At 39.4% G+C, this 72,089-nt stretch overlaps 2 protein-coding genes across 2 annotated transcripts; both read right to left on the minus strand.

The window, feature by feature from the left end:
* Positions 1-27,133: 27,133 nt before the first annotated feature.
* On the minus strand, positions 27,134-31,593 carry LOC122642284 (chloroplastic import inner membrane translocase subunit TIM22-2-like). Its single transcript, XM_043835724.1, has 5 exons — positions 31,387-31,593; positions 28,274-28,338; positions 28,082-28,154; positions 27,945-27,998; positions 27,134-27,390 (listed from the first exon to the last, which is right to left on the minus strand). Exons 1-5 carry the CDS (start codon positions 31,583-31,585, stop codon positions 27,149-27,151), a joined length of 633 nt encoding a protein of 210 aa, XP_043691659.1. The 5' UTR covers positions 31,586-31,593; the 3' UTR covers positions 27,134-27,148.
* A 998-nt stretch (positions 31,594-32,591) lies between these two features.
* LOC122644090 (kinesin-like protein KIN-12F) lies at positions 32,592-44,126 on the minus strand. The gene is made up of 16 exons (XM_043837692.1): positions 43,701-44,126; positions 43,429-43,566; positions 43,230-43,313; positions 42,987-43,112; positions 42,824-42,883; positions 42,684-42,737; positions 42,485-42,577; positions 42,186-42,281; positions 41,831-41,979; positions 36,431-36,580; positions 35,996-36,125; positions 34,877-35,902; positions 34,679-34,777; positions 34,445-34,594; positions 33,275-34,003; positions 32,592-33,169 (listed from the first exon to the last, which is right to left on the minus strand). The coding sequence occupies exons 1-16, from the start codon at positions 44,004-44,006 to the stop codon at positions 32,909-32,911; spliced, it is 3,651 nt and encodes a 1,216-aa protein (XP_043693627.1). The 5' UTR covers positions 44,007-44,126; the 3' UTR covers positions 32,592-32,908.
* Positions 44,127-72,089: the final 27,963 nt, after the last annotated feature.

Raw genomic sequence — 72,089 nt, forward strand, 5'->3', positions numbered from 1 at the left:
GTTATTATGAGAATGCGTGTATTCGTATGCAAAGTCTCTCTTTTTTCAAAGAGATAGTTCAAGTAAAATGTTGGATTTCTACTTGGAAAGGAAGTCAAGTACATATGGAACGTATTTGAAACAACACTTTGGTTCAAAGGTGGCATGTACAAACATGTGTTAGTGGGTGTGATTCATGGAATCGGTAATATAAGCCTAAGTTATAGGTTCCACCATGATTTTATTTTTTATGGCTTCGTAAGAAAGTCGGATTTGGAGCCATACGGCTATGAATATAAATGATAGATATATGGTGATGACCAAAGCCAAATTGTGTTACAAATACAAAGGATATGGTCGAGAGAGAAATAAAGACTAATATGTCTTGATTACATATATCCTGGTGAGGCTAAGGAAGGTAGCATTATCATTTCAAGATAGTCGGGACAGAAAATGACTAATACTATTATATAGCCTCGACCATTATTGTGGTATACATTTAAGGAATGAGTTTAAAGCTGTGTCATAGGTCATGTGATGGACACCCAACCTATGTGAAGAGGTTTAACTCCTGAATTAGGTTCAAAGGGTACAAACGAAGTCACCGATGACCTGACTAGTACTACTAAAATTTACTCATTCTGATTACATGGGAAAGTAGTACCACCACAATGAAATGAGGATGAGTTAGATACTCTTAATCAAGCCAAATCCTACGAAATGTGGGGGTGTGTTAACTGTGGTGCGCATTGGTTGACCTTAGTGGATGTAGGAGGTGAGGCCGCCTACCGATGAGAGTTTTAAAGGCGAACTCTTTAAACATCTATGAGACCAAGATAGGGGACAAGGCCGGTTAAAAATGTCCAATTTTGTCATGAACGGGTTAAGTCACGTAAGGTCGACTGGTAGGATATGGATGGTGAGCTTGCCGGCTACGCCAATGAGGAAAGGTTCAAGAAGTCTGACTTCACCCGTACTCTGTAGCGAAGTTCATCAAACCTAGTGTAGGTTCAAGTCCGAAAGACACCTGCAACGATGTGTCCTACTATGTCTAATATATTCACTAACTCAGTGTTTTGTTTTATCGGTATTTTGAATCTGTGGGGGATTGTTGGATTTTTAATTGTTTTAAAATTAAAGATTCAAAATACGGTTTTGTTGGAGGGTTGAGTGCTTTCCTAATAGACACCTAAATAGCCAATAGGTGCCTATTGGAAGACTTGTTTGAGTGGCTAACAAACAAGCCTTATGGGAAAAGACATGAGTTCGGACATATCTCTTGGAGACATCCCTTAGTGGTGTCTCTTCCTCTCCTATATAAAGAGAGGGGGTCTTGCTCATTCTCCAACAATTGCTTTTGAAATTAATTTTAGAAGCATTTTTAGTTTTTTTTCCACTGTAATCGATTAGTGTCGATGAGTTAGTGAATATAGCCTTTGGACACCCTTTGTAATCACATTTGGAACTGCAACCTATGTGATTAGAGAGTTGTTTCATCTTGGAGGTATAGATGCATGGTCAGCAGTTGCGGGTGGGGCATCTAAAAACCTTAAGGAGAGCATCGTTTGATGCGACTCAACTCTACCATTTATTGTTCGGATTACACAAGAGGACGTGTATTGTTGACTCGGTGCGATACTATTTGTCATACCAATCAGATAAGTCTTGTATTTATTATTTATTTATTGTTTCTAGTCTTATACTTGCTGCCCATGATATTTTAATCTTACAATCTTAAGGTTTTTAGATGGGTATAAGACTGTAGAATTGCTTGATTTCCTATGTGAAAAAATTTGTTCTATATTTATTGGGATTGAAAGGGAGAGCGTCTCTATTACATACACTGAACATGGCAAACAACACAAGTATTTGTGAAGTTTGATTTTTCACATGTATCATTCTCATTGGACATGAAATGCAGTCAATGGCATTTACCCAAAAGCCTATGTGTGAAACGGTTGAAATCACTGGTTTGTGGTGGTTTTTCAAAAGAAAGAGGGTGCTTGATTGTTTCTTGTCTAAGAGAGAATGGGTAAAGTTATGTGGCGCGAGATGTATACTAGAATTATTGGAGGCGTGCCGGCTTATGTTCTTCCACGTTCAAGCTTCAATTCCAATCTCAACGGAAATGATGGAAACTCTAAATTACAGTTCCGGGCCTGCTTAGAATCGGCATAGAGGAGGCTTCGTTCAACGAAGATACGCTGTGCCGCCTTCAAATCGAAGAAGGACTTACGTAGACTTGTTCGTGGAAAGGAATCAAGGAGGGAATTGGCGCTATCTGGCTGCCGTCCGTGTGCGATTGCTCACGGCAAAGGAGATTGATATCTTTGCTTATGTGGGAAGCGACCAGTCCCTCCCTCGATTTGTGTTTGGCACGGCATTCGTGTGGACAGCCATATGAGAAGAAGTCGATTACGCTCGATCGGTAGTTCATGTATGCTTTACTGTGGGCAGCCCTGTGTCAGAAGATTGTGGAATGTGGGCGTCATAGTTGTGAGCAAATTTGCCACTTTTGGAATAGAGGTGGTGTTTAAATTCCTCTTTATTAGAGATATAAAAGGATGATCGGTTGATATGTGACTCTTTGTCATGACAACCGTTGGAATAATTGTAAAGGATGCATGGTTTCACACCTACACCAATTGGTCCTTTTGGTTTTATCAGTACACTATTCTTTGGTCTCACATGTTTGGGTTGACAAGTTTGGTCACCATGTGGTGTTGGTAAATCATAGCGTGTGTACCGTATCTAGTTGTCTTTGAGAAGTGCAATCACAGAAGGTTTGATTTTCAATTTCACTACAATTCTGTCTCCTAGAATGGATTAAGTTCACAGTCTCTTGTCTTAATAAATGATTGGATTGTTTTTAATTCCAATGTGTTGCATTATGGTCATTGATAAAATGTTTCATGGAATTTTTGAGTTTTTCTTATTGGTTGTATGGGCATATTCTATGGGGTAGAAATTCCATAAGACCTGACCAATTTTGTTTAACTGATCTTTGGCGGTTCAAACCATGTGGATTCGTCTATTGGTTTGGTTTGTTGGCTTTTCAAGCCAATTGGTAATTAAGTTATTTGACTGTTAGTTGATCGTAAGTCTCATTTATATGGATATTTGCAAGTATTTGTATGCATATAATATTGTGAACACGCAATCGGTATTGCTCGATTATTGTGTTACAAGATGCAAATTTTTTTTTATTGAGAGGGATCGTGATACTTTTACTTATGGGCCTAATGGACAACGTTATATGTCGGAAATTGATTTATTCAGCCCTTCAATATGTTGCGTCATATGTTATCAGTAATTGGATGTTTAAGTTGAAGGCTTGGTTCTTATATTTGATACTGGCCAGGTTTATACATATTATTATTAGATTGGATTATGGAAAGTCTATGTATGTATTGGCTAATAAAGCCATGTACTAGATTGACTATCTTAATTGTTTGTCTATTAAGACAAGTGACAATATATGATACATGTTGGTTGAATGCTTGTTCTATCAAGTATTTGTGCATGTAATTATGTATATATATATATAAGTGCATGGTTTCATGACTGTTTATTGATAAGCTATAATTTGATATGCAAGTAAAGTTGCATGGTTGAATTAGTATGGAAGTGTGGGGGTCACAGTTCTCTCACAAGGACATTCTCATATTAATTTGGCTTATATCTCTAAAAGTGATAAACCCAAAATGTGGGGGTTATTATGAGAATGCGTGTATTCGTATGCAAAGTCTCTCTTTTTTCAAAGAGATAGTTCAAGTAAAATGTTGGATTTCTACTTGGAAAGGAAGTCAAGTACATATGGAACGTATTTGAAACAACACTTTGGTTCAAAGGTGGCATGTACAAACATGTGTTAGTGGGTGTGATTCATGGAATCGGTAATATAAGCCTAAGTTATAGGTTCCACCATGATTTTATTTTTTATGGCTTCGTAAGAAAGTCGGATTTGGAGCCATACGGCTATGAATATAAATGATAGATATATGGTGATGACCAAAGCCAAATTGTGTTACGAAATACAAAGGATATGGTCAGTAGAGAAATAAAGACTAATATGTCTTGATTACATATATCTGGTGAGGCTAAGGAAGGTAGCATTATCAGCTCAGTATAGTCGGGACAGAAAATGACTAATACTATTATATAGCCTCTGACCATTATTGTGGTATACATTTAAGGAATGAGTTTAAAGCCTGTGTCATAGGTCATGTGATGGACACCCAACCTATGTGAAGAGGTTTAACTCCGAATTAGGTTCAAAGGGTACAAGCGAAGTCACCGATGACCGACTAGTACTACTAAAATTTACTCATTCGATTACATGGGAAAGTAGTACCACCACAATGAAATGAGGATGAGTTAGATACTCTTAATCAAGCCAAATCCTACGAAATGTGGGGGTGTGTTAACTGTGGTGCGCATTGGTTGACCTTAGTGGATGTAGGAGGTGAGGCCGCCTACCGATGAGAGTTTTAAAGGCGAACTCTTTAAACGTCCATGAGACCAAGATAGGGGACAAGGCCGGTTAAAAATGTCCAATTTTGTCATGAACGGGTTAAGTCACGTAAGGTCGACTGGTAGGATATGGATGGTGAGCTTGCCGGCTACGCCAATGAGGAAAGGTTCAAAAAGTCTGACTTCACCCGTACTCTGTAGCGAAGTTCATCAAACCTAGTGTAGGTTCAAGTCCGAAAGACACCTGCAACGATGTGTCCTACTATGTCTAATATATTCACTAACTCAGTGTTTTGTTTTATCGGTATTTTGAATCTGTGGGGGATTGTTGGATTTTTAATTGTTTTAAAATTAAAGATTCAAAATACGGTTTTGTTGGAGGGTTGAGTGCTTTCCTAATAGACACCTAAATAGCCAATAGGTGCCTATTGGAAGACTTGTTTGAGTGGCTAACAAACAAGCCTTATGGGAAAAGACATGAGTTCGGACATATCTCTTGGAGACATCCCTTAGTGGTGTCTCTTCCTCTCCTATATAAAGAGAGGGGGTCTTGCTCATTCTCCAACAATTGCTTTTGAAATTAATTTTAGAAGCATTTTTAGTTTTTTTTTCCACTGTAATCGATTAGTGTCGATGAGTTAGTGAATATAGCCTTTGGACACCCTTTGTAATCACATTTGGAACTGCAACCTATGTGATTAGAGAGTTGTTTCATCTTGGAGGTATAGATGCATGGTCAACCCAGATTGCAGAATTGGGGCATCTAAAAACCTTAAGGAGAGCATCGTTTGATGCGACTCAACTCTACCATTTATTGTTCGGATTACACAAGAGGACGTGTATTGTTGACTCGGTGCGATACTATTTGTCATACCAATCAGATAAGTCTTGTATTTATTATTTATTTATTGTTTCTAGTCTTATACTTGCTGCCCATGATATTTTAATCTTACAATCTAAATTACAGTTCCGGGCCTGCTTAGAATCGGCATAGAGGAGGCTTCGTTCAACGAAGATACGCTGTGCCGCCTTCAAATTCGAAGAAGGACTTCTGTAGACTTGTCTGTGGAAAGGAATCAAGGAGGGAATTGGCGCTATCCTGGCTGCCAGTCTGTGCAGTTGCTCACGGCAAAGGAGATTGATATCTTTGCTTATGTGGGAAGCGACCAGTCCCTCCTACTGATTTGTGTTTGGCACAGCATTCGTGTGGACAGCCATATGAGAAGAAGTCGATTACGCTCTGATCGGTAGTTCATGTATGCTTTACCTGTGGGCAGCCCTGTATTCAGAAGATTGTGGAATGTGGGCGTCATAGTTGTGAGCAAATTTGCCACTTTTGGAATAGAGGGGGTGTTTAAATTCCTCTTTATTAGAGATATAAAAGGATGATCGGTTGATATGTGACTCTTTGTCATGACAACCGTTGGAATAATTGTAAAGGATGCATGGTTTCACACCTACACCAATTGGTCCTTTTGGTTTTATCAGTACACTATTCTTTGGTCTCACATGTTTGGGTTGACAAGTTTGGTCACCATGTGGTGTTGGTAAATCATAGCGTGTGTACCGTATCTAGTTGTCTTTGAGAAGTGCAATCACAGAAGGTTTGATTTTCAATTTCACTACAATTCTGTCTCCTAGAATGGATTAAGTTCACAGTCTCTTGTCTTAATAAATGATTGGATTGTTTTTAATTCCAATGTGTTGCATTATGGTCATTGATAAAATGTTTCATGGAATTTTTGAGTTTTTCTTATTGGTTGTATGGGCATATTCTATGGGGTAGAAATTCCATAAGACCTGACCAATTTTTGTTTAACTGATCTTTGGCGGTTCAAACCATGTGGATTCGTCTATTGGTTTGGTTTGTTGGCTTTTCAAGCCAATTGGTAATTAAGTTATTTGACTGTTAGTTGATCGTAAGTCTCATTTATATGGATATTTGCAAGTATTTGTATGCATATAATATTGTGAACACGCAATCGGTATTGCTCGATTATTGTGTTACAAGATGCAAATTTTTTTTTATTGAGAGGGATCGTGATACTTTCACTTATGGGCCTAATGGACAACGTTATATGTTGGAAATTGATTTATTCAGCCCTTCAATATGTTGCATCATATGTTATCAGTAATTGGATGTTTAAGTTGAAGGCTTGGTTCTTATATTTGATACTGGCCAGGTTTATACATATTATTATTAGATTGGATTATGGAAAGTCTATGTATGTATTGGCTAATAAAGCCATGTACTAGATTGACTATCTTAATTGTTTGTCTATTAAGACAAGTGACAATATATGATACATGTTGGTTGAATGCTTGTTCTATCAAGTATTTGTGCATGTAATTATGTATATATATATATATAAGTGCATGGTTTCATGACTGTTTATTGATAAGCTATAATTTGATATGCAAGTAAAGTTGCATGGTTGAATTAGTATGGAAGTGTGGGGGTCACAGTTCTCTCACAAGGACATTCTCATATTAATTTGGCTTATATCTCTAAAAGTGATAAACCCAAAATGTGGGGGTTATTATGAGAATGCGTGTATTCGTATGCAAAGTCTCTCTTTTTTCAAAGAGATAGTTCAAGTAAAATGTTTGATTTCTACTTGGAAAGGAAGTCAAGTACATATGGAACGTATTTGAAACAACACTTTGGTTCAAAGGTGGCATGTACAAACATGTGTTAGTGGGTGTGATTCATGGAATCGGTAATATAAGCCTAAGTTATAGGTTCCACCATGATTTTATTTTTTATGGCTTCGTAAGAAAGTCGGATTTGGAGCCATACGGCTATGAATATAAATGATAGATATATGGTGATGACCAAAGCCAAATTGTGTTACGAAATACAAAGGATATGGTCAGTAGAGAAATAAAGACTAATATGTCTTGATTACATATATCTGGTGAGGCTAAGGAAGGTAGCATTATCAGCTCAGTATAGTCGGGACAGAAAATGACTAATACTATTATATAGCCTCTGACCATTATTGTGGTATACATTTAAGGAATGAGTTTAAAGCCTGTGTCATAGGTCATGTGATGGACACCCAACCTATGTGAAGAGGTTTAACTCCTGAATTAGGTTCAAAGGGTACAAACGAAGTCACCGATGACCTGACTAGTACTACTAAAATTTACTCATTCTGATTACATGGGAAAGTAGTACCACCACAATGAAATGAGGATGAGTTAGATACTCTTAATCAAGCCAAATCCTACGAAATGTGGGGGTGTGTTAACTGTGGTGCGCATTGGTTGACCTTAGTGGATGTAGGAGGTGAGGCCGCCTACCGATGAGAGTTTTAAAGGCGAACTCTTTAAACGTCCATGAGACCAAGATAGGGGACAAGGCCGGTTAAAAATGTCCAATTTTGTCATGAACGGGTTAAGTCACGTAAGGTCGACTGGTAGGATATGGATGGTGAGCTTGCCGGCTACGCCAATGAGGAAAGGTTCAAGAAGTCTGACTTCACCCGTACTCTGTAGCGAAGTTCATCAAACCTAGTGTAGGTTCAAGTCCGAAAGACACCTGCAACGATGTGTCCTACTAGGTCTAATATATTCACTAACTCAGTGTTTTGTTTTATCGGTATTTTGAATCTGTGGGGGATTGTTGGATTTTTAATTGTTTTAAAATTAAAGATTCAAAATACGATTTTGTTGGAGGGTGGAGTGCTTTCCTAATAGACACCTAAATAGCCAATAGGTGCCTATTGGAAGACTTGTTTGAGTGGCTAACAAACAAGCCTTATGGGAAAAGACATGAGTTCGGACATATCTCTTGGAGACATCCCTTAGTGGTGTCTCTTCCTCTCCTATATAAAGAGAGGGGGTCTTGCTCATTCTCCAACAATTGCTTTTGAAATTAATTTTAGAAGCATTTTTAGTTTTTTTCCACTGTAATCGATTAGTGTCGATGAGTTAGTGAATATAGCCTTTGGACACCCTTTGTAATCACATTTGGAACTGCAACCTATGTGATTAGAGAGTTGTTTCATCTTGGAGGTATAGATGCATGGTCAACCCAGATTGCAGAATTGGGGCATCTAAAAACCTTAAGGAGAGCATCGTTTGATGCGACTCAACTCTACCATTTATTGTTCGGATTACACAAGAGGACGTGTATTGTTGACTCGGTGCGATACTATTTGTCATACCAATCAGATAAGTCTTGTATTTATTATTTATTTATTGTTTCTAGTCTTATACTTGCTGCCCATGATATTTTAATCTTACAATCTTAAGGTTCATTTATATACTCCCTCCCTCTTAATTGTTGTAAAAAATATTATATGTAATGAAATTATATTCAATTTCATTCCATCTCATCATACTAAAGATTCAAAAGGTCTTTGTCACATGTGGTCTTTGTCTTTTGTCTTTTGTCTAAAAGGTATTTTCACCAATCTTATTCAAATTTGAGTTTTCATTTCCCTCCAGATTTTGAGTTGCATTTGTAAAAGAACCAATGTTGTTTAGTCCCACATTGGTTAGCTTCAAGGATGTGAGCTTGCTTATAAGTATTCATGGGTCCTTAAGGGACATGGGTTCCTTAGAGAGAAGTGTGTCCTCTCACTTGTGTGGGGGGTTGATCCGGGGTGCTTTTACATCGCGCGCGCCGAACCGAACCGAACCGAACCGAGCCGAACCGAGCCGAGTCCGGGTCCGGGTGTGGGTGTGGGTGTATATCTTAATTTTGTTTTTATACATGCACCCACAAGTACCTATACGAGTGTGTAGTGGTACCTGTACACACATAAGGAGACACTTAAAGTACCTGTACGTATACAGGCGTCCCTGTATACCGTACAGTACCTTTACAACCTGCCTCTACGTATTCTATATATACAAGGGTATTGGCAGGGGTAACTCAACTTCGTTTTCTTCCTATTTTGTTGCTTCTCAAGGCGTGGTTCTTCTCTGTTTTCATCAGAGAGTGTTTCTGTCCGTCCTTACTGTCTCAGTGTGTTGAGTATAGCTTTCGGACCCCTTCTGTAATCACTTTGGGAGTGCCGTCTTTGGTGATTAGTGGATCGTTTCATCTTGGAGGTATAATCGCATTGTTCCCGGTCTGCACTAATAAGGGGCGATTAAAGACCTTAAGGAGAGTGTCTTCTAGATACGACTCGATCCAACCTACTGTCTCCTTTGGCGATATCCTGCAACTACCAAGTACGTATATTTATTTGATTATTTATACTCTTGTTTCGTATTACAGTTTATGCTTTTATTACTGTTTGTATTCTTATATTATTCTGCCCATAGTCTAGTGTTAACAATCTTAAGGTCTTTAATTTCGTGACTGTTTCTAACAGTGGATCTTAATACTGTTATAAACAGATTTAAGACTATGGCTGGACAAGATACACTTGGTCAAAAGGACACATCTAGTGTTGATTCTATTCCAACTAATGTGGTCCCTGCTGTTACCACTCTTCAACCCGCATTGGAGAAGATGAGTATTGTTGGAGAGTTCGATAAGATCGAACAATTTGATGGGCAGAATTTTAAGAGATGGAGGCAAATGCTTCTTTTTGCTTTAACCCAAATAGGGGTTGCTTTTGCATTGACGGATCCCAAACCACCACAAAGTGAGATCTTGGAAGAAGATGTAAAACGGATTGCATGGATTCAAGCCGATTTTCAGTGTAAAAATCGGATATTGAATGCGCTTTCCATTGATCTATACAATGTGTATAACTCATACGAGTATGCATATATGATCTGGAACGCTTTATGCAACAAGTATACTCTTGATGATGCAGGCAGCAAGAAATATGTGGTAGCAAATTTCTTGAATTTTGAAATGACCGACGACGAAAGCGTCTCTTCCCAAATTGATAAGTTTCAAATCTTGGTGGGAAGGTTATCTAAGGAAAATGTTATTCTTCCTGATGTTTTCGTCACAAGTTCCCTCCTTGAAAAACTCCCTCCCTCTTGGACTGATTTCAAGAATAATATGAAACACAAGAGAAAGGAATGGTCCTTTGAACAGGTTGTGATCCGAATCAAGATCGAGGAGAGGAACAGGAACAAGGACAATGGTGGAAAGCCTCTTGGGTACACAAGACTTAAAGCCAACCTTGTCGAATCAAACAAACAAGGTCATTTCAAAAAAGGTCTTCAAGTCAAGAAAGGCAAGAGTTTCAAGAGGTCAAAAGTGAAGTGCTTCACATGTGGTAAGCATGGTCATCTCAAGAGAGACTGTCGGAACAAGAAGTCTCTGAAATCTGAGAAAGCGAAGGCTAATTTACTGGAGGAGGACATTTTCACCGCCATGATTACAGAAGTAAGTTTGGTTGAAAAACCAAAAGATTGGATACTTGATACGGGTGCAACTCGACATATTTGTGGAGATCGCAATGCGTTCGGTACTTACTCTGTTGTTAATTCGGGTGATCAAGTTTTTATGGGAAATTCCCAATCTTCTAATGTTATCGGTAAAGGAACCGTCACATTGAAGCTCACTTCGGGTAAGACACTTGTCTTAAGGGAAGTGCTTCATGTTCCAGACATCAGGCGAAATTTGGTTTCGGGTCCACTTCTGAATAAGGCTGGGTTTAAACTCACCTTTGAATCTGACAAACTTGTACTGTTGAAGAATGATATTTTTGTTGGAAAGGGTTATGTAAGTGATGGTCTTTTTGTAATCAGTGTTCTGAATGTAATAAAAGATAAGCCGAGTGCTTCTTCCGTTTATATTGTTGACTCTTTTAATTTGTGGCATAATAGATTAGGACATATTAGTGCTCCCTATTTATCTAGATTATGCAAGTTAGGTCTTATTGATAGCCTTGGAAAGCAACCGATGTCTAAATGTACTACTTGTGTAGAGGCCAAACTGACAAAGAGGCCACATAAGTCAGTAACGAGGCAAAGTGGTCGCCTTGACTTGATTCATAGTGATTTGTGCGATTTTAAATCGTATGCATCAAGAGGTGGAAAAAATTATGTTGTTACCTTTATTGATGATTACTCAAGATTTACTATGTTGTATTTACTGAAATCAAAAGATGAAGCAAGTGATGCCTTTATATCCTATAAAAGAGAAGTTGAAAATCAACTAGGGAGTAAAGTTAAAAGACTTCGAACCGATAGAGGTTCAGAGTATTTTAATCTTTACAAATTTTGTGACGAGAATGGTATTATACATGAAACTACAGCTCCATACCAACCACAATCCAATGGAATAGCCGAAAGGAAGAATCGTACATTGAAAGAAATGATGAATTCATTCCTTATCTGTTCTGGGTTAACCCTTGATATGTGGGGGGAAGCTATTCTAACGGCTTGCTATATTTTAAATAGAATTCCTCACAAGAAAACTGGTTTAGTACCTTTTGAGTTATGGTTTGATAGAAAACCTAACTTAAAGCATTTAAGGGTATGGGGCTGTTTGGCAAAAGTATTAATACCTGAGTCAAAGAAAAGAAAAATTGGTCCTAAAACCTTTGACTGCATTTTTATAGGATATGCTTCGCATAGTAATGCTTATCGTTTTATGATTCTCAAAACCATAGATGGTGTTTGTGAAGAAAACAACATAATAGAATCAAGGGATGCAGAATTCTTTGAAGATGTATTTCCTTATCAATCCAATGAAGTGGGTGTTCCTAATGCTAGTAGTGATTTCAAAGATGTTGTATCAAAGAGTACAGCAAATGATACTGTTTATCAAGATGATCCTATATCTAATGATAATGACGAAAGTCATTTGAGGAAAAGTAAAAGGCAAAGGAAAGCTAAGCACTTTGGTAATGATTGGGTTGTTTATTCTATAAACGAGGATCCCAAATTATATAATTGGGTTGCCCATATTGTGGATAAGGATCCTCTTACGTATAATGAGGCAGTTACGTCCCGAGATGCCGTCTTCTGGAAAGAGGCAATAAAAAGTGAAATTGATTCATTATTATTCAATCATACTTGGGAATTGGTCAATTTGCCACAAGGTTCCAAAGTATTAGACACCAAGTGGATATTTCGAAAGAAATTGAAACCAGATGGATCACTTGATAAATTTAAAGCCAGACTAGTCGTCAAAGGCTTTAGGCAAAAGAAGAACTATGATTATTTTGATACTTTTGCTCCAGTAGCAAGAATCACCACTATAAGAGTAATGGTGGCTGTTGCATCAATTTACAATTTGGTGATACACCAAATGGATGTAAAAACAGCATTTCTCAATGGCGATTTAGAGGAAGAGATATACATCAGGCAACCAGAAGGTTATACAGTGCCTGGACAATTACATAAGGTATGCAAACTTGTTAAGTCCTTGTATGGACTAAAACAAGCGCCAAAGCAGTGGCATGAAAAACTTGATATGGTACTCATATCAAATGGATTTCTTGTAAATGATGCCGAGAGGTGTCTATATAGTAAGTTTCATCACGGAAAAGGTGTGTTCATCTTACTTTATGTAGATGATATGCTGATTATGGGCACCAACCTAGATATAGTGAGACATACTAAAAATCTCTTAATGTCCAATTTTGAAACCAAGGACATGGGAGAGGCTGATGTGATTCTAGGAATCAAAATCGTCAGGAAGGAGAAAGAGATTATCTTATCACAAGCTCACTATATAGAAAACATGCTTAAAAGGTATGGATATTTTGACTTATCGTCAGTTAAAACACCTTTTGAGTTGGGATGTCATTTACAACGACATCAAGGTGACCCTGTGAATCAGAAAAGATATTCACAGATAATTGGTTCTGTTTCTTATCTAATGAATTGCACTAGACCTGATATAGCTTTGGCTGTGGGAAAACTGAGTCAATATACTCATAACCCGAGCAACGAACATTGGGATGCTATTGAAAGACTATTGAGGTATCTAAAAGGTACCGTTGATTATGGTCTTCATTATAGCGGAAACCCAACTGTACTAGAAGGTTTCTGTGATGCTAACTGGATATCAGATACAAATGAATCGTTAGCAACTAGTGGATATATCTTTACACTAGGAGGTGGAGCGATTTCGTGGAAATCGGTTAAACAGTCCTGTGGGACAGGATCCACGATGGAAGCAGAATTTATTGCCATGGAAAAGGCAGGAACTGAAGCCGAATGGCTTAGAAATTTAGTGGCAGATATTCCACTATGGCCAAAACCTGTTCCTTCGATATCACTTCATTGTGATAGCATGGCGGCTATAGCTAAAGCTAAAAGCAGAGTCTATAATGGAAAAAGGAGGCATATTCGCCTAAGACATAATCTTGTGAGGCAGTATATAAATGAGGGAACAATAGCTATCGATTTTATAAAATCGACCTGTAATTTAGCAGACATGTTCACAAAACCAATGCCTACAAAGATTTATATAGAGTCATCTAAGGGAATGGGCTTAAAGCCTGTGACATAGGTCATGTGATGGAAACCCAACCTATGAAGAGGTTTAACTCCTAGATTAGGTTCAAAGGGTACAAACGAAATCACCGGATGATCTGATGAGTACTACCAATAGTTGCTCATTCTGTTAGATGGAAAGGTAGTACCACCACAATGGAAGAGGTTGAGTTACTAACTCTTAATCAAACCAAATCTCACGAAATGTGGGGGTGTGTTATCTGTGGTGCACACTGTGGGTTGACCTAAATGGATGTAGGAGGTGAGGCCGCCTACCAATGAGAGTTTTAAAGGCGAACTCTCTAAACGTCCATAATACCAAGATATGGGACAAGGTCGGATTCTGTTTGAAAGACAGAGTAAAATGTCCGTTTAATTTATAAGGGTACGTCACGTAAAGTCGACTAATAGGATATGGGTGGTGAGCTTGCCGGCTACACCAATGAGGAAAGGTTCAAGAAGTCTGACTTCACCCGTACTCTGTAGCGAAGTTCATCAAACCTAGTGTAGGTTCAAGTCCGAAAGACACCTGCAACGATGTGTCCTATTATGTCTAATATACTCAACACTTTTGTCACTCTATCGACATTTTGAATCTTGTGGGGGATTGTTGTAAAAAATATTATATGTAATGAAATTATATTCAATTTCATTCCATCTCATCATACTAAAGATTCAAAAGGTCTTTGTCACATGTGGTCTTTGTCTTTTGTCTTTTGTCTAAAAGGTATTTTCACCAATCTTATTCAAATTTGAGTTTTCATTTCCCTCCAGATTTTGAGTTGCATTTGTAAAAGAACCAATGTTGTTTAGTCCCACATTGGTTAGCTTCAAGGATGTGAGCTTGCTTATAAGTATTCATGGGTCCTTAAGGGACATGGGTTCCTTAGAGAGAAGTGTGTCCTCTCACTTGTGTGGGGGGTTGATCCGGGGTGCTTTTACATCGCGCGCGCCGAACCGAACCGAGCCGAGCCGAGCCGAGTCCGGGTCCGGGTCCGGGTGTGGGTGTGGGTGTGGGTGTATATCTTAATTTTGTTTTTATACATGCACCCACAAGTACCTATACGAGTGTGTAGTGGTACCTGTACACACATAAGGAGACACTTAAAGTACCTGTACGGTATACAGGGACGCCTGTATACGTACAGTACCTTTACAACCTGCCTCTACGTATTCTATATATACAAGGGTATTGGCAGGGGTAACTCAACTTCGTTTTCTTCCTATTTTGTTGCTTCTCAAGGCGTGGTTCTTCTCTGTTTTCATCAGAGAGTGTTTCTGTCCGTCCTTACTGTCTCAGTGTGTTGAGTATAGCTTTCGGACCCCTTCTGTAATCACTTTGGGAGTGCCGTCTTTGGTGATTAGTGGATCGTTTCATCTTGGAGGTATAATCGCATTGTTCCCGGTCTGCACTAATAAGGGGCGATTAAAGACCTTAAGGAGAGTGTCTTCTAGATACGACTCGATCCAACCTACTGTCTCCTTTGGCGATATCCTGCAACTACCAAGTACGTATATTTATTTGATTATTTATACTCTTGTTTCGTATTACAGTTTATGCTTTTATTACTGTTTGTATTCTTATATTATTCTGCCCATAGTCTAGTGTTAACAATTCTGGAACATGTATTTTAAAAATCCCCAGTGGAGTCGCCAATTGTAAGATTAAAATATCATGGGCAGCAAGTATAAGACTAGAAACAATAAATAAATAATAAATACAAGACTTATCTGATTGGTATGACAAATAGTATCGCACCGAGTCAACAATACACGTCCTCTTGTGTAATCCGAACAATAAATGGTAGAGTTGAGTCGCATCAAACGATGCTCTCCTTAAGGTTTTTAGATGCCCCAATTCTGCAATCTGGGTTGACCATGCATCTATACCTCCAAGATGAAACAACTCTCTAATCACATAGGTTGCAGTTCCAAATGTGATTACAAAGGGTGTCCAAAGGCTATATTCACTAACTCATCGACACTAATCGATTACAGTGGAAAAAAAACTAAAAATGCTTCTAAAATTAATTTCAAAAGCAATTGTTGGAGAATGAGCAAGACCCCCTCTCTTTATATAGGAGAGGAAGAGACACCAATAAGGGATGTCTCCAAGAGATATGTCCGAACTCATGTCTTTTCCCATAAGGCTTGTTTGTTAGCCACTCAAACAAGTCTTCCAATAGGCACCTATTGGCTATTTAGGTGTCTATTAGGAAAGCACTCCACCCTCCAACAAAATCGTATTTTGAATCTTTAATTTTAAAACAATTAAAAATCCAACAATCCCCCACAGATTCAAAATACCGATAAAACAAAACACTGAGTTAGTGAATATATTAGACCTAGTAGGACACATCGTTGCAGGTGTCTTTCGGACTTGAACCTACACTAGGTTTGATGAACTTCGCTACAGAGTACGGGTGAAGTCAGACTTCTTGAACCTTTCCTCATTGGCGTAGCCGGCAAGCTCACCATCCATATCCTACCAGTCGACCTTACGTGACTTAACCCGTTCATGACAAAATTGGACATTTTTAACCGGCCTTGTCCCCTATCTTGGTCTCATGGACGTTTAAAGAGTTCGCCTTTAAAACTCTCATCGGTGGCGGCCTCACCTCCTACATCCACTAAGGTCAACCAATGCGCACCACAGTTAACACACCCCCACATTTCGTAGGATTTGGCTTGATTAAGAGTATCTAACTCATCCTCATTTCATTGTGGTGGTACTACTTTCCCATGTAATCAGAATGAGTAAATTTTAGTAGTACTAGTCAGGTCATCGGTGACTTCGTTTGTACCCTTTGAACCTAATTCAGGAGTTAAACCTCTTCACATAGGTTGGGTGTCCATCACATGACCTATGACACAGGCTTTAAACTCATTCCTTAAATGTATACCACAATAATGGTCAGAGGCTATATAATAGTATTAGTCATTTTCTATCCCGACTATACTGAGCTGATAATGCTACCTTCCTTAGCCTCACCAGATATATGTAATCAAGACATATTAGTCTTTATTTCTCTACTGACCATATCCTTTGTATTTCGTAACACAATTTGGCTTTGGTCATCACCATATATCTATCATTTATATTCATAGCCGTATGGCTCCAAATCCGACTTTCTTACGAAGCCATAAAAAATAAAATCATGGTGGAACCTATAACTTAGGCTTATATTACCGATTCCATGAATCACACCCACTAACACATGTTTGTACATGCCACCTTTGAACCAAAGTGTTGTTTCAAATACGTTCCATATGTACTTGACTTCCTTTCCAAGTAGAAATCAAACATTTTACTTGAACTATCTCTTTGAAAAAAGAGAGACTTTGCATACGAATACACGCATTCTCATAATAACCCCCACATTTTGGGTTTATCACTTTTAGAGATATAAGCCAAATTAATATGAGAATGTCCTTGTGAGAGAACTGTGACCCCCACACTTCCATACTAATTCAACCATGCAACTTTACTTGCATATCAAATTATAGCTTATCAATAAACAGTCATGAAACCATGCACTTATATATATATATACATAATTACATGCACAAATACTTGATAGAACAAGCATTCAACCAACATGTATCATATATTGTCACTTGTCTTAATAGACAAACAATTAAGATAGTCAATCTAGTACATGGCTTTATTAGCCAATACATACATAGACTTTCCATAATCCAATCTAATAATAATATGTATAAACCTGGCCAGTATCAAATATAAGAACCAAGCCTTCAACTTAAACATCCAATTACTGATAACATATGATGCAACATATTGAAGGGCTGAATAAATCAATTTCCAACATATAACGTTGTCCATTAGGCCCATAAGTGAAAGTATCACGATCCCTCTCAATAAAAAAAAATTTGCATCTTGTAACACAATAATCGAGCAATACCGATTGCGTGTTCACAATATTATATGCATACAAATACTTGCAAATATCCATATAAATGAGACTTACGATCAACTAACGATCAAATAACTTAATTACCAATTGGCTTGAAAAGCCAACAAACCAAACCAATAGACGAATCCACATGGTTTGAACCGCCAAAGATCAGTTAAACAAAAATTGGTCAGGTCTTATGGAATTTCTACCCCATAGAATATGCCCATACAACCAATAAGAAAAACTCAAAAATTCCATGAAACATTTTATCAATGACCATAATGCAACACATTGGAATTAAAAACAATCCAATCATTTATTAAGACAAGAGATCGTGAACTTAATCCATTCTAGGAGACAATTGTAGTGAAATTGAAAATCAAACCTTCGTGATTGCACTTCTCAAAGACAACTAGATACGCTACACACGCTATGATTTACCAACACCACATGGTGACCAAACTTGTCAACCCAAACATGTGAGACCAAAGAATAGTGTCCGATAAAACCAAAAGGACCAATTGGTGTAGGTGTGAAACCATGCATCCTTTACAATTATTCCAACGGTTGTCATGACAAAGAGTCACATATCAACCGATCATCCTTTTATATCTCTAATAAAGAGGAATTTAAACACCCCCTCTATTCCAAAAGTGGCAAATTTGCTCACAACTATGACGCCCACATTCCACAATCTTCTGAATACAGGGCTGCCCACAGGTAAAGCATACATGAACTACCGATCAGAGCGTAATCGACTTCTTCTCATATGGCTGTCCACACGAATGCTGTGCCAAACACAAATCGTAGGGAGGGACCGGTCGCTTCCCACATAAGCAAAGATATCAATCTCCTTTGCCGTGAGCAAGCACTGACCGGCAGACCAGGATAGCGCCAATTCCCTCCTTGATTCCTTTCCACAGACAAGTCTGAAGTCCTTCTTCGAATTTGAAGGCGGCACAGCGTATCTTCGTTGAACGAAGCCTCCTCTATGCCGATTCTAAGCAGGCCCGGAACTGTAATTTAGAGTTTCCATCATTTCCGTTGAGATTGGAATTGAAGCTTGAACGTGGAAGAACATAAGCCGGCACGCCTCCAATAATTCTAGTATACATCTCAGTCGCCCACATAACTTTACCCATTCTCTCTTAGACAAGAAACAATCAAGCACCCTCTTTCTTTTGAAAAACCACCACAAACCAGTGATTTCAACCGTTTCACACATAGGCTTTTGGGTAAATGCCATTGACTGCATTTCATGTCCAATGAGAATGATACATGTGAAAAATCAAACTTCACAAATACTTGTGTTGTTTGCCATGTTCAGTGTATGTAATAGAGACGCTCTCCCTTTCAATCCCAATAAATATAGAACAAATTTTTTCACATAGGAAATCAAGCAATTCTACAGTCTTATACCCATCTAAAAACCTTAAGATTGTAAGATTAAAATATCATGGGCAGCAAGTATAAGACTAGAAACAATAAATAAATAATAAATACAAGACTTATCTGATTGGTATGACAAATAGTATCGCACCGAGTCAACAATACACGTCCTCTTGTGTAATCCGAACAATAAATGGTAGAGTTGAGTCGCATCAAACGATGCTCTCCTTAAGGTTTTTAGATGCCCCAATTCTGCAATCTGGGTTGACCATGCATCTATACCTCCAAGATGAAACAACTCTCTAATCACATAGGTTGCAGTTCCAAATGTGATTACAAAGGGTGTCCAAAGGCTATATTCACTAACTCATCGACACTAATCGATTACAGTGGAAAAAAACTAAAAATGCTTCTAAAATTAATTTCAAAAGCAATTGTTGGAGAATGAGCAAGACCCCCTCTCTTTATATAGGAGAGGAAGAGACACCACTAAGGGATGTCTCCAAGAGATATGTCCGAACTCATGTCTTTTCCCATAAGGCTTGTTTGTTAGCCACTCAAACAAGTCTTCCAATAGGCACCTATTGGCTATTTAGGTGTCTATTAGGAAAGCACTCCACCCTCCAACAAAATCGTATTTTGAATCTTTAATTTTAAAACAATTAAAAATCCAACAATTAAAGTACCTGATATTTTAGATGGGTATAAGACTGTAGAATTGCTTGATTTCCTATGTGAAAAAATTTGTTCTATATTTATTGGGATTGAAAGGGAGAGCGTCTCTATTACATACACTGAACATGGCAAACAACACAAGTATTTGTGAAGTTTGATTTTTCACATGTATCATTCTCATTGGACATGAAATGCAGTCAATGGCATTTACCCAAAAGCCTATGTGTGAAACGGTTGAAATCACTGGTTTGTGGTGGTTTTTCAAAAGAAAGAGGGTGCTTGATTGTTTCTTGTCTAAGAGAGAATGGGTAAAGTTATGTGGGCGACTGAGATGTATACTAGAATTATTGGAGGCGTGCCGGCTTATGTTCTTCCACGTTCAAGCTTCAATTCCAATCTCAACGGAAATGATGGAAACTCTAAATTACAGTTCCGGGCCTGCTTAGAATCGGCATAGAGGAGGCTTCGTTCAACGAAGATACGCTGTGCCGCCTTCAAATTCGAAGAAGGACTTCTGTAGACTTGTCTGTGGAAAGGAATCAAGGAGGGAATTGGCGCTATCCTGGCTGCCAGTCTGTGCAGTTGCTCACGGCAAAGGAGATTGATATCTTTGCTTATGTGGGAAGCGACCAGTCCCTCCTACTGATTTGTGTTTGGCACAGCATTCGTGTGGACAGCCATATGAGAAGAAGTCGATTACGCTCTGATCGGTAGTTCATGTATGCTTTACCTGTGGGCAGCCCTGTAATCAGAAGATTGTGGAATGTGGGCGTCATAGTTGTGAGCAAATTTGCCACTTTTGGAATAGAGGTGGTGTTTAAATTCCTCTTTATTAGAGATATAAAAGGATGATCGGTTGATATGTGACTCTTTGTCATGACAACCGTTGGAATAATTGTAAAGGATGCATGGTTTCACACCTACACCAATTGGTCCTTTTGGTTTTATCAGTACACTATTCTTTGGTCTCACATGTTTGGGTTGACAAGTTTGGTCACCATGTGGTGTTGGTAAATCATAGCGTGTGTACCGTATCTAGTTGTCTTTGAGAAGTGCAATCACAGAAGGTTTGATTTTCAATTTCACTACAATTCTGTCTCCTAGAATGGATTAAGTTCACAGTCTCTTGTCTTAATAAATGATTGGATTGTTTTTAATTCCAATGTGTTGCATTATGGTCATTGATAAAATGTTTCATGGAATTTTTGAGTTTTTCTTATTGGTTGTATGGGCATATTCTATGGGGTAGAAATTCCATAAGACCTGACCAATTTTGTTTAACTGATCTTTGGCGGTTCAAACCATGTGGATTCGTCTATTGGTTTGGTTTGTTGGCTTTTCAAGCCAATTGGTAATTAAGTTATTTGACTGTTAGTTGATCGTAAGTCTCATTTATATGGATATTTGCAAGTATTTGTATGCATATAATATTGTGAACACGCAATCGGTATTGCTCGATTATTGTGTTACAAGATGCAAATTTTTTTTTATTGAGAGGGATCGTGATACTTTCACTTATGGGCCTAATGGACAACGTTATATGTCGGAAATTGATTTATTCAGCCCTTCAATATGTTGCATCATATGTTATCAGTAATTGGATGTTTAAGTTGAAGGCTTGGTTCTTATATTTGATACTGGCCAGGTTTATACATATTATTATTAGATTGGATTATGGAAAGTCTATGTATGTATTGGCTAATAAAGCCATGTACTAGATTGACTATCTTAATTGTTTGTCTATTAAGACAAGTGACAATATATGATACATGTTGGTTGAATGCTTGTTCTATCAAGTATTTGTGCATGTAATTATGTATATATATATATAAGTGCATGGTTTCATGACTGTTTATTGATAAGCTATAATTTGATATGCAAGTAAAGTTGCATGGTTGAATTAGTATGGAAGTGTGGGGGTCACAGTTCTCTCACAAGGACATTCTCATATTAATTTGGCTTATATCTCTAAAAGTGATAAACCCAAAATGTGGGGGTTATTATGAGAATGCGTGTATTGCGTGTATTCGTATGCAAAGTCTCTCTTTTTTCAAAGAGATAGTTCAAGTAAAATGTTGGATTTCTACTTGGAAAGGAAGTCAAGTACATATGGAACGTATTTGAAACAACACTTTGGTTCAAAGGTGGCATGTACAAACATGTGTTAGTGGGTGTGATTCATGGAATCGGTAATATAAGCCTAAGTTATAGGTTCCACCATGATTTTATTTTTTATGGCTTCGTAAGAAAGTCGGATTTGGAGCCATACGGCTATGAATATAAATGATAGATATATGGTGATGACCAAAGCCAAATTGTGTTACGAAATACAAAGGATATGGTCAAGAGAGAAATAAAGACTAATATGTCTTGATTACATATATCCTGGTGAGGCTAAGGAAGGTAGCATTATCACCTCAAGATAGTCGGACAGAAAATGACTAATACTATTATATAGCCTCTCGACCATTATTGTGGTATACATTTAAGGAATGAGTTTAAAGCTTCTGTGTCATAGGTCATGTGATGGACACCCAACCTATGTGAAGAGGTTTAACTCCGAATTAGGTTCAAAGGGTACAAACGAAGTCACCGATGACCCGACTAGTACTACTAAAATTTACTCATTTCGATTACATGGGAAAGTAGTACCACCACAATGAAATGAGGATGAGTTAGATACTCTTAATCAAGCCAAATCCTACGAAATGTGGGGTGTGTTAAGCGTGGTGCGCATTGGTTGACCTTAGTGGATGTAGGAGGTGAGGCCGCCACCGATGAGAGTTTTAAAGGCGAACTCTTTAAACGTCCATGAGACCAAGATAGGGGACAAGGCCGGTTAAAAATGTCCAATTTTGTCATGAACGGGTTAAGTCACGAAGGTCGTGGTAGGATATGGATGGTGAGCTTGCCGGCTACGCCAATGAGGAAAGGTTCAAGAAGTCGACTTCACCCGTACTCGTAGCGAAGTTCATCAAACCTAGTGTAGGTTCAAGTCCGAAAGACACCTGCAACGATGTGTCCTACTAGGTCTAATATATTCACTAACTCAGTGTTTTGTTTTATCGGTATTTTGAATCTGGGGGATTGTTGGATTTTTAATTGTTTTAAAATTAAAGATTCAAAATACGATTTTGTTGGAGGGTGGAGTGCTTTCCTAATAGACACCTAAATAGCCAATAGGTGCCTATTGGAAGACTTGTTTGAGTGGCTAACAAACAAGCCTTATGGGAAAAGACATGAGTTCGGACATATCTCTTGGAGACATCCCTTATTGGTGTCTCTTCCTCTCCTATATAAAGAGAGGGGGTCTTGCTCATTCTCCAACAATTGCTTTTGAAATTAATTTTAGAAGCATTTTTAGTTTTTTTTCCACTGTAATCGATTAGTGTCGATGAGTTAGTGAATATAGCCTTTGGACACCCTTTGTAATCACATTTGGAACTGCAACCTATGTGATTAGAGAGTTGTTTCATCTTGGAGGTATAGATGCATGGTCAACCCAGATTGCAGAATTGGGGCATCTAAAAACCTTAAGGAGAGCATCGTTTGATGCGACTCAACTCTACCATTTATTGTTCGGATTACACAAGAGGACGTGTATTGTTGACTCGGTGCGATACTATTTGTCATACCAATCAGATAAGTCTTGTATTTATTATTTATTTATTGTTTCTAGTCTTATACTTGCTGCCCATGATATTTTAATCTTACACAAATGGGAACCGCACGAGAGGAGTGGGTCATGGGTCGCGGTTGATGGTCACAGCGGCAACATCCAGCAGTTGTTGCCGTCTCCGGCAGCAACATCCTTGCAAAAATCCCTCGCGGTTCTCTTCAGAGTGGGAGGAGTAGAGAAAGAGAAGGAAGTGATGTTGGCGAAATTGCCGTTTCACGAGATCTGGGTTGGAGCAGATATGTGTAGCCGGAGAGAGGGATGGAAGAGAGCTCCGCTGGTTTCTACTTGCGCTCACAACGGCTAGCTTTCCATTCTCCGGCGCATTCCTTTGAGAATGGGAGAGAGAGACGAAGCACACTCTATCGTGAAAGAGGAGAGAGAAAAATTAAAATGAAAAGTAACAAAAAAAAAGTGAAAATATAATTTTAAATTTGAAAATGATTTTTCACTTTTTAAATTTGAACCATTGTATCTATCTTAACACGTGTCAAACATTTAAGAGTGTAATGGAGCAAAATGGAGCGTGTCAATCCAGTAGCAGATAAAAATCCTTTATCGGCTGAATTCTCTCAAAGAGCTTAGATTCCAAGAGTGCCACTCACTCAAGAAGCTACCAAGTACAATGGGGGGAATCAAATGTTTGCGTAGCATTATCCTGGAAAGAAACCAAATTTCAAAATTACCTGATGATATTTCAATGCTCTTGAATTTAGAGGAGCTGGAAATGGATGATTGCAATGAGTTGGAATACCTCCCAGAGCTTCCCTCAAACTTAGTTGTACTTTGTTGTGAACATTGCATTTCATTGGTACGACTATCGGATTTGTCTAGGCTGAAAATTTTGACGACATTAAAGCTTATGGGTTGCTATAAGCTGGAGGAGATTCGAGGCCTTGAGGGAACTGAATCTTTAGTAGAATTGAATGCGCAAGGATGCCATACCTTAACATATGCTCCAAAGAAGATACATGGCCAGGTCCTTTCACTCTCATTGTCTTATTGTTTCTCTTACCTACTCTAATTGGAACGAACGTTTAGAAACTGCCAATTAGTTTATTATTAGTTTGTTGACTGATGATGGCTCCTTTCCTCTGATGTGCAGGGATCACTTTTATGGTCACCCGGGGAAATTCATAGTCCTTGATTGTTAATGATGGGAACAATTATAAGGGGTTGATTCTGTGCATAGTTTTGGAATTTCCTTCCGACTTCATTGATTATTTGTAATTGGAACAAGGTCTGCTACTAACCTTCGATGTTGATATTTTTGCTTCTATCCGCCATCATAAAGATAAAACAATCAGTTGTCGCCATACGCTCATAATTGAGGACGTTGATATTACTACTAATCGACATATAATCTACATTTACCATTTCAAAGGCTTTGATTGGTTTGGAATTTCGTTACATGGAAAAGTTGGTCTTGCAGATTTGTATGTTTTTGAATCTGAGTTTTATCAGTCTCCTTGTAGAAGTTACAATCCGGTAAGAGACTATTCTATAGTCAAATCGTGGGAGGTTTTGTTCTTGGAGAACAGGGAACCTGATGATGATGATGATGATGATCAGCAAAATCCCAATTATGATCAACATTCGATTGCCATGATGATAGCAGAACTCTTCAATTGGTCATATCACAGCAACAATAATGGTGTTGTTCCTTCTCTTAACCGGAGATTTACATGTTTGCCACGAGGGGAGGTTGAAGGATCAAATTCTGCTCCTAAAGAAGAGGAGGAAGACAAAGCATTGATGAGGGTTAGTAAATACAAGTCATCATCATGTGTAGTAGGAGAGGAGAGGAATTGTTTAAGATTCGACTCTGTTTCTGTAGTGGGGAATGACAAAGAGATGCTGAGGTCTAGCAAGAGAGCTCGTCTACATTACAACAATGATGAGACATCAGATCCTTCTGACATTTAACAATGTATATTACCATTTTTTTTTTTTTACCTGTAAGCAGATTACCAATTCTGATGGTGGGAACAGTATCACATTCTCTTCTATTGCTGATACTTCCAGGAGAGCTCCTTATTCTCCCAATAGAAAATGAGGTGGGGGAAATTTAAGGCAGAAAACTTCTTAGCTTTTCATAGCCCAGACAATTTAATGAAGAGAGTAGAGAGTGAACTGAAGCAGTATGCTAAGACAGAAAAATACATGTTCTGCTCTGCATAATAATCTGACAAAGTCTGTGCTTAAAGAAAGCAGGTCAGATGGCCAATGAAACATTAACTAAATCATAGACTGCAAAAGGGAATAAAAAGAATAGTAGAGGAAGAAGAAGAAGATGAGAGGGATACAAAGGGAGATGGGTATTAGAAAACAGAAAAAAATTTAGGTGGGGATATGATGATGCTCATGTAGGAGTGCTTCAAGAAAACCCTACAACTCTCCATAAGAGGTCAGAAGTCAACAAAGACTTTTCTTTACTGCTTTAATAAATTTAGTTTTAAGAATCTTGAATGAAGTAAAGTGAGTTAGTTTGGGAGATGACATGACTTCCATCTGCAAATTTCCAAACCAATTTGCATTATCATACACGCAAAGTTTATTATAAGACTGAAGAAACAAAGGCCTTTAACAGAACACAATCTGCTAGATTGATGAAACCCTGTTACAAAGAATATAAACACTCTCCCCCCAATAAAATCTGGAATTTGATCAATATTATAGATCCTTTTCTCTGCTTTAAGTATCCTAAACATACTGTTAATTTTGACTATTTTATTTAGCAAATCCTTGACTTACTTCTTTGAGATACAGTAAAAGATCTATATAGATCACCTAGAATGTATCAGTCTAATGGAAACCTGGATCACAACTAGGAGAATTAGGTATTTACTTTCACATTAAACCATATATATGATCTATCATCCTCATCCTTTCACTTTCATGATTTCATATGATCAGTTAAAATACACATATATATAAAAAACCAAAACAAATGAAGAACCTGTCATTCCATTCTGGCTTAATGGTGCTATCATCCAATTGGGTAAATTTAAAACTTAAATATCTGTAAATACAGTTAAACTACCAGGATGAATCGGATGTTGAATCAACCAATTTCCATCAACCAGAGCAGATCATAGGGATAAGAACCTTATATGATTTAATTTTTTCCAACTTTAAAATGGGTTTCAGGCATATGTATGGATACATTGCAGGCTTCTTGTTGCATAGTCGTGTACATCGAACCTTAAAAATATAATAGAAGTTGTCAAGTCCATGGATTGAAGTGTTAGTTGTTATCGCCAGAGATCGATATTCAATATACCATGTCTCCTTTCATATTTTTTGACCTTTTTTATTTCTTTATTTGTAAATTTCTATGGGTTGGTCTTTATAAACAATACCCAATGTTGGAGTTGTCCCTAATTGGTGACAAATCACAATTAAAGAAAAGGCCTATTTCATTATTCAGCTTACAAGTTACAATAATGTTCCACATTCCCCCTCTCAATAAAAAAAAGGCAGTGCTTTAAAACATAGATGGGCAGAGTGCCACCGAGTCTTCAAACTGTCGGGATCAGACCTGCCCTCAGTCGCTACAATGTATTAGGATAAACTCCTTCAACCTTCCATTCCAACTGATGAAGGTGTAGATGGCACAACCACTTCAGAAAAGTCAAGAGAGATGTTCATCAAGGTACACCTGAGATTTCTAGCAGGTGGATGGGTATGAACCCTTCTTGGGTTGTTTTAAGGACTGCCAAAATGAAAAGAAGCCTTTTCTTAGATCATTGGGCAGCGGGAGCGTAAAGGGAGGAAGAACATTGTGTGTGTAGCTACTCTTGCTCAGTGAGAGTGGATGTGCCAGTGCTGGCTGCTGCTTATTCAGACCTTCAATAATAAAAGAGAAGGCTCCAAACGTAAGGCAACTCTGAAGAAGAGCCTGTGGTGCACCTGCATAAAAAACAGTTAATAAGCCAAAGAGAAGGCACCAAATAGAAAACCATCCAACATCATAAGTCACATTTTCAACTCCAGACATAAATCCTAGTTTGTTGATTTGTGCACATCTACAAGATTAAGCTAAGCACAAACAAAGAACGATGGATGCATGCATATATCCGCAGATGAAAGTTGTAGCTAAGAAATTTCTGTGATTAGACATTGAGACACACACACCGACCATGTTAAGGAAATTATGCCACACTAAAGCTTGTTGAGATTCTTGAGGTATTTCAGTCTTGCTATTTATTTTAGTTTTCTCTTTTTAAGGCTGCGCAAGGTACAGGGGTATTTCTGTCCCCCTGTATATTTTTGTTTTATATATATATATAGGGACCTGCGGCTAGAGACAATTTCTAGCCGCAGGCAGCCTCCCACTATTTGGGCTGTCTCTCCTCTCTTCTTCTCTCCTTTCCCTTTGCCTTGGTTTGGTTGCAGGATTATGGTTTTATAACAAGACTGATATGTTCAATATACACAATTTCATAGACTGAGCTTGCAAATACCTGGAAAACTTAAAGCAAGGCCTGTGCAACATCCAGCTACACCCGCATTGATGACTACATATCAGAGCAATGAGAATTCATTAGAGCGGAGAAACCATGCAAGTAGTCTTAACAATTCCATGTCTGCAATCCCATACCATCATCTTTTCCACGTAGCCTCTTCAAGAAACAGACAACCAGACTATGGACTCCAGATAAAACTGCAAATGTCTGATGGGTGCAACAAAAGATAAGTATTCTTAAGTCGAAAGTTCAGAGTTTGAATAGTAACAGAAGAACCCAAAAACCATTCAAAATTTAAAAATTAACAATAGTTCTCGCTCCACTACCTTGGCAGAAGATCCTGCCTCCACAAAAGATCCTTTAAAACCTTTCTTTTTTACTAATCCTGAACCTGAAATATGTCCTAATGCACATTTGTGAGTGAACTAAAATATCAACAATAAGAAAAAGATGAAAACAAGACAGTGGTTTGTAGGCCTTACTCAGGTAACAGAGAGATCATACTTCATTCCCAAAACGGCCTACTTAAAAAAAATTATACCCGTACCTTTTCTTTAAAAAATTACAAAAAAAATGCATGTAACAACAATTTCGGAATGAATTTTAGTTGTAAAAGATTATGACCCTGTTTTCACTTTGTGATAATAGCTTCCTTAAGACTGCAAGTCTTGATATAAAAAAGCTGCCAATTGTCCATAAAGATCTCCTTACATAGAGAGAGATCCAAGCTAAGCACAAATATTGCCTTCACTTTGCCTCATTTTAGTAGCTGTTAGGAACGTCCCGACTAATTAATCCAAAACACAATCCGCATATCCAAATATTCCTCCTATAAGGAAATATAATGTGCGTATATGAATTGAATACTATAGATAACCCCATCGAGGGGACGCTAAGGAGGTCAGCACATCTAATAACACCTTCAGATGACAAAGAGGCAACCATATACCTTCATCACTTGGCTGTGAAATTACAAAAGCCTAGGTATTGAATCAAAGGTGGTTGTCTACCAAAAATTACTAGGCCCAGGATTTGCCCCTCCCAGACCCTGCAGTAGCGGAAGCTCTTTTAGGCCCAGGATTTACACCGCTTCAAGCATCACTGAGCAGTAGACAGAGTATGCAGACTATTGCCTCAACCTCCTGTTTTGGGAACACAATCAAAATTGTGGTTATCCAATTTTCAGGTGAAAGTAGGTTGTGAAACTAAATCCATGACACCAACAGTCACACAACAGTGAAAACCCACACACTCACACAGGACCTATAGAGATGTACCGCAAGTTTCAGGAAGGCTTTATGCTCCACTGCTATTTAAAAAAAAAGGTGTACCCAGTGCATGAGGCTCCCACCACTGCAGGGTCTGGGTAGGGTCATAATGTATGCAGCCTTACCCCTGCTTTCGCAGAGAGGCTGTTTCCAGGCTCGAACCCGTGACCACTTGGTCACAATGGAGCAACCTTACCTTAACACTTCAAAACGGATAATATGCTGCTTTCATCTGGACTATGGCAGGAATGATGTTATGTGCAACTGAAGTTGATTGAGTAGTGTGCATAGAGAGAGACCTTACAACACTAAAATCTCGGGCCAAATTACTCTTCCTTCCCTTACCTATTTTAAAAGCAAGAAAACGAAGAATAATTGAAGAATTATAAGGAACAGAACACAGTGGTTTCTTCAAGGGAAAGCTTTCTCCTTTTGCACAAGGCAATTGATTGAAATTAATTCTCTGAGGATTACCTCTGCACCAAACAGTTTATAGAGACCTCTCACAACTAACTCCTACTACAATTCAAACTCACCTGTACTCTTAATAATTTGGAAAAACTGGGTTTGATACCCCTCACCGTCCCAGTTTGTCGAAGCTTAGTCAGATCACCAAAGAAATCTTGGAATCGGGATGGACCATACCTCTCAAAGAGTTCCTATTGAAAGACTTGCCAAGTAATTGGCTCATTTTCATGTTCTTCCTTCAAGGGCTGGTACCACAGTTGGACATCACCCACCAAGTTCCAAGACGCCAAGGGGATCCACTCCTTTTCAGACATTTGATGATAATCAAAGAACTGACTAGCCCAACAGATCCAACTAGTTGGATCTTCTTCTCCATCAAACCTAGGAAAGTCCATCTCTGCCACCTTTGGTCGGCACGTACCGGCGGTGGAATCATTAGTGAGACCACCAGTGACTCGGCCTCCATTTTCCGGTGGTTGATTTCCTAAATTTTCACCGCATTCACGGCTGCCAAAGACATTGTCAAGTTTGGTGTTGACAGTAGCAAACATCTGCTGCATGGATTCCACCATTTCTTTGAACTTCCATTTTTACATTTCAGCAGGATTTCCGATCTCAGTCTCCGACCAATATAAGCGTGGGTCAGCCATGCCTCGCTCTGATACCAAGCTGTTAAGTGCAACTGAAGCTGATCGAGTAGTGCTCACAGAGGGAGACCTAAAAACACTAAAGTCTCAGGCCAAATTCCTCTTCCTTCCCTTACCTATTTTGAAACCTAGAAAATGAAGAACAATTGAAGAATTATAAGGAACAGAACAAAGTGGTCTCTTCGAGGGAAACCTTCCTCCTTTCGCACAAGGCAATTGATTGAAATTAATTCTTTGAGGATACCTCTATACCAAACAGTTTATAGACTCCTCTCACAACTAACTCCTCCTATATAATTCAAACTTACCTGCACTCTTAATAACTAGGACACTGAATTACCCCTAAAGACTCAGGGTTATCGCCCGTGAGAAAGACTACCGCAACTCATTACCAACTAACTACCACAACCCATAACCAAATAAGTTACTTCCACGATTGCTGCCTATGACCTGGTCAGCCATGGATTTAAAAAAAACCGAAAGGAAATAGTTAAAGACACAGAACAAATGATTTGTTCATCACACAACAATATCTCTGACGAATAGATATTCCACATAGTCCTGACGCTAACTTGTCAAGAGAAGAATATAACTCCTGACGCTCAAAATCGTCAAACAGAAACTATCATTTTCTAACTTCTGAGATAAAGTTAAAATACAACTGAGAATGGTAATCCTTGATGAATTTTTTTTTGAAAGTCTCTAACATTAGTTTCGTCTAAAATATAAATGAAAGTAGAATACCCTATCTCAGTTCCAGCGCACGTATGAAACACCCAAAACTCACTAACATATAGAATGTAAAACAAATAAACTCAAGAAACAAATTTCCATTTTCCACATTGAAAATTTTATGAGAGCGAACAGCATAACAATTCCGATTATCAACGGATTAACCCTAAGATTTCATTTAGACATTCTGTAGCAATTGCGAAGGCAAGTACAAAAGAACAGTTTCCACAACAGTATAACCAACATTGGATTTCATAACCAAACGAAGATTAAACCCATGAAGATAGAACCATTCTAAACGAAAGTATTTGAAAAGGAACTAACCGTAGCCAAAGATTGAACCCATGAAAGCACCAGCGGCCGAATCACCGGCGAATCTAAAAAGGCAAACGAGTGGGGTCCCAGATAGATTCAGACCATCCGAAGGTTTAGGGTTTTCTTTGTTCTCAGTTTCAGTCTCTGTCTCAGGATTCGAAGGTGCCACCATCGCCATTTCTTTCTCTCTGTTGTCTCCTTCACGCATGTACCGAAAACTCAGGTTGCCAAAGCTGTCGAACGGCTTCTCGAGAAGGTTTTCTCTTTTTATGTAGAAATGAGGTAATGATCGTACGTAGAGTATGGATAATATGGTTATGGGAGCGTGAGGTATATACACTAAGGTTCTGTTTGGTATGAATTCTGATTTTGGATCTAGGACGTATTCTAAAGATGCGAAATAGAGAAAAAATTGAGTCTCAAAATACGTTCTAAACTCAGAATCTATTTCAAGAATGCGTATCAAATACAACGAAAGCCTTCCCCAAAAAAAAAGTGGGCTCACTCAAGCAAGTGTATCAGTTTTTAGAGTTTTATCCCCGTTTGCACCAACTTGTTTTCACTATGTATGTATGTATGGATATATATGTTGCTACTTTTTTTTTGTGGCAGTATGTACAGGGTTGTAAGTATCGACCAATATGTATCGATATTGCTAGAGACTGAAAAAAAATTTGCTACGACACTTGTAGTAGGAATGTTCCTACTACAAAGCTAGCAGCCAAGGAAATAGAATAATTCACTTCCCCTTTGGGTTCACAAATACCCTCCTAGGTTTTAGTATTTTATAAAATATTCTTAAGATCCCATTTCCTTGGCTGCCAGCCTTGTAGGTATAACTGTAGCAGCAAAATTTCGTCCCTAGAGACCAATAGTGACGCAGATTGATTGTATCAACCAAAAGTATATTTTTTTAATTTAACAATAGCTTTCTGATCTCGTATCGATCCCATACAGTCGATCCGTATTGCTATCGCATCGATATCAGCATTGACTGACCTGATACTTGATATTGTATTTTATAACCTTGAGTACGTATGTTACTAAACCCAGGTGGGTTATTAGAATTTAGATATTAATAGTGTATGGGCACACTCATGTATGCTCAAAACCTGGGTGGAATTGATTTTTCTTGAATACATGATTTTGGGGGGTAGGATTGGCGACAAAACAGAATCAGTTCAATCATTCGATTCTGATTCCTCAAACCATCATGACATGAATGAACAAATATTATACATATGGTGGAAGCCAACAATTCAGTGGATTCACCTGATCATCATAAAATCTAAAACTTCTTATCACTGAACATACACATTCAGAGAGAGCTAGTATACATCATCTGTAATCCTTATTCAGAGTCTGAAACAATTCTAAGAAATGCAAATACCACCACACTGATGGCTGAACCAACCAAGTCATATATGCCTGGAGACCCAAGTAGGGTCCCTGCCATTGCATGATGTTCCAGTCCTTTTCCTACCCATTGAAGTGCTTGTTATGCTCGCCCTTCCAGTCACACCACCAAACTTTACAGTAGTTCTCTGTGGTCTTGATATATTGATCCAAATTCAGCTCTCCATGCTTGATCATCATTTGGAAGTGCTGCTGTGAAGCTGTTGTCTGTTATGTCAGAATCCTGATGGTATAGTGGCCGTAGGGCAGATTCTGGCAACCGGCTCTCTCCAAGATACTGTTTCATTGTCACCATCTCCATCTTGTGCTTTCTCTTCAGTTTCTCCATTTGCTTCTTCAACTTCTCGATCTCTTGTTGAGCTATTGTGCAGTTCTCCTGCACCAATGAAAAAGCCATGTTTCACACTTGTTAGTTCAAAACCTCAGTAAAATTTAATCAAGAAATGGGATTTCATAAAAGTAAGTTATATATCCAACTTACTTCTGCAACTGATGCAGCTTCCTCTGCCTCTTTCAGCCTCACAAGGAGTTCCCCGGCCGCATGAACCGCTTCTGCAGTGTCTTTAAGTTGAATTCTAAGACTTCTGTTCTCTTTCTTCAAGTGTTCCCTTTCTCTTTCTCTCTCTACTCTCAAGGTTGATAGCTCTGCAGCAAGGGATTTGACAAAACGGGATCCATTACACTTGCGTCCTGCCTTTGCAGCTGCCTTTTTCACCTCAGCAATCCCTTCCATGATCTTCCTGTGTTTATCAAATAAGTCATTATACTTCTCTTGCAGCTCTACATAGTGTTCAATAATCCTAGCATGGCCAAGGACGGCCCTGTTTATTGCATCATCCAACTCCAATGTGCATTTCTTCTCCAGTCTCAACTCTGCCTCCACCTTCTCTGCATGTTGACGGTTTAATTCAAGGTTGATTCTCAATTCATCACTAAAGCAAATCCACTCACTTTCCATCTCTGTCCACCTTAGTCTTTCCTTCTCAATTTCTTCCTCACTCTTATCACGGGTATCTACACTTCTTCTCATATGTATGGATCCTGACAATGAATGATAGCTCATCTGTTTCTCAATGGACTCATTTGAAGTAGCTGCATCCATATAAGACTGCAACTTGCTCTGCAAAATTTGAATTTCCTTCAGAAGCACTTCCCTCTCACTTGTGTCAAAGGTTGTATTTCTGTACTCAGGATCCAACACTTCCTGGAGGTGCAAATATCAGCAATTACAACTTACGAATCCAGGACTATTGAAATATATCTAAGGCACTCACCTATCTTTTAAATTGGCAAGATGGGCAACAAATTAAAAATATTTGTGGGGGCTCGCATCCAAAATTTTATGTTTCCTTATTGTGACCATCGAACCTACTTGTATCTTTTGGAATATTGGACCACACTTTTCAACTTCACAATACTTCCTCCCAACACCGCCCCCCCCCCCCGGGCAGGAAAGAAACAAAAAATAAAACTGTACAATATTATGTTATCAATCCAATTGCATCAGTCCTCCATTAGTTGTTACTATCCCACTGCGTTAGTATTATCTTACAAAAGCTTCTATGGACATTCCTTGCACAGATATAATATGTATTGCTGCACTACCAGGTATCCTGTTTCTCAGAAGAAAGAAAATGCTGAAGAGTCTTACCTTGCTTTTATCTTCTAATGATGAGTTCGCAGTTCTGAGTTCCTCAATTGGTAAATCTCCATTTGCCAAAGCTTTAATCTGACAAGTTTTAATCTCCTGACTTTGTTGTGGAATGGAATTGTTATCTCTCTCCTGTCTGTATTGCTCAACCTGCATAATTTTTCACTATCACGAAATATGCAAAACCTGATGTATGAATGAAACCGCAGGTTGTGGTGGATGAGAGTTTCTCACCAGGTAATTTAGCTGCTCAATTTTAGCTGTTTGTTCTGCACAAAGACTTACAAGATCCTTCTCTCTTGTTTTGGCTTCTTCCAAAAGCTTTTCAGCATCCTGACAAAGTTCAAAAGCGTCAACACCTGCATAATAATCCCCCCCCATCCCCAAGTCTCTCTCTCTCTCTCTCTCTCTCTCCAATGTGAAGTTAGTTACCTTAGGCACTTGGACTGTCAACCTCTCAGGAGGCCCAGTAATACACAGGTTGAAGCTATCCTGGACTTGACTAGATCCACTAAATCCCATTCTTTTACAGCAAGATGTACACAGCAAAGAAGAATTATTTTGTGCTTCTGGTTTTTGCAATTCTGGTAATGTTTGGACACCAGCATCAGCTTTTTCTACTGCTGGAAATGGCTTCGGTGACAAATGTTCAAAGGACAAGGCAACTGAAGATTTATTTGATGTTGAATTTCTCTGATGATAGTCAATAATCTGCAATCCCCTGTGAAGGCTAGCAGCCAAGGACTCTGTGGGGCCTGCGAATATTTTGCTTGACCGCAAAGAGGAGTGATTATGATCACTTACTTTAAGTGACTGTCTTAGGACCTCTGGGTTGAACGTAGAATTCTCTGGGCCACGATTCTGACCGGTTAAAAGTTTTGATGAGGCGGGTATGCTTTTCTTTAAGGTGCCTGCAATTTTTGGTGACTCAGAAAAGGCTGGGCCTTCGAGGACTGGAGACCATTGGCATGGTCTGATTGATAGGCTGCTTCTGATTGCAGAGTCAGTGGTACTAGCAGTGTCCGGGCAAGCAAGAAAGTTCTCCATATTCCCATCATTTTCATGAGAAGGTAGTTCAATCTTAGACTTTCTCAAATGGGTTTCATCAATTTTTCTTTCTTCTGGCAATCTGTGCATATCAAGTTCAGTGGAAACATCAGGCTCAAAACTTTCCTCCAAGGAAGATGACTGGATGCCATCTTTGTCGTCAGGTAGCTCTTTTGAGTTGTTACTGCAGGAACTATGCACATTGTCCAGCTGGTCTCTAAGTTCTCTCACATCCTTCTCATCAACATTTATATCTTCCTCAATATCATTATCTATGGGGAGTAAGACCAAAGAACGATTGAGACTTAACCTGAGCTGGTGCAAGCTATCACGTGCATTTCTTCCTTTAAAATATCCATTCTTTGTCCCAACTGAGCAGTATACGTCTGACTTTGTTTTTATAAGTTCTTCCTGTAACAAGGTACACAGCTTAGTATATAATTTCATGTTGAACACTAAACCCTAATTGATAATTTACACGTGTCAATCCCGTGAAGACAATACCTTCAATTGACGTATCTGATCACTCAAATCATTAACATCATCCTCCGTTATTTCATTTATCACTGGGATATTTTGAATTGCTTTTGCTCGCTGTCCAAACCTTAATGTGCTCAGGGTTTCAACCCTGTATCTGTTTCAGCAAGGATGACCATTTCAAGCAAATTAATGAAAGGAGGAAAAGGAAAAAACCAAGCTTCACCCTAGCACAAACAATAATCCCCCCCCCCATCCCACACAACACACACACACGCACAAAAAAAAAACAGTACCATACTGGGGACCTTGTTTGTAAACTGCCCTTAATTCATCAAATTGACTGAAAAATACTGCTCCCTCCCTCCCCCCACCCTAACAACCACCAAAAAGGGGGAGGGGGGGGGAATAAAAGAAAAAGAAAATAAAAAATCTATGGTCTATTCTGAGTCTCTGACTAACCTGTCATCTGGAGAAATGGTACATATGACTGTGAGTTTGGCATTGCCACCAAGTGATTCCCTTAGTAAGTGTGTTAAACAGGAATTTCCATATGGGATATTTTCAGATTTTCTTGACTGATCACCTTCTGCAAGAATATTCACCAAGTTCCTGCACTAGGAAAAAAACCAATCAGTCCCATCTACATTGCGGTTAAAACAAAAATATGTACTAGCCACTCATAACGGAAACAAATAAAGAACTAAAACACAAGCTCCATTTTTTACTCTCAAGTTACAAGTGCAGTTTGCAAAATTATATCAATAAAGATTTAACATAATGGAAGGATGGGTGTCAGTAATAGGTCTAAACCATGACATTATAATCAAAATATCATATCGCATTTATATCATAAACATTCTCATAATTATTAATCCACCAACATCAGTTATACTGCATATGCCAAGGACATTTCCAGGCAAAAATCTCCCAAAGCATCAAGTCAGCAACATTATAGGACACTTTCTAGATGATCTGGATCTGGTACTGTTCTTGTCAAATTTATAATGCTCCAGATGCCTCAATTATCTAAAGAGAACTTATTCAAAAATAACTCAGCAGAACATTTTTGCAGAAACTAAAACCTATAACGATGCAGAAACAAATGGAAATAGCAAACAAGCAATCACACAACGCAAGGACTTACGTGGTTCGGCAAGATTGCCTTTGTTGGTGAGATGAGAACTACTTTATTAACAATAGAGAATAGGGATTGTTGTACACACAGTGCATGTGCTATTGTCATTTTTGTCAACACAGTGCATAGGCTGAGTCAACAGTGCAGAGTACAGAGAGGTGGAGGTAGTGTACTGATGTGGAAGGGCATCTACAGTGATGAGGCAGGGCATCACATGTGCTCAGACAAATGGCAACATGACATGACAGCACAGTCAACAGGTGCACTGATATGGCAGCACACAGTACAGTGTCAGTGTAGTGTTAGTGACAGAGCAGATGACATGGCAGCATCACAGTGACCAGCAGTGTCAATGGACAAGGTGCAGTGAGTTGGCAGTACAGGTGTGTACAGTGATTTGGAAACATTGGATGTGACTCACAGTGTATCTTAGATTACGGCAATGCCGCACAGGTGATGTGGCAGTGTACACAAGTGTCAGATAGTGACTGGGCAGGTCAGACAATGGAAACTGGACTTATGGCAGTTTGACAGAGTTATTTGAGGTATCCAGGCACATGTGGCAGCACTAGTCATTGTATTATAATGTTATTCAGTCATTGGCAGCATGTGAAGGATTAATGGGCTTTGAATGGAAAATTCATATGTCCGTGCTGATGTGTCAACTTTGGCACCAATTTGGACAGGCCAAGTGGCAGATTTGGGAAGAGCACTTAACTAGAAAGTTGTAGTGTGTCAAATCATCTTTCAAACGCAATTGGAATCGCTTCGATCCAAATTAGTATGAGGGAGTTGTACAGAATTCTACACAAATGATCGGGAATGGGGCAAACCTGAAGAGTTTGGAGATTTTTGGTGACCTCTCTCCAAGCCAATTTTTACTGCAATTACAAATGATTCCAGTAGCATGTTTATGTTGCTTTCCAAGAAAATTTGAATCATCCGATACCGAAATGGAAAGTTATGGGTTGTTCTTCAGGCAGGGCACTTATGATTCAAGATGCAGTTTCTGTACATGCATCAATTCAAGCTCTATTTTGGGATCCATGCAATCATAGTTGTCAAGGCGTCTAGGGGGATTTTTTGGGGTCTAGGCAGTTGTCGCATTAGAGATATCAAACGCCTTGACCCTTATTTATGCCAAATATCATTTAAGTAAATGTTTTTACTTAAAAAATTATTCATTAATAAAAAAATATCCCCTATTTGAATACAATAAAAATAGTTAAAAAATAAAATTCCAAAAAGATAAAAAGTTAACCCCCTTGGTTTAAGAACAAAAAAAAGTTAACCCCCTGGTTTAAGAACAAAAACTAGATTTTCCACAGTAGGTGAAATTTTCAACTTTCTGATGCTGGGTTTTTTTCTCAAATCTAAAAATTCCATAAATCTTAATATGGTTAAACGTTGCTAAAAACCAAAAGAATGGTAGAATATTCATTTGTTTTGATTTCGAAAAAATATTTTCATTCAGAGTGATTTAGATAGCATTCGCGCATACCAAATAAGGTTTGACCGGAACATAACTCCTTCAATATAAATCAGATTTAAGCAATCTGTGCATGCTCTAACTAATACAAAAAGTCTCATGAAAAAAATAAAATCATTTGACCAGCCAAACTTCTTAGAGAATAAGAACATTTCTCTAAATCGAGAGCAGTTTAATTACTTATAAATAAGATCATATTCTAAGAACAGTATAAACCAAATGTGAGACTATGTATACCATGACAATGATCAATTCTAAGAGTAGTATAAACCAACTGTATGCTTTGATTGTTTCAAACTTCCAATAGCTTGCTTCTTCAGTTCTTTTGTCTTCTAGTTCTATGTTGATTTTTGATGACTTGATGTGGCATAATATTGATTTTTGATGACGATGTGACTTAATGTTGATTTTTTATGACTTGATATGGTTTAACGTTGATTTGTGATGACTTTGATGTGGCTTAATATTAATTTTTGATGGTTTAAGGTATCTATTGTAACATACTAAATAACGTTAGAAAAGAGGGGACACTTGGGCACCTTGGTTGCCTAGGCGCTTAGGCACCCCCACCGCCTTGGGTTGCTTTGCTGCCTTGACAACTATGCATGCAATTGATTCTAGATTGATGGTGTAAACATGAAAGTTGTAGGACTTTGAGTCACCTTTCATGTCGAAAAAGAAGAAACTCAATCAGAAGATCAGACAAGAGAGTTATGATTTGATCTTCAGGCATGGCGCATATGTGTCAGGAAGGAGTCTCAACATATGAGTCATATTCAAGATCAAGTTTGAGATACTTGCACTAAACCTGAGTTGAAGGTGTCTTCATGAAAGTTGCAGCCCTTCGAGTGAGTCATAGTTTGGATGAGGATGATATGACCATTTCTGTGGAGGATACTCATTCTGTGATACTTCTGCTATGGTCGATCATCCGTTTGGGAGCTCTTATGTTTCGGTTAACACATGACATTTTCGGTTCATCTGACTTTGAATCGATTTTTTAGCATATTCTGGGTAGAATTGATGAAGGTTATTTTTGTGGAAGTTGTCGCATTTTGAGTCTTCTTTCAAATGCAACAAGAATCAACCTAATCGGAGTTATAGAAAGGGAGTTATGGCTTCTGGACTGAGGAAAGGTCAGTCTACTAGGCTTGCAATTGGTCTTAACCGGGTATGTGGACCATGCACGGGATTGGGGCTTTTGTTGAGCTTCTTAAGTGACTTTTAGGGCTCATTTTTCACATCTCTTTAACAACAAAAGGTAGAAAATCCCTAGAAGAGAAGGGAGGAGTTATTGATGGTGCATTGAATCATCTCCAAACACCATTCTTGGTTTCTTTAAAGCTCCATTGAGAACTTGAAAGGTTGGTGAGCATTGATGAAGATTTGAGAGGGTTTTAACTTGTGTATTGCATTGAATCCATCCCATCCCAACTACCCTTCCAAGGGCATTGAAGCCATTCATCATCCATTCCACGAGTTGCTTGTGATATTTTGAGCTTATGGGAATGTATGTGAGCTATAGTTGATAGTTTGAAGGTTTTTGCAAGGCTTGAAAAAGAAAGTGAAGAAAGGAAAGAAGAGTAAATTGGGAATTTCCATTGTGCAATTGGCCATTCCACCACTCAAGCTTGATTGCTTCAAGCTCTATTGAAGACAAATATTTTGTGTTATGCTTTGTTGAAAACATAGAAGGGGCTATACAAGAAGGAAGGGAAAAAGTATGAGAGTAAATAAGCTTATGCCATGTGCCATGTTGTGGAAATTGAAGGTGAGCATCCTTAGAGTTTGAATCTTGCATCAGAGTTGTCTGCGCACCGGTCGAGCACTCCAAGTTTGGGGATTACATTGAGGAAGGTAATCCATTAGTAAACCCTATCTTATGTACTTGATTTGTAGGCTAAATGCTTGTCTAAAAGGTCAATGTACATGTTGTAGTATTGAGGGTTTGTAATATTGTGCTACAATGTAAGGTATTATTATAAGCCCATTTTTGTATTGGGTATTCAGTGGGTGTTGGGTACTCTTCGGGGGTAACAACCTTACCTTTGAGTATTAAGGGTTGTAGCAGGAGAGGGTGCTCCTGAGTCATAGTTGATACTGAAACATCGTTGGGGTTTACAGTCCTCTTCAATGATTATTACTGGCCGAAGTAGGTATGTAGGATTTGGACTATGGTTGCAGTCAAAACCGAGTGTTGAGTAAATGTTGAGCCCAGTGGGGCATTACTCCTGGGATGAAGGAAACTTGTCAAACCTCGAATTTCTTGTGTTGTGAATATACATACATGTGATTATAGTGTATATGAAGTGCTTTTGCTGTAGGATGGGTGTTCACACCGAGTAGAACTTGCCACAAGAATAGTATGTCTGCCTGTGGTTGAGAGGAAAAGTGTGTCACACGACAGTGTGTTTATGATTATAATAGCATATGTGGAAGACTGGTAAACTTGGGACTGCCCCAGCCAATAAATGCCAGTAGTGCTAGTACCAACAAGTCATCTCTAGGCAGCTTTATCAATGTGGTATATGCCTAAGACAAGAAACAGTGTCAGTGCCAAGTGGTGCCTACATCAGTGGGGTAAACTGTCAATGTTTGAGGAGAGCCAAGAGGGAGTGCCAAGTGAGGGATCCATAATGGATGCATTGGAAAAGTGGTAGGAGATAAAATTGGAAAAACTTTATAGACCCTGATTCACCCCCCCCTCAGTGTCAACCTGGGAACAACAGGGTTATAGCCACTCATTCACCCTCACTCTCAATGTCAACTTGGGAACAACAGGGTTATAGCTACTCATTGTCACACTTCTCTTATTTAGAGAATCGCGTTGCTACAAATTCATAGAGAAACATATATAGGTACAATTTAATGAAAATACCCATATAACCCTAAGCCTCTTATCCTCACACCTCTCATTTTAAGAGAATTACACCGGTAAAAATTCATAGTGAAACATATATAGGTACAATTTACCAAAAATACCCATATAATCCTAAAAACTTTCCTCTCGGCCCAATTCATCAAGGGCCCAATAAAGAAGATAATACGCAGAGAGGGCCAATTCCTCCAAGCCCCAGGGTTTTTAACAGCTCTTCGGTATAAGCCCACAAACCCATGAGACAAACATAAAAGATATTGTTGCCCCAACGTATTTTAACCTTATACAAGATAATGACAGCTTGATGTGATAACTAGTGACTATTAAATATTAATGGACATGGAAATGGAGCCATACCCAAGCTGTGACAGAGACTTCTTTACATTTTTGCCTTCCTTTACATACTGTCTACCTGCATCATCAAGTTTATTTCTTTCTGATCCAGCAAGATCAATTAGGCTGATTCTACTTGTCTTTGAGCTACCGAAGCATTTTGATGAGGTACCCTGTGGCAATTTTGCATAATGTTTTTTCGTAAAAATCGTATGAAACTAGAATGGAAATGAATGGGAGGACTACAATAATTCAACAACTAGATTTCTTGTAATACTTATGACTTTGCAAACACAGCCACATGAATTCTACACAGGGCTGTCTTTGTCGATTATTGAGTGTAATACATGGCCAACAACATAGCATAACTCACACATACCTTACTCCAAGATTCGATGATGCAAGTGAATATAATATGAGATCGAGAGCTCTTGGAATTTATACTCGTTGCACCAACCTTTCTGTTCGAAAGTCCCTGCATCATATGTAAACATTGAAATTAACAATAGTGACCACGCAAAAAATTGCATAGGAATACAGTTCCAAAAAAGAAAATCTCAACAAATTAAATTTGAAGTTACAAAGCACCAAAAAAAGGGAGAAAAACTAATAGTTTTACAGATGATGCATTTGGAAGGGAACCAAAACAATGAAGGTTGAAGCATGGTTATTCCATACCTTAATCAGTATTTGTGTTACATCCTCATAGTTGGTCACATACTCCTCAGTCAAATGCTCAATATAGAAACCATTCTTGGCGTCATCTCCTATCTGATCCAAATAGAACAAACCGATTTAACCATGAAATCTTTGATCCAACAGAATTCCCAAGAATTGAAGATATTAAGAACAAAATGAACACAAAACAGAAGTACACCTCAAGGTTCCGTTGTGTTGGATCAAGTAAATCCCCGATCTGTTCATTGTATATCTGCAGCCAGAAAAATGCCATAAATAGAACCGTATGAAGCTGAAAAGCTAGTTAATTATAAGTTATATGATAGTAATAAAAAATACCTCAAGAAAAGAACAACGACATTGGTAATTCATCTGCTTATCTTGAGAATTCTCCTGCTCCTAAATGACAATCAAAAAATAAATATGAACCCGCCTTCGCAATTCTTTTTTTTTTTTTTTTTTTGGGTGAGACAATGAGAAGGGAAAAGAGGGTTGCACTAACTGTCTGAATTTCAGAGAACAGCATCTGAAAAACTCTAGGGACAATGCCCTGGTGACTAGTACAGGAATGACCTTCAACCATGGCACCTGGTGGACCCCACATGGTGTAAGTCTTTCCGCTTCCCGTCTAATGAGAAATCAAGAGAAATTGTCCAATGAAAAATCAATGATGTTAAAACCATTGAAGATGGAGAAATTTTTGGGGGTAGAAAGGACGGCAGAGGAAAAGTAAATTGGTGAGTACCTGACCGTAGGACAAAATAGAAGTGTTGAAACCTGCCAGTGAATCTTTAACTAGCTGCACACCTACTAACTTAAAAATGTCTTCCTGAGCAAAGTAAAAGAATGAACAGTTCAATTACCCTAATTTTCTTTAATTTAAACATAAAATATGAAAACAAAATTAGTACACAAACGAGAATGAAAAATGCTGAGTTCTGAACCTGGGAAGAACTTGGATCCACGACGGAACCAAAATTAAACAATCGGTCTCCCACTGATAATGAATTAGAAGAAACCCTCCGAACAGTCAGAGTTTCCTGCTTATCATGCCCAATATCTGGTTTGATCCTAACCAAAACCTAGAAAAGAGCTCACAATGAATAATTTGAAATTAAAATTCAAACATGAAGAGTGGGGTGGGGGCGGAACTTGAGTGTTTTATAATTTGAATTTTCTGTTGAACTGAAGAAAAAGGGAGAAAAATCCAGGATACCTTAACTGCCGGATCAGAAGAAACTCGTGGTGCTTCTTCTTGAACTCCAGTTTGAGAGCTCTCTTTCCGGAAATTTACCCATTTTGACAGTGATTTATTGGCAACCACAGGTGAGGCAGGGCCAGTATTGATCTGTTGGACATTGGGTTCTGGTGGTGGAGCGTTTTCTCTTCCGGATTTTGACTTGGAAAAGTTGGACTTCATCTTCTGCTTGTAAGAGGCGGATCTAGGAAAAAGGTTACGGATCGGTTGGGTTGAAATGCTTCCCAAGAATTGGTTTTCTCCATTCTCTGTGTCCCGTCTCATTGTTTCCAAATTCTGACAATGAAGCAGATCTGATTGATCGAGCAGAAGAGCAGTGAGTGGGGTGCGTTAGGGAGAGACAGAGAAACAGATATTCAAACGTGTCAAGAGAGGGAATAGGTGAGAAACGTTTATTTTGTTGTTTAAAGTTCGTGAGAGCCGTTGAGAAATGCGATGTGGCCTGTATGGATTTCCGCCTTTTCGATTCAAGGATTTGAATTTTTAGGAGAATTACGTTGAATTGACCAAATTACCCTACTTGTTGAATTCGTTGATTCTCGTTCGAGCCATTCAATTCCCTGTCGACAGTGCTCTCCAATTCAAAAAATGATACATAGGGGTGCAAGTTTGGCCGTGTCGGCCTGAGCCTGCCCTAGCTCTCCTTGAGTCTGAATAGGGTTTGGGCTGAGATACCCTGGCCTTGAGGATGGGTCAAGATTGAAAATTTTTTGCCCTAAATCAGAGCCAGGCTGAACCCGATCTAGCATTGTCTCCTTCTTCTTCCTCCTCTTCTTCAGATCCAATTAAGGTTAGTCTGGCCTGACCCTAAGGACGGATCAGGATTTTTCAGGTCCTAAGTTAGGACCAGGTTGAGCCTGACCCAGCTAAGGGGACTTAGGGTAGGGCTGGGGTTATAAAAAGCTCGGCCCAACCCGACCTTGTTGCAGCCCTAGTGATACATATATGGGAAGTTGAATCTCAAAAGAGAGTTTGGAATGCATTTGGAAGCTTAAAAAGTACATCCAAATTCAAACTTTTTTCTATATGGAAAGTTCTTAGAAAATGACTTCCTTAGCTATCAATTCTCAAAGCCTTTCTTCATATTGATGATTGATGCACTCTATGTTTTCTAACGAGACCAATTGGCACTTTTCTTGTCTTGTAGCTTTGAGAAGAGGATTTGGGCAATGGGGATCACTCGGACTTAGAACTGAAGCCCTCCCAGTCCCATGGCACAAACATTGCAAGCGAAGTCAAAGATCTTATAACCAACCCAAGGATAGCAATCACTACATACTTCTATGGCAACTGCATAACGATATGATGTTCCAGAAAGCTAAACCAGACCCCTACCGTATCCTCCAACTCATCAGCCGATGGGAATCGGATCACCAAATCTCTAATTTCCCAGATGATACCACCCCCCCCATGCATTGTTTTAATGCATGGTATCAGAACTGGTATCGGTCAACCTGGAAGTCAATACGGTGTCAGACCAGTATCGGCAAAGCAAGGTTCAGAGATGTAATTTCACACAACTCAACAAAGACACATGATTATAGGATTTGGTAGATTCGGTTCAATCAAACAATTCCCAGTCTAAAACCAAAACCAAACCAATCCCAAATGAAATTTCCCTTTTCCAAAACTAGGACAAACCAATTTTTTTTCGAGCTTTTAAATGGTCAGTTTCGGTTTCGATTCTAAATTGACACATGGGACCCACATGGTTAGGAAATGAGAGAAAATAATAAATAAATAAAATCTATGTAAAATAGCATACGGTACACTGATTGCATGAGAAACTTTTTCCCTTGCGATTTTATTGGTTGAAAAAAAGTTTTGGCTCTTGAGTATATGCACTATGCACTCATTCAATAAATTTATTTCAACAGCCCTTGCAAAATAACTTTTAGGACGACGTTTTGCAGCCCATTTAAGTGTAGAGAGTTTATCTAGACATCCATATGATCATAGCTTCGTTTAGTATGCATTATCGATCTAAAATCCATTCTAAGAATGCATACTAAACACAGCCTAAGATTGCCATATCACCTTTTCATGTAGCAAAACATGTTGTCATTTTAGAGATACTCTCTAGTATTGTTAGACCAGAAAAACTTTGGCCTAACTTAAAAATTTACAAGAACAAGAAGAATTTAAGTTATTGATGCATTTAATTACTGAGCATACTGTTAGATGAATGAAAAGATGATGTCTGAATCCAACTGGGATGTTTAACAACAACAAACTTAGTGTTATCCTAATTTAATGGGGTCGACTACATGGATCCAAACAAAACAAATGGGAGACTGAGGTCTAGAAAGAAAATGGTTAAAGAAGAGATGGGGAAAAGAGGGATGAGAAATGAGATGAGAACTGAAAATTTGAAACTAAAAATAAGGATGAAAGTAAGAGGAAAGAGGCACAGCCTTTCGACTGGGATGTTTACAGTTAAATATTTTTATGAAGAGCTCATAGCAAGTAGTGAGCAAAACTATAATATGAGAAAACAATGCACAGAGGTAGTTCCCTCTGGCATTGAAACTTTCTTGGATTTAAGCCTTGGACAAACTATTAACATGAGAAAACGCTGGCTCGCCGACATGTTCATGAAGGAGAAGATTCATCTCTTTGTTGATTATACTGAAGAGGCAATGCTGGTGCCAATTCATTTAAGAGGCAATTGATGATCATATGGTGTCATATTGAAATAATCCGAAGGGTGAGAATGATGTAAAATAATGCATTTCAGTCCAAAATACGTAATTTCCTCTAGCCCAACCTCTTAATTGGATCTTTAAGTCCTTGGATCCCTTCATATTTTTCCACCCCTGTTTCACTGTTCCCCTCCCCCAACCTTTCTCTCTTCAGAAAAAACCACTGCTTCACCAAACTAAGAAATAGTGAAAATTTCTGTATTAGCCTTCACAAGGTTTATTCATGTTTTCCAAGTAACAATGTAAACTAATTCACTGTTGCGATTACATTTGCGGATGATAATGCTTGAATCAACAAGCCACACTGCAGAAACATAATATACTTAACATTATCAGGTACTGCCTCACTTAAGATATGATTCTCATTTCATTAAAGTTGAATCTAAATGATAAAAATACCTCAAAATAGTTTACAAAAAATTGGGCAAAAATATTTACTGTTATGTATTTTTCACCTGTAAAGACCAAGATTCTAATTTGTTTTCTCTTCTGGGATGTCTGAATTACAGTAATCATGTACTTTGTTTTTTTCTTCCATCTAATTCTTTGCTTACCTTCAGCAGTGAAAAAGAAAGAGAGAGATAAAAACAAAAGAAGATCCTCCATTACCCACCTACTCCCCCCCTTTTCATTTCGGTAACTTTTGAACCTGGATTCCATTATCAGTAGATAAATACAGACCCATGATAAAAATAAGATAAGACATATGCTTTTCATGTTTTCCAAGTAACAATGTAAACTAATTCACTGTTGTGATTACATTTGTAGATGATAATGCTTGAATCAACAAGCCACACTGCAGAAACATTATAAACTTAACATTATCAGGTACTGCCTCACTTAAGATATGATTCTCATTTCATCAAAGTTGAATCTAAATGATAAAAATACCTCAAAATAGTTTACAAAAAATTGGGCAAAAATATTTACTGTTATGTATTTTTCACCTGTAAAGACCAAGATTCTAATTTGTTTTCTCTTCTAGGATGTCTGAATTACAGTAATCATGTAATTTGTTTTTTTCTTCCATCTAATTCTTTGCTTACCTTCAGCGGTGATAAAGAAAGAGAGAAAAAAACAAAAGAAGACGCTCCATTACCCACCTACTCCCCCTCCCCCTTTTCATTTCTGTAACTTTTGAACCTGGATTCCATTATCAGTAGATTAATACAGACCCATGATAAAAGTAAGATAAGACAGAAGCTTTTTGTTAAACTAGGGACCATCTCAAAAAGGCATTTTGGATCTCCATACTGTCCTTTTATCATAATTAAGTAATAACACCTAATGATTGTTTTCTCTAAGATTCCTTTTACTTTGTTGCTGGTAACAAGTATTTTAAAGCTCAGTAGTAGGACTTAAGTGAGAACCCAGAATAAGTTAGCAATGAGCACAAGCAAGAAAAGCATACAAAAGATCCTAAATAAAACTTTCAACACCTCCTGTAATGCAAAGGAGCTACACTAGACCAGGTAAAAACTTCAACACTACTTATTAACTCTCTCCCTCTCTCTCCCATGAGTTATTCCCATCAGATATCAAACTACTGTTCTTTCCAAAAAAGCAGACTTTGATGGGAAAAAAGACACCTAACTGTTTGTAGATGTTCTCTACTGTGATACTAAGGAGCAAATTACAAATTCCAAGTTTCTCTGTTTTTTTTTAACACATCCCAAAATGTTCAAAACCCCATTTCAATTGTAAATAAGTGGTCCTTTGCCAGGAGCCTCACTAATTTCTAGCAGATTCAATTTTCAGAGATATTATAGGCACATTTTGATTTCCAGCTTTTTATCTCCCTTTTCCCCCATTCCATCAGTTGGTCAAACATGCTCCAAGTACATCTTCTTAACTAACAGAGTTTCCAGTTCCTGCAGCGATATTCCATAACATCTCCACTGGAATTACATTGCAACTACCAGAAGAGTTGAGATTGCATACAGAGCTACTCAAGTCTCTATCAGATGGATTGCTGGTGCTATCAATCCAATGGGACTGGCATGGTTGGGCCATAGGCTATTGTTTTTTTCAGGCACTCAAATGGAAGCATGATTGCTTATCCAACACCAATAAATTATTACAACCCATCATTGCGGCCGAGGGACCTTAATATTCCAGTTTCATATGCAAATAAAGAAAGGACAATCTCTGATAGTGTGCCCATTGACTATAATTGGGGCTAATGTTGAATCAACAGCTAGGTAGGGGCCAAGATTGGACAAACTTGATTAATGATCAAGCTTGAGAAACCTATTCAGTTCTACAACCCATAGAGAAGCCTTTATGAGATTAAGCAGTAGATACTAAGTAATAACTCATTTATCAGAGTAGTTTGTCGTCAAGTGTGCATTTGACATGGATTTAAGTTAAAATTTCAATGTTCAAGACTTCAAGTTCCTAGCAATAGATAATTTGCGGGTAAAAAACACATAGGAGTGGACCATTCCAGAGCTTCAAAGTGAAAAGATGTAAACCAGTGATAAAAATAACTCGAATAAAGATAAAATAACATAAAATGATTTGATGAAGTTCAGGGTTTTATCAATCTTTGGTGGCCGCGAATGCACAATTAGATTTCCAATAAAGACTTTGTTACTCCTCAGCTTTGGGTTTCCACACTGGCAACTCTAATGTCACCTGTTAAATTGTCCAAATTAGGACAATATAGCAAATGAGGATAGTATTGTGCAGAGTACATCTAATTTACACTTCTAAGCACACCATGAAGAACTATCAGAATTTGGCCTTCTCTTAGGCTGATCAGTTAAGGGAAGAATTTAGAAAAATATCTACCAATCAGATGGTTAAGATCACTCCAATAAACTGGAATTGATTTAGTATATCACCTATGTGAACTCCACCGACTGCTGGTTTCCGCATCCCCATAAATTTCTCTAATGTTTAACCAGGCATGTAGCATGAATTTCCTCTAAATGTCAAATAAATTATTGCAGATGATTTTTATTGCTCTACCCAAGAATAAAGCTCATGATCAAATCCTTACCTTTTTGAAGGCTTCACTATAAGAAGCATCTTCAAATCTCTGCATAGCACATGCAGATATGAAGTTTCAATTTCAATTATCAAGAAGAGAAGTATATGTATGAAAGAAGTAAAGACTACTTAATGGAACATGAAAATCATTAATTCATAAAGTACAAACATGAATCATCACTTTGTCCACAAACATAAAAATTGGGAGGTCTTTTCGTCTAGTGAATGGCAAATAATGCATCTAGGTAAGTAGATTAAAAATCTAGCATGCACACACATGCACACACATATGCATATATCTATACAGAGAGAGAGAGAAGGTTCAAAACGACCAAGGCACCCGCCTAGGCACCCAAGGCAACCAAGGTGCGTGAACACCTAGGCACCGCCTTGACAACTATGCTCCATTTTCATTTCAAATGCAGGCGACCCAAGAAATGTCAGTACGTTTATTTATACAAAAATTAATTCTTTTGTGCATCTTATCTTCAACTATCATTCATATACCATTTATCTCATTTCTAACAGCTTATTTTGACTACATTTTCTCCACAATTGGTCACTCAAATAGGTTAAACTATCCTAAAAACATAAACAAATGAAACTAAACACCACCCCCCCACCCCCCAAAAAGAAAAAAAAAACAATTGGTGGGCTGAATCTTACACCTTGAAGGCAAACAGTAGGCTCCTTCCAAGAAGAGAATCAAGTAATGGTATCCATGACAGCATATTGTATTTCTATAATCCCCATGTAAGACTCTTAAGGTGAATTCAAACAGAGGAAAACAGTACCAGTACTCTTATCTAAAAAGGAGGCAATGATATGGGTGGATCACAAAACTTGTACTCTTGTTAAATCACCTCAAGTGATACTACTGCCCTCATATCAAAAGCTATCCCATTTCTAAATAAATTGTTTATAGGAAGTCAATTACAGTAGTGGCGAAAAGCTCTCTACAGACTAGAGTTATTTGTTGCACCATACACCCTTTGGAATTCAGAATTACTTTTTCCCTTCAATATTGTTCCATTATTTTTCTTTCTTTTATGACTTGTGTAGCAGAATGATACCAGACAAGTCTTCTCAAGAATAGTACCACCATAGTCCATAGAGAGTGAATAAAATGTGAAAATGAAAAGTCAAAATTTCAGATATAATCTAGAGATACAATTGTAAAACTACATGAACTTATATGAAAGCATGCCAACTGAAACAGGCGAAATTATGATTTCCAACCAGCACAAGTTATGTAACAGATAATATGATACATTGTTTCTCAAGTGGAAGGTACCTGTTGGGTTCGGCTATCATTATTTCAATCTCTGCCAGTTGTGCATCGTCCAAGTCATTTATGTATATATTCACATCACCAACCATAGCTGAAATAAAGAATGATGTCACTTCTCTGCGAAAACAGGAAAAAATTTTCCAAAATATCCCCAAAATTAACCAGGACATATTGGCTACTAAAAGAGTTACCTAACATGTGGTGTTTGTTCCTTGCCAAGCTGTTTAAGCCAAGGTCAATGAGATAAGAAGATATCACTAAAATTGCTCTAACCTTTCATCATCCAGAACAGCAAACTAGTCAATGCTTAATGGTTCATTTTGAAGAGTGTCATTATTGTATGAGTGTTACAAAGACATAAACAGATAAATAAATTATTTTAAAAATCTCAATGTGGTCAGACCAGAGTGTATACCTGATGTAGATCCCACGACTGACCAGAAGAAGAAGAAGAACCAAGGCCCATCGAACCAGCTCCAGATGGACCAGAACTGGACCAGATCGAGCCAGCCAAACAGGTCTTCTAGAAGGGCTAAGAAAAAGAGGCCCAAAATACTGTTCATGTGAACAGTGTCGCAACCCATATTTGCCTTGTGTGGGGATGCTTCATGGAAGATCTTGTGGGCCTATCAAGGGGAGAAAGATTCGCTCCTAATGCTGCCATAGTTTAGTTTCTATTTTCAGTTTTAGAAAGTAAATTTCTATTTATCGCTCATAATGGAAGATCTTGGGTAGCTTTTAATTTCAGTTTATTTCTATTTTTGTTTCCTATGCTTGTTTAGAAGGCTGAACTATAAAGCCTAGTAGTTTCAAATTTTAGTTAGGATTTAGTAGTTTCTATTTTAGATTAGTTCTTATTTTGGAAAGTTTCTATTCTATTGTAAGCTTGCCTAAGCTATTAAAAGGCATCACATCTTAATGAAAGAACAGAATTTGAAAAAAGAATCTTCAAGCCAATTAAGCCATCGAGTATGGGAGTTCCTCCTTTGCTGCAACAGCTAAGATAGCTTTGGGTGAGAGACCCAGGCTGAGAGAGCCATTCCTCCTAACCCCCCCCCCCCCTCTCTTCTATTTTCTATCTTCTTCTCCTACCTCTACTCGACCTCCACTGCTGTTGTTAGCTTGTGAATGCAACAAACTACTGGGAAGATAACCTTTGAAGACCAGATTCAACCCCGAATCATCTTCAAGAATTGTTGTTGCTGATCACAACCACAGAAGGATCAAGTCACCCCTACAGATCAGTTTTCTGCCCAAAATTTTCCAGCAACTTCGAGAATTGTTGCTGCTGATCACAACCACAGAAGGATCAAATCACCCCTACAGATCAGTTTTCTGCCCAAAATTTTCCAGCAACTTCGAGCCTACACTTCTCTACAACCTGAGCCTTGTTTCAGTAGGGCTTTGGAGGGTTGAACCCTGTCAAAGAAGAGAGCTACACTCGATCCCTGTTTGGAGTCCAAGTTGTTGCTGGTTTGCAAGATCTCGACAAACTTTCTCATTTTGATTCCAATTCATATCTCAGCAACCAGCCATCATACTAGGCTGAAATTTGGAGCACAAGGCCCTCTCCTCATACCCTCTTCTCGATCCAAGTATGGATCCAAACTGCTAGCTAATTTGGTTTTATTTCTCTAAGTTACTAATTTCGATTTTGTTGCTATTTTAATGTTCTGCTGAAACCTATCATCGATCCTACTGTAGACTGGTTCTTACTTGAACCCCTTCTACATTAATACTAGGAAGGCAGGAAGCACCATGCATAGAAACTACATCTAACTATATTGCTTATGAAATAAGATGAATTGAGACAGTATTTTGTAAATACGTAATTATGTTGAATATATCAACCGTCCTCCGGCGACCTTGATTTTGTGGGGGAAAAAAAGAGAATCTGCCACCTCTGGTGGCGGCCGGACCAGCAGCTGATTGCGTCGAAACATGCCGGAAAATGACAACCATCGTTTGGAGGCCATGATGTTGGCATCAAATGCCGTAAAAAATTAACGACAACAGAAGTTTAGAGGAACTTATAATATACAGTAAAGCTAGGAATCACAATGAGGATTTCTTTTTCTCTTTCATTTAAAGGTTTCTTAGAGTAACTAAATCAAACAGATTATATATATATAATCAAACCTACTGTGGGGGCCTATAGCCTACCATATATATAACAGATTATATATATATATACACACCTTAAAAGATCAAACTTTGCTATCATATGCATTCAATAAAATAAAAATAAAATTAACAAATTTTAGATCAGCAAAGGTAGAAAACACCACCACAACTTTTAATGATTATTAAAAAAAAAAAAAAAAAAAAAAAACAATTACAACCTACTGTGGGGGCCTATAGCCTACCATAAATTCAAGCTTCTTACAGAATGAGAAAGAAATAAGAAAAATAAGCACACAGAGAAAAGAAGAGTGGGGGTGGAGGAGAGGCATACAGAATAAGGTTTGTCATATGGTCTCACACAACTTTGTAGGGGTACCCATCCCTCTGATCTGGTGGACAAAAGTTGATGTCACTGAGATTCCTAAATAATATTTAATACCTTCAAGAACATTCATTACATAATACCACAATCAATAAATTGCACCTCATTTGGAATGCTTGTTAGTGTTTCCCAGTCTAGAATTCAACTCCAAATTATCATATTACTTTCACAAATGAATAATAGCTTGAAATGTAAATCTGCTATACCAATTACCATGTAATAATCCATCAAAAAAAAAGTTACCATGTCAAATTCTAGTATATTATAAGACTGCTAGGGCTAGGAATTGGATATCATCTTCAACAAGTTAGTCACTCCTTAGTGAGAAACTGAGAATCATATGAGAAACAAAAAAATTAAATTAAAATTTAAAAAAACAGCACAGTTCCACCCTAAGAAACTGTAGTCAATGATCAATTTTTATGTGTATGGCTGACTATACAAAATGGACAATCTTATAATCAAGTATGAATCATTAGATGTGATGATACTAGAACCTTTTGTTAAAATCTTTGTTTCAATTTGTTTAGCTTTAGAACATAAAAGTTAAACATCCAAGAGGCAAAAAACAAAAAAAGAGGAAATCTGATAAAGTTAAACATCTCATGATTTTAACTTTAAAAATAAATAAATACAGCAATTAGAGAGCATAATGTGTTTCTCCATAAATTTTCCTGGTAATACTTTAAAAAAAAAAATACAACAATTCCAAGGCCAATAATAAGTACTTCTGAACATTAATCAAACTCCCACATAAGAAAATAAATTCAACCAGTCCCCTTGAGGTGCAAAACTACTTTCTGATCACCAACTACAGCGACCGTCAGGAATCCGAATCCAAGACTCAGAATCCGCTGAACCAGCCATAGACAATCTGGATGTGAAAAAATTCAGCAAAAATATGAGTAAGTTTTACAATGAACAATACAAGATCATTTGAATCCCACTAATACTGCCCATTAGAACCATAAATTATTATAGGAAATAAAAATTTCACTAATGGATTCAATTAAAATATACCTATCTTATGATCCTAACTCAGATAAACATTTGGAGAATGCAATGCAATATCAAAGGCTGGATTCGGAGCAGGAAAAAAGTCCACCGTTGAAGCAACAGATGCAGAAGGATAAGAAGACTGGGAGGCAGATAGATCAACATTCACCTACACATGAAGCAATTAAATATAAATAATAAATTTGATATTGTGTTTACCTGAGCACATACTTAAATTATTAAAGCAATACCTGAGAAATAGAGGCTTGGGAAGAATATATAGAATGTGTAGGGAGGGTTAGAGAGGTACTAGTTGTCATTGTTTTCTTTCTTTTTCCTTGTGCTTCTATACAACTTTTAATTCCTCGACTTGCTTTGGAGCCCTTTCTCTTCTTCCGCTCTTTTTTTTTAAGCCCTAGCGCAATATTCAGATTTGGCTCCTCAGTTGACTCATCTTGATTTAAATTTGGGACATGTAAAGTAAGATTGTCTAATTGTTTACACAAATAACTAGCAACATTGTTCACCAATGCATATCCTTCAACTGAAGAGGATGCTTGTGATGCAATCTTTACTAGTTTATGACAAAGCATTCTATAACGTTGTGTACAATCCAAATTAACATCTTCCTCAACTTGTATACCACTGTTATCTTCCACTGCCATGCTTCTTGCTACACGTGTCCATCTGCTCAAAATGTATGCTTCAGGAATAAACTTGATATCTAACCTGTCCAAAATCTTCAAAGCATGACGACATAGGATGCCAAATGTCTCAAATTTTCTGCAGCTACATTCAACCATAAACTCAGATGGATTACACTCAACTTTATATTCCACCTCAACTGAATTAAGAATACAAACAACATACTTAAGTATGCTATTACTTTCATCCTTCTGTTTTATGTAGCAACAACCAACCCTTTTATACTCATCCTGAAATAAGCCGAAGATTAAAGGAGTGTAGACTTCTTCTGCCTGTCTCATAATGGGTAGGTATGGAAACAAGTACTTCGGAAGCATATTTCTTGACTCAATCTCAGCCTTCAATTCATTAGCACGCTTATCATTGACAACTCTTTCAAAATGCTTCATAAATTGTACAACATCTAAAGTACACTTTGTATAATCCTTCATGTCCGCATTTATACTTTCACTTAGCTGTGTACTCTGCATACCTCCAGTAAATGTATTCTTCATATAACATTTGGCCCATTTATTTTTAAGTTCATAAATACGATCTAACCATGAACCATTTTCAATCTGATACTCAGACCTTAGTTGTTCCCATGCAGTCTCAAATTGTGCTTCCTCATCATAATGATATATACATTTTTGCACATCTGATAAGAAGCTTGATTCGTCCTTCTTTAAGTAACCTAAATGTTTAATCACATTTTGCATTAACTGCCAAGTACACAAACCATGCCATGTTCCAGGAAACACCTCTGAAATTGCCTTTGCCATTGCAGCATCTTGATCTGTAAAAAATGTTATAGGCTTCTTTTGTCCATGACTTTCTAAGAAAATCTCAAACAACCATTTAAATGATTCAACCGTCTCATCGTATAAAAGTGTTACCCCAAATATAACGACTCCTCTGTGATGGTTAAATCCAAAAAAAATACCAAATGGCCTATTCTCCTTGTTTGTACAAAATGTAGTATCAAAGGTAACTACATCACCAAATAGTGCATAATCTATTAACATCCTCGAATCGGCCCAAAAGATATTTGTTATAAGCTCATCTGTATCCAATTGCAACCCGTATGTAAAAGAGGGATTGAGCCTAATTTGTTTTTCAAAATACTGTAACAAACTCCCCGCTTCACCATAACATAGGTCACGCTGACGTTTACTTCGGAGATTATTATAATGATCTATTGGTGCATAACCAAGGGTCTGAATGTCTAAAATGATCTGTTGTGACCGCATCATATGAGTCTTAAATGGTGTAAGAAGCTCGTGATTATGATCTTCAACAAAATCATGGCATTGGTATTTCCCATTTTCCATAATCTTTATTCCCATGCGAGCAGGACAATCAGTTCTTGTCTCCGCTCGAGGTTTAATCACATCACCTCGACGTTTGTCTTTTTCCCGATTACCTTCTTTACTACAAACAAATCTCCTCGAAGTTATCGTTGACTTATCTTTCTTGCTCTTATTTGCAAATTCTTTTCTGACACTAAAACCCAATCTTCCTCCGTAACTGTTATAGAATTCAAATGCCTCATTGTCAGAATTGAACCGCATGCCGATCTTAGGCTTAATATCATCATTATGACCTATGTCAATATTCGGTGTAACCATTGGATTATCCATAACCCACCTGAAGAATAGCAAAGTATAGAAAACTGAGATATCTAAATACCAAGCATGTTTTCAAGCAATTTCCTTAGTAGCATTAAGTCATGGAAAACCTAATATATTGACATGAAAACTAAGAGAGTAGAAATATATGATAGGTTAGCACAGAAACAGCAATTATAGCAAAAGCCATTTTCATAACAACAACACCTTCATATTTAGATCAAGTTGTAATCATATAAAATTTCTTCTTATGACACGAAAATGATCAAAAAACACAGAAACGTTGTCATACACAGCCTAAGTGTTGCCAGTTCCATATCTGTAATTTCCCAATAAAAATAGCAAGTACTAACTACTGACCTGCTTCTCTATCCAAAAAAAAAAAAAAAACTGATCAACTGAATTAAGAATTTCAACCTCTTCAAACCATTGTACACAAGTATAATGGTCTTTGTTAAATCTCAGAATTTCCAAAAACTTGGAAGATCCGCCACTTAGAGTGGCATCTTGGTCAAGGCTACCTTTTCTCATATACAACTTAATTCCAAAATGTCCATATAAACCAACAAAGATTGTACTAGCGCAACCACCCACAGAACAAAGTGGGCTTTTATCAAAGGATTTAGGAAGATTAAGGCAAGCTCATATAAAATTCTCTACAATGCAAACTTTGTATGGTGAAAAAAAAGGAGACATATTTAAATGTTTAAACATGTTTTTTAAGAGGATGTCTTCTTTGTATCTTTGAGGATCAGATCTCCTTAATCTTATCTGAAAGAACTGATCAACTTGCCATATGCTACATCTCATTGTCTAGACAATGAAATGCTCATTGTCTAGACAATGAAATGCTAGGGGATTGAAACTCCAGCAAGAAAGGTGAAGAATGGGAAGGAGATCATTTATGCAGAGATGGTAATATGGAACCATAGAACAGATAATAGGAATGATTGGTCAAAGAAACAGTTAGTTTAGATTCATGTTTATGTTATATCTTAAGTAGAAACAGCAATGACTGTGAAGCCACAGAATAGGGTTTATGGGCAGATTTCAAGAACAACTGAATAAGTTAGAGAATAAGAATAGGAAAATTACTGGAATCAGAATATCTCTAACAAGAATAAATCAGCCAATCTGTAACAAGAATGTCGAAAGAGATAATGAAATGCAAGGTAAGAATAGGAAAAATAAACAAAATGGATAAAAATAAAAATAAAGAACTCACTGAGTTCGCGATTCTCACCGCAGGGCGAGAGAGGTTCGCAGCAGGGTCTCGCCGGCAGACCGAGAGAGGTTCGCAGCAAATGGTTCTGGCTCGTGAAATAGCCGCAGGGCGAGAAAGTTTCGCAGCAGGGTCTCGCCGGTAGAGCTTGAGAGGTTCACAGCGGATCCTTGCGCTCACAGCGGCAACGTCTCCGGTGGCTTCTCTTGAAAGTGGAGGAGTAGAGAGAGAAACGGAAGAGAAGTTCGTGAAAGAGGAAAGAGAGGGGGAAAATGAAAAATCAAAAGTGAAATGGAGGATGTCAGAAATGGACCAGATAATATGGCTCCGGCTCCTCTCCTGCGAGCCCAGCGCATAGGGAGTGCCCATGGGCATCCAAGGGTTGGGTTGTGGTACACACATCTTGATACATGTCCAGTCAGCCATCGAGATGTATAGACCACAGCCCAACGGCTGGGCACTCCTTGGGCTTGGGCTTCTTGGAGAGGAGCTCAACCGATACAAATCCACCTACACCCTTTCCTCAACCTGATAAAAATCCACCTGCACCCTTTCTTTTCCCAATTTGGTTCCTCTATTGTGCGGCCTAGGGCTGCAACAGGGTCGGGTTGGGCTGGGTTTATAGAACCCTAGCTCAACCTTAAGTCCCCATAGTTGGGCCCAGGCCCGACTCGACCCTGACTTAGAACCCTGACCCGCCCTCAGGGTCGGGTCGGGCTAACCCTGATTGGCCCTAATCAGGGGGAGGGTGAAGGAAATACATGGCTGGAATGAGTTAGGGAGAAAATTTATCAATTTTATGAAAAATAACACTATAATAAAATGTAGGGAAAGTTACTTGGACACTCCCTGTACTATGGCCATTTTGCTTTGTCTCCCCAATGTTTGAAACAATTACTTGAACACCCCCTATAGTTTACCATTTTTTTCAAGTAGCCCTGACCGTTAGTCAATCATCGCTACCATGGGTTAAATATTTTATAAATACCTAAACTACCCTTAAAGTGTAGTAAAGTGACATATTTACCCCCTTCTTCTTCTTCTTCTTCTTCTTCTTCTTCCTCCTCCTCTTTCTCCTGTAACCCCAGGTTACAACTCCCCTACCCACATGAAAGCAAGGGCAGAACAATAAGGAAAAAAGAAGAAGAGAGCTTTCTACCTTCGTGGCTTCGTTCACAACAGGAAACCTACGATAATCTCTCTCACTAGGGTTCTTTTTATTCTAAAGTTTCAGCAGATAGCATTCATGGTTCTCTGAAGATCAACCACTAGGTACTCGATTTTACAACCTAAAATCCAGTGCAAGATTTTCTAATTCTTAAAATGACGGAAGTAGAGAGAATAGGCCTTCATTTCGAATCAAAACTCTAGATTTCATGAGGGTTTCTCCCATAATCCTTCTCAATTCAACTTTCAAACTTTCTCCACAGCAAAGTTATGCAAACTATCTGTCTCAAATTGATGGCCGTCCCATCTTCTACATCTTCATCCTCCGCCTCTCGATGGACTTATGATGTATTTTTGAGTTTCAGAGGAGAGGACACACGGAAAAACTTCACATGTCACCTCTATGCCGCCCTGTTGAGGAAAGGGTTTGAAACATTCAAGGACGATGAGAAACTGAAAAAAGGACGGCGGATCTCTGAAGCGCTCGAAAAGGCAATCAAGGAATCAAGAATTTCCGTTATCATTCTCGAGGAACTATGCTAATTCGAGATGGTGCCACTCGCCTTGATTATGGAAGAATGTAGCAGGGAAAAGCATCATGGTGTTAGTGAAAAAAAAGGGTGTCCAACACTCACAAGATGACGTGGATCGTGATAAATGTAGAGCGTGCCAGAACCTTTGACGCAGGTTCAAACGGACTGGGGTTTGCAGCCTATATGACTACTAACCAGGGATGTAGGGTTCCCTCGTGCCTGAGTTATCTCCAAGGACCTTTGGGTTAGACTATAAAGATTATGGACTCAATGGGATTGATCAAAAAGCTTGCAAAGACTGATTGAGAAAGGGGCTAACCTTGCCCGAAATGAAATTACTAAATTAACAAGAGAAATACACTGACCAGTTACAAGCACGTCAAGTCCACAAGAACAGAACTTCTACAATGATTGGCTTGATGGCAAGTACACTTCTCCAACTACTAAGAAAGCTAAAATAAAACTGAAAGCAAGAATAATAAAGATAAGTAAGGGAGTCTGATGTTTTTTGTGTGTGTGTTTCCGCAGCAGCTATCTCCCTTTTATAATGGGCCCCTTAGAGCTGTGGCGGCAGACCCCTCTTGGCTTCAAACTCTATACCCCTATTTCCATGTGGTAAGAGTCATTATATCCCTCCTGGGCCCCACTGTTGAGGTGAGCGTGGCTTGCTTCCCTTCCCCTTAGGTGTAAGGTACTTCCTCCTTTGTGGGAGTGATTTTCTCAACCGTTTTGACCAAGCCTTCTCTTCCTTGGGTTGCTGATGTGGCTCTTCTCCAGCGGTCCTCCTGATGGTGCAAAATACTGTGGGACCCACCTAAAACAGCCTCCAACAACTGCCCCTCACAACTTCCAGAGGCTGTGCCATGTGGCCCACCTAGCATTAGGAAGTTATGCACCCTATTTCGCCTTGGAAGCCTGCCCCTTCAGCTAGTGCGCCTTCTCCGACGCAACCACTGGCCTTCCAATCAGTGAGCGAAATAACTACGCCTCTTTTGATTTTGAATTTCCCTCAGACTGGCACCATAAATTCCTTCCATCCTTCTCTTTTTAAGGCGCCACTCTCCCTGGTCTTCCTTTCATTCTCATTTTCTTCCAGTCGCCCATCCTCTTCTCTTGCGCCATGGACGACCTTCCTCCCTACTCCGTGATTTCTCTGAGGGACCGAGAGCTCGAGAAGACCTTGAAGGCGAAACAAGCATAGCTCCCGCCTTCATCCCGTTTTGAGGTACTCATCCCTTCTCCTAATCCTCCCCAGTTCACGTTAGGACCTGCCCAGCCTGATGTACCAGCTCTTATTCCTAACTTCCCACGACACACGGATGAAGCCCTTCTCCTTTGCTCCTCCACCCCTTTTAGCGCAAAGCCTAACCCCTTAAGTTGTCTGTGGCCGTCCTTCCTCCCAGATTGGGAGGCATGGGTGGACTGTGGTGCGGCGACAAAGCATGACCGCCTCGTAGCCCTAGGGATTCTTGACACCCTGTACATGTCCAGTACCACCATTCCCCTAGACATCCCTCTTCTCCAGGCCGAAGACCGTCAGCCTCCGAAGGATGTTGGTGAATGCCCATTCTGAATGGACTGCAGTCCTAGCTGCCCCGACCTTGTCCTGGCCTGAGGTACTGGTTGCATTATGGTAGTTGTTGTGACCAATGACGTCGATCGTCCGTGCTCATTTGATCCTATAAATTTTATTGGGCCGACACGTCCCCCATAAAGAATGGCATCAGCGTGACTCACCTCCACCATGAACGGCCTGCTGTTTGCTATAGCCACTCTGATGTCACCCTCATTATGCCAGAAAATGAGGATCTGGTGGAGAGATGAAGGCACACACGCGTTGGCGTGTATCTAGTCTTGTCCTAGGAGAGCATTGTAGTGGGCTGACGTATCCATGACGAAGAAAGCTGTCATAGAGACACATTCCCAAACTTTGAGTTCTATGGGCAGCACACCCTTGGGCTTTGTGGCACCCCCTAGAAAGTTTGAAACGGACACCTCTGCAGGAATAAGATCTAGTTCATCCCTCTCTAACCGCTTCATCATCCTGGCTGGGAGGATATTGACGGTCGCCCCATTGTCAACCAACACCCTTGAAACGAGCTTGCCTTCCATATGTGTCTGGACATACAGGGGCTTCAAGTATTGGCACATCTCTTTCGAGGGCTTCCCCAGGATGTCAAGGACCCGCTCTCTGACTATTGGGGTGTGTACCATTCATTCGGTCTCTCTGGTGATCACTGTTTGAACGCTCTCTGGCTGCTCCTCTTTATCTCCCAGGGGAACTATTTCAATGTCCATCACTCCAGATGTTATCTCTTCCAGAACATCGCCTTCCGGATGGTTCGCCTGTCCAGGTTGATACTCAAATATCCAAGGAAGAACGTAAACTAGGGAGACCTGAACCTGTGTTTCTACAGAGCCAAACATCAAGTTTACAAATTCGATGAAGTCGGTCTCTTCTTCTTGTGTGTTACCTTGTGTGGCAGAAAGGCCATCAACCCCCAGCTCGGCTTATGTAGCAACCTCAGCCGTTTGACCGTCTTCCTTGCTTAGGGACTGATCTACCAGGATTTTGAAGTCGCTTTCTTCAGTCTTATAGTCTGATACTTCAGGCTTCGGAACCTGCCCTTTGTCAACAGAGCCCCTTTCATCTTGCCGCCGTCTGAGAATCTCAAATGCAGGCCATTCTCTATTTGCCTCCAAGTCCACCTGTGTCGTTATCGCTTGAGTCCGTCTCAGGGTGGCTTGCCTCTATTGCCACCTCCTCATTTGGGTCCGTGTCATCTCCATTCTTCTCTGCTCTGCGGGGAACTTGGGATGGCGGGCTACACTCCAATCGTCCGTCCAGATGGGTTTGGGAAGGACCGTCCTTCGCCTGGTCTCTGGCCCATACTGGTCTTCACCAAAGTTCGGGCTGACAAGGTCATACACCAAGCAGCGCTTCACTGGCGTCCTACCCAGGCGATCTCTGACTAAAAGTTATAAAGTGGCCCCTTGCTCGATCGTCCTTTTAGACCGTGTCGTGCGTGGCCAGCTTTCAGCTTTTCTTTCTGTGATCCTTTGCAGAAGGGGAGTAATCTACTGAACAGGTGCCATCCCATCTCTCACGGGGTCCTGGTCTTCAATCAGTCGCTTGCAATGAGTGCACACCCCCCATTGAAAAGTGTGGGCCTCTTTGGATTATGAATGAATGGGGCTGCTACTTTATTCCTTGAATGAGCTGAAAGGCCTTGGTTGTATACCGCCTCTTCTATTGCCGGTCATTCGGTCTTCGCCCTAGTGTTCCATAGGTGACCTATCTTGTCTGGAGCATTTGTGAGCAGTCCAAAGCATCCCAGTCTTAGGTCGTGCTCCCACCGTAGCCGGCGTCTTCATTGGTACGGCGAGGTCTAATGCCCTCCTTGAAAGAACGGTGTGTGTCCCGTGATTGTTTGCCTGGGTTACCTCTTCAAGTTTCTCAGGTTGTGCAACTCTGGGCCTGGTCGGGTTGGCTATGATCCCATTCGCAGTGCTGGCCACCTTTGACAAATCAGCCATGACCATGTTGACCGGGAAGGGGTTTTCGTCAATCAGCATCACTCCTTTCTCCCTCTCTGAGAATTTGATTCACCCTTCTGCAAAGCATTACGCAACACAACACAGTTAATAGTCATATGCATCCGGATATTATGCCATTTACAATATTTTTGGCCTTGTAAGTCAGCGTCAGCAGGGATCTGGTGTCCCGGTGGTAGTTTGATCTGCTTGTCTTTTAAAAGCTGATCAAAGATAAGCTCAGCCTTAGATATGTCAAAGGAGTACTTTACCCCAGCATCGAAAGTCTGCTGGGGGGTCGACTTGGGTTGTTCAGCCTGACGGTCACTCGCGGCCCGTTTGGCTAAGGCCTTGCAAACGTAGGGCTTCCCCTTAGCTATTTCAGCCGCGTCAACCTCACAGTCGAGGAAGCTGACCATTTTGGACTCTCCCGCCCCTAAGAGTGGGTAACTACCTGACGCGGCCTCTTTGTAATAGGTCCCCATGGAGGAGGCCTTCTTCTGTCCCTCCTCTTTTAGCAGGGCCTCATAAGGAGCCGCCTATACCACTAGCTGTCCAAGGTCTGCAAAGATTTGGCCAATAAAGCGCTTCCTGAGCTAAAGGCTCAGCCTGCTGAGGGCCATTTTTGCATATTCACCCTCGTGCAAGAGGGTAGGGCACTTATATTTGGCCAGCTTGAACCGGTTGACAAATTTGTTGACGGTCTCCCTTGGATACTGGCGCATGCGGGCCAAGTCCTCAATGGTGGTCTTGAGCTCAGTTTTGTAGAACTGGGTATGGAATAATTCTTCCATCTCCTGCCAATTCTGAACCGAATTGGCTGGTAAGTGAAAATACCAAGTAAACGCCGCCCCTGTTAATGAATTGGGGAAGAGTCTGAGCTTTATGGTGTCGTTCGCCCCCAAGTTTCCGCATTGCACAGCGAAATGGGCTATATGCTCAATGGTGGACATGTTGTCTTCCCCTGAAAACTTCATGAATTTCGGTATCTTCCAATTCCTCCCTAGATCAATATTGTCCAGGTATTCGGGGTATGGTTTTCGGTAGATCGATTGAGCCACCGATCGGTAGGCAGGGTCTATGTTGTTTTGTATCAAGCATGCCAATTCCTCGTAGTCGAGTATCAGCCTGTTTCCCATGGCCAGCTCTGGGTTCACAGCCTGATTGGGTGCTGCCGCCCACGGCCCCGTGGAGGGCCACGTTGGTGTGTATCCAACTCCCTGCGCGGTCAGGGACTCCAGCCGTGGCTTGGCTTCGGTATCCCCCCACAGGGATGGCATTCGCCCATATTGCCACAGGGGACGGTGTGTTCGCCCCTAGTTGGCTAGCCTCAGTTTTGAAACCTTGTTGTGCCGCCGTCGCCCCGGACGGAGCTGTGCCTGCCCCCGGCAGGGGCCATATAGGTTGATCCAACTTGGGCTCCGCTTGCCCCCATGACGTTAGCGTACGTTAGAGTGGGACCGGTGCTTGTTCCTATCCCAGGATGGTACAGTGGGTTGGCGTAGGTCACCGGTTGGTCCCCTAGTACTGGGGCCTGACTGGAACTCCCAGCAAACATGTATGGTTGCCTACGGCTTGTCTGGCCTGTATCCAGATCAGGACCTACAGTCTGGGATGCCGTAGCTTCTGGCGTTTCAACCAACCTGTAGGGACGGCCTGCCTCTGGATGGTGAGGACCACGATGAGCTGGTCCAGGCGGGAATCCTGATCGTTAATAAAATGATCAAAGTGGGCCTATTGACTCTCAGCGTCCTGGTTCTGTGTCACGCCCCCATCCCAACAAGGGATACAATACATTATAAGGGGTGACTAGGACGACGCTTGTCATCCTACTAAGCTGCCAGGATCACTGACACGGTGTCCCAACGCATGATCATAACTAATATTAAAACAATATAATATCGAGTGCGGAAAGGAAAATATTACATTCCAAATGATCAATAGTTTTGCAGAAGCGTATAAAATCAATAGTTACAAAATGATCAAAGTCTAGATGATAAATCCGTAGTTAATCCATTTTTCATTACCATCTAATAATGATCAACAAGGATATAACAGTAAATGTTTATACATGGGCCTACGCCCTAAAATAAACAAAAGGGGGAACAAGTCCCTAGAATTCTCACGGCCCATAGGCACAATCGTCACAAGGACACCCGTTGCCATGTTCCTCCAACATAGCTTCCGGCTCCTCCGTACCTGCATCATGATCTAAAAATTGTGTACACGAGGGGTTAGCTCCACTGAGCCAGTGAGGGGATGGGGATGCACAAACACGCAATTCACATAGTCCAATGATGCATGCACATGTTAAGTCCATTTTTCCACCTAACAAACAACTAAGTCAATGGCATATGCTCTTGTGACAACTCGGGAGACACTGTGGGTCACTTAACTTATCGCCACAATGAAACCTCAATTGTCACGTGGGACCTACGCCGATCGAAGCCTCCAAGACCACTCGGTGGCGGACCCTCGATAACCAATACTACCATGATTGGCCTCTCCCACCTCCACAGAATCCGGTGTCTGATTACCCAACACCTAAACCCCTGTTGGTAAGAGTCGTAGCATAAGGGTGTGAAATCCTAGCCACAATATACTACATGCAGTCCTATCGCCCCGAGAGGTAATCCGGCGCATCAACTTTTCATCCGGTTTAGTGCCCGGTTACAAAGACGGCACGGCGCATACGATTCAACATGACATTCAACAAAATTTCTTCATAAATGTATATAGTGTTCGGGTTCCGACACCGTACCCACCACCGAGACCCATCAAGGTATCACATTACCAATCAACATTATAACAATTGTATATAAGAGTATGCAATATGCACAAACATGCTTATTAATTATAATGATTACATAATATATAATGCAATAATAATAACAAGCCCAAACAACCAAACCCACTCACAACGTATACGTCAAGCACCACGATTATCGGTTGTCGCCTCGATCAAGCAATAAGCCACAAAAGTGAATATATTAACCTATACAAAGAGTGGAATAAGGTTACACGAGCGAAAGGAACGGATCCCCAAAAGGTCTCCCATAAACACTTAAGTATAAGGTTTCGGAGAGACGAAGTGGTTGCAGGAGTGGTTTCATGCCCAAATTCCGCAACCACATGTAAATCCTAGGAAACCGGGGTTCGGGACGAGTTTTAGTCAAGGTCGGATGTGAGATGTGGTTTTAAACTGAAACCGAGTGTAAATCCGACCTTCACAGGGGCTCGGGACAATTTTGGTCAAGGTCGGATGCGGATGTGGTTTGCGAAACCGAGTGTAAATCCGACCTTCACGAATCCTTCTCGGGAAGGTAATTTCGGGGTGGTTTCTTGCAGTCCGAAACCACATGTAAATCCTAGCTAACCAGGGGCTTAGGATAGTTTTAGTCAAGGTCGGATGCGATGTGGTTTCGTAAAACTGAATCCGAGTGTAAAACCACATACCGCAGAACGAAAATTGAAGGGTTTCTCCCTAGGGATTCATTTTTCAAGGGGTTTAAAGGTAGGGAGGCTTCAAAAAACTTCCTCCTAGGTCCATTAGGGTTCTAAGACCTCATTAGGTCCATGTAATCCCATGGATTTAAGAGAAAACAAAGAGAACCTAAATTAGGACATAATATGGTAGAAACCTTAAATTTCTTAAATGGAAAGAGATTACTTAGGCTTAGGGCTTGTAATGGAGTGAAATAACTCCACCATAGTCTAGGTTTAGAGGTTCCATCGATTCCTTGGGTTCCAAGAGAACCCTAGGTTGAATTTCTCCCATTTCCCAAACCTCAAAAATCAAAATAGATGAAGAGATGTGGGTTTGAATGACTTACCTACCCCCAATATAGAAGGCTCCATGTTGAGGCTCCAAGAAGTGCTCTTCCAACCTCCAACCAAGTTTCTCCACCCTTCTTCCTCCTTCTCTCCTTCCTTCTTCCTTCTTTCTTCTTTCTTCTTTCTCCTTTCTCTCCTCTTTCTCTCCTCCACGATTTAGGTTAGATGGGAGAAGAATTGAAATGAATGCTTCTCCCCCTTTGTCTTATTTAAAGAAAATGGACCTTGGATCCTCTAAGTTAAATGGGTCAAATAGCTAAATGGATGGATCCAAGATAAATGGGTCATTAGGCTAAATGGGTAGTTTAAGTTAAATGGGTCACCCAAGTTAAATGGGTACTCTAAGTTAGATGGGTCAAATAGAGTCAAATGGGCCTCTTAACTAAATGGGCCTGCCCACGGGTTTCAAATAGAAAAGAACCCACTTGGGGATGGGTCCATCCACCATGGGATTATAAGCCCATCACACGCTCCCTTAAATAAGTGGGACCCACAAATGGAATATTTCCAACTCAACTAAAATAGCCGGCTGTCCAAATCTTGACCCGTACTTGAGGGCATCAAGAGAAAGGGTAAATAAATAACCTTAAGGGCTAGAACTTACTATTTCCTTGTCATGGTTTGTCCCCGTGACCCGAATAGTTTCCTCCACGGGTAAACCCGCACTTGTGGTCAATAATTTTGTAGTGGGTTTGACCACCCGTGAGAACACTCTCACAAAGATACGTGGCGTGATAACCACACATCACGGGAAGAAATAATAATTAATTATGATCCGAGTGCGGGTGTAACATCCTCCCCACCTTACAAGAAATTTCGTCCCGAAATTTGAGGCAACTAGGGTCTTAAGTGAGAAGGGCTGTTGGATAACAACATCCCAAGTCACCCACATCTTGAACTAAGTCAAAGGTCGGGTCAAGATGAGGCGGTCCTACGTGGCACGACAAGTCAGTTCCACAATTCTCTTTTCCTTACAGGTCACATTACCACGGGGTGTGGTTCACAATAACCCTAGAAAAACAGGGTTCCAACTACTAAGTTAAGTCTCAAGGAACGAGTTCCCTAAATCTTCCGGATCGGTGATACCATTCTAGCCTTCACTACTCTGGTCAGTCTTGGGCTACAGGATTTAACCTATCCATGTCCCAACATAGGGTTCACATTCTAAAGGCTTTCACATCTGGTTGTCTCATTACCTAACCCAACTTTAGAATGATTTGGAATATTGATGGAATCTCCTATTGTTCACTCCCAGTACGGAGGGGACGCATTTGGTGATCCATTACCCCATTCATATCTGTCGTTGGAGAAGGTCTTGTTACATCCTTCAGTTTCAACTTTCACAACCTTTAACCTACTACACAGTTATCCCACAGGGAAGAGTCCACATCAGTCCTCTTTCGAGAACCAATAACCATTACTAGCTTTTGTCCAAGTCAACTCTTTAAGCAGTCTCCATAATTTAACCTATCCGGTCATTAAATTCATTCTTCATTACCCTAAGGTTTGGTCAACCAAGGTCAGGGCTCCAACTAGTTTCACAGCAAGGTCGAGGTAAGTCATACTTGTAGTACCAGAGAATCACTCTAGTCACACAAGTCCAAGGTTCTAAGGTATATCTATATATATTTATCACACTAATATGTAGGCATAGATTCAATAATTACATTCAAATCCCTATGAACATATCTGTCATCTAGGTCAATCCACAAGAACAAGAAGTTCTCAGGTACGGTTCACTAAGTCTTTTTTTTCTTTGGAAAGTCAAATCACGGTGTAGGACTTTCTCTATGAGTCTAAACAAGGTTTGGGTGGACCAAGTGAAGTTCAAATAGAGTCGTCACTAGCTTGAGGTGTTATGAATGACTTCCAAATACACGTGACCTTCATGGCTTACTCAAATAAACCAGTCTATTACTTTCCTTTCCTATGCACCCCATTGAGGGTCTCTACCCGTATAGGTTTAGGTTTCTCTATCCATAAGGTTCGGTCTTTAAATTCATAGGATCGAAGGTCTTTATCCTCAAAGGTAACTCTTCTTCCTTTATGTAAGAGAGGAGTCACAGTGTTACCAATGCCTGCTACTTTTTATTAGCCTGGCCCAATCGGTACAAGTCCTAACCTCTTTCAATTCAAGGTATTGACTAGACTTAGGTGGTTCCCACAAATGGGTCACACAACGGGTGTCCGATCTAGGGTATAGGCACATAATCATCACATATAAGTGTGGTCAAAGGTCTCCAAAACAAGCTAAAAATCCTAAAAGAAATCGGGTGGACTCACGAGCGACGCCAGACTGGTGCATTCATGGCCCCTCCGCATGAAAATAGGGAGAGTGGACTAACGGCGGATGTGGAATGCGAATCCGTTCGCTTGTCCAAACTCAAAAGTCTCAATGGCCAAGAGGGTTTAAGTCAAAGGATTTACGGACGGATGCATGAGTGTGGATCCGTTCGTTGATCCGCACGCAGATTTATAATGAAAATTTCAAGTTTTATGCGGAGTGGATTCACGATAAGTGGATTCGCTCGTTCGTTCATTTGCAGAAATTTAACATAACGAGTCGCGAGTTTTAAAACTCACTTTTGGCTCCAAAGAAAGGAACATAACCGCAGGAGAAAAAGCTCTACAGGACTTCCGTTCAAGCTTTCCTCGGGTGGTTTTCTTGTAATCTTAAGCCTCAAGGTTTAACTCTCACTTGTTCAAGATATGGCTTTCTTCCCATTCCTACTTTCTCTTTTCTTGGATTTGGGATGAATCATTTCAAGTTGTGATCATGTCTTGACTTTGCTTGTAATACCATGACCATGTACACCAAATCCATGCCAAACCGATTGGAACTAGGGTTTTTGGGTGTAAATCAAGTCCTATTTGATCGATGGCACTAAGTTGTTGGATCCTTGTTTGATTATTGCCTCTTTTATAAACTTTCAAGTCTTTGCAAGCATTTTAGAGATTATCACTATCTGTCATGTCTAGTTGAATTTTACTTGGATTATGCCGTTTTGGTTGTGGTAAAGTCCTCAATTCACAATATTTTGAAGAAACTCTTCAAGTTCAAATCTAATCCTTTTACATGTCATAAAATCTCATAGAAAATTATCACATTGTCTTATCTTCAAGCATATTCTCTTGTATACATGATCGTTGATAAAAATCCTTAGAATCTTTCCTCTCTTCCTCAAATAAATAATTCTTGTCTCTTGTTGAGGTATTTTCATCCAATAACTTGCTTGTTTCATATTCGTTGGGATGTAAAGTAGCCAAAAGTATATGTTGTTCACATTGATCTCATTATTCACGTCCATGCACTAGGGATTTCACACGGATTTTACATGTGCATTGATCTTATTCATTTCTCTTCACTCCAAACATCTTCTTCGGTTATCATGTCTCATTTCCCTTATATGCTCTTGTCACAATACAATTTCCACATCTTGTAGACATTTCACTTCTATAATTTTATTTGTCAAGCATAAAGCTTAAGTTACCGGGTAAGATATGCCACAAGAGGGCGAGGAAACATCAAATAGAGGTAATAAAAGCCTAACATAGGTTGGTTCATCAAGACAGGGCAAGAAAACCCTTTATGGCTTGGGCGGTTTTAGGTGTGGTTTCGTGAGTTGCAACCACAGGTAAATCCGAGCTTTCACGAACCAATTTTGTTATTAGAAATTCATGGATTCTCAGTCGGTTTCACAAAATTGAATCCACGGATGAAACCGCATGGCCCAAAAATTAAAATTTTAAAACCCACGACTTAGAGGTTTATTTCCCTCCTTCAAAACACAACTCTAATACATTTGAAGAACCAAAAGCCGCGATCGTTCTTGCTCTCACTTCCCTCCTCGGTGGATTTTAGTGCTCCAAATTACTCCTCAACAACATCCAATCGCATTCAGGTAAGATCTTTCTCTCTCCCATCGAGTTCTCTCAAGGAGAAACCCCAAAACACAATTTAGGTTTTGGAAACTTGGGGTTTTTGTTTCCTTTTGCTTGGTAGGTTACTCACAACCTAATCTTAACCATTTTCTCATCATAAGCAACCTATACAAGGGCTTGCATACAATCTTGGCATCTAACTCAAGGATTTAGGTTGGATTTTGGAAAAACCAAAACCTACTCGAATTTTCCTCTTCTCTTTTGCCATGTATGAATCGGTCTTACTAGATAGGGCTTAGTTTACATCCTTTGAGTGGTCACAAGCCAACTTTACTTGTTTCTCAAGATTCAAACTTCCAATCACAAAATCTGAAATTTCTTTTTGAAGCCCAAGCCATACTCCATGATCGAACAAGTCTACTTCTTGTTTGAACTTACTACTTTGTATAAAATATCATGTCCTAGGCATAATATGACCATGAATCTTCATTATTTATCATGTCCTTTACATAATGGCCATGCCTTTCCTTTTTTTTTTCCCAACTTCTTAGATCACAATTGGATAAAATCAAAAAATTTTTTTTTTTTTAGCCTAAGAATCCTGCTGAAATTTAATTTGCTTTGGAAGGAAAATCAAGGGCTAGGTTTTGAACTTCACAACCTTACATTGATCATCTACTTAGGCCTTAGCATTCAAGGTACAAATTTGCTATCAATCTTGGCTTTTAGCTGCAGGTTAAAACAATCAATGGCTCCAAGCACGTGGCGTGCATGCGTGGAACAAGTTGCACCAACTGTCCTAGATCCACTATGGTTTCAAAAGATAGAGGACCCAGAGCTTTACCCAGACTACTTTCGCTTTAAAAAAAATATAGTGGAAGGGCGGGATGTAGTGTTGGATGATCTCAAAGCTTCCATGGTGGGGCAGAGATTCGAGGCATTGGGGTGGACCAACATTCTCAACCTTCCTGAACCATACTACCTACAACTCATTTACCATTCTATACAAATCGGACACCGAGAACCCTGCATACGAATTATCGGGTTGTTTCATGTGTCAAGGGGGTTCCTATAGCCTTCATTGCAAGCACAGGTTGGTCGGCGTTATCAACGTGTCCATTGGAGGAGCAAGGACCTATTGTTCACTTAGAAGGAATCCCTATACCTTAATCAAGTGGGAGGTATTGACATTCGACGACCATAAGGCAGCTGAACCTACGAGTGGTGGATGGCTTCGATGAGGTCACGAAGCAACTCTCCAATCGGACTTGGCGCCTAGAGGTATCGAGAGAGGGGTAGATGACATCGACTTTCTTGGTCGCGATGGTGGCGGTGGTGCAATGTCTAGCTCGCTTTCTCTCAACAATTAAAGTT

This window comes from Telopea speciosissima, chromosome 10 (genome assembly GCF_018873765.1).
Source record: "Telopea speciosissima isolate NSW1024214 ecotype Mountain lineage chromosome 10, Tspe_v1, whole genome shotgun sequence".
NCBI lineage: Eukaryota > Viridiplantae > Streptophyta > Magnoliopsida > Proteales > Proteaceae > Telopea > Telopea speciosissima.

Bases quoted from the DNA above. Each gene is read 5' to 3' on its own strand.
- LOC122644090 (XM_043837692.1), bottom strand. From the start codon at position 44,006: ATGAGACGGGACACAGAGAATGGAGAAAACCAATTCTTGGGAAGCATT. The intron at 41,980-42,185 runs GTATGTGTGAGT...AAATTGCCACAG, and splicing joins TCATCGAATCTTGGAGTAAG to GGTACCTCATCAAAATGCTT. The intron at 35,903-35,995 runs GTATTGTCTTCA...ACCTTGTTACAG, and splicing joins ATCAGATACGTCAATTGAAG to GAAGAACTTATAAAAACAAA.
- LOC122642284 (XM_043835724.1), bottom strand. From the start codon at position 31,585: ATGCGTGAAGGAGACAACAGAGAGAAAGAAATGGCGATGGTGGCACCT. The intron at 28,155-28,273 runs GTAGTGGAGCGA...TGCACCCATCAG, and splicing joins AGGCAGGATCTTCTGCCAAG to ACATTTGCAGTTTTATCTGG. The intron at 27,999-28,081 runs GTATGGGATTGC...TCTGATATGTAG, and splicing joins GCTACGTGGAAAAGATGATG to TCATCAATGCGGGTGTAGCT.